At 48.2% G+C, this 70,869-nt stretch overlaps 2 protein-coding genes across 2 annotated transcripts; both read right to left on the bottom strand.

Moving 5' to 3' along the window:
* Window positions 1-25,520: 25,520 nt before the first annotated feature.
* On the bottom strand, window positions 25,521-38,411 carry LOC103307526 (membrane-spanning 4-domains subfamily A member 4D-like). The gene is made up of 8 exons (XM_065591768.1): window positions 37,082-38,411; window positions 29,065-29,188; window positions 28,649-28,759; window positions 28,306-28,362; window positions 27,486-27,641; window positions 26,967-27,089; window positions 26,508-26,590; window positions 25,521-25,744 (listed from the first exon to the last, which is right to left on the bottom strand). Exons 1-8 carry the CDS (start codon window positions 37,120-37,122, stop codon window positions 25,687-25,689), a joined length of 753 nt encoding a protein of 250 aa, XP_065447840.1. The 5' UTR covers window positions 37,123-38,411; the 3' UTR covers window positions 25,521-25,686.
* Window positions 38,412-42,719: 4,308 nt separating this feature from the next.
* Window positions 42,720-56,535, bottom strand: LOC101953742 (membrane-spanning 4-domains subfamily A member 4A). Its single transcript, XM_005280556.4, has 7 exons — window positions 56,030-56,535; window positions 55,518-55,635; window positions 54,832-54,942; window positions 52,333-52,389; window positions 45,621-45,770; window positions 44,007-44,129; window positions 42,720-43,552 (listed from the first exon to the last, which is right to left on the bottom strand). The coding sequence occupies exons 2-7, from the start codon at window positions 55,575-55,577 to the stop codon at window positions 43,505-43,507; spliced, it is 549 nt and encodes a 182-aa protein (XP_005280613.2). The 5' UTR covers window positions 55,578-55,635; window positions 56,030-56,535; the 3' UTR covers window positions 42,720-43,504.
* Between the last annotated feature and the right edge of the window lie 14,334 nt (window positions 56,536-70,869).

Genomic DNA, 70,869 nt, shown 5'->3' with positions numbered 1-70,869 from the left:
ATGAAATAAGCTGGGGTACCCTTAGGGGGTGAGAGGGAAGACTTAGACTGTCCCCCACCCATTTTTCCAATCACACACTCAAAGGGGAAGAATGCCCTGTCCGCGCTAGCGGTTCATAAACTAAGGACTCTCCCTACAGGGTATTCACACAGGAGTGACTAACGAGGATAGCCATGACCCCCTACACCTCCCTTCAGCAAAGAGCGTCGGCTAATCTCAGAGAGAAAGCGCCGCTTACTCTGTTGCATCCAGTGAGATGGTCAGACTGTCAGTGGCTCACACGGAGAGGAAAAGGGGAGGGAAGATGGGTGCACACACTCCTAGACCCAGGTAGCCTCCTCGCCGGACGATGCCAGGCCGAGTCAACCTACATGGGTCGGATCTCCTAAAAGATCCTCTAGTTACCGGGCTTGCGTTAGAGTAGTTCTGGTCACGAGCCAAAAGACTTCGCAGAGTACTCTGGGCGTCTTCCGGTAACACTCAATTCACACTGTGTACACACACACACACAGACCACACACACACCAAGGCCTTATACCAGGTACTACTTCTGAGTACCTCCAGGTACTATTCCCAAGTACCTCGATGCATCACTTGAGGCGGTAAAAAACCCCTCTTGAGGCGGTAACAACCCCTCAACACAGGTGCAAACCCTATGCACCTAGCATATGCTTACAGGGGGCGGCAAACAATTCCCCTATTACGCCGCTCAGCATCTGACCTTGCTGCACAGTCAATAAGTTCGGATGGCGTGAGCCCAACAGGGGCAGACGGCCCCACGGACAGTCCTCCTCCGACACCCCAATAGAGATTTCAAAAGGTCTCTTACCTCTATTGTGGCGCCATGGGGTTCGAAGGGGAACGATCCGTAGCAGCTGCCGTTGCCTCAGTGGGCGTTGCCATCCCGGACGAGCCCCCAAATTGTCGGAGAAAAACTGAGTTCTCACTATTTTGTTAGGTACAGCAAGTCAGATGTTTTATTAACTCTCACATGTGCAGAGGGAGAGAGCTAAACAGGTCTCTCCCCGGTTACTAATTACAGCAAGCATTTATACCTTTCATTACAAAAATAATGAGGGACAGCAGCATTTTTGTTTATACATAGGCCATCTTGATATCTCATTTCCTCAGTTGTTTTGACTCTTGCCAACATACAATTATTTTCTATTCCTTATCTACACAAGGTCTTCTACACTTTATCTATGCTGAGGTCATCATGACTTCTCACACAGTTCTTTCTCACCCGCCTCACACAATCCTCGCTTCTACAAATCTCGCGTTAACAGGGTTACAGTTAGCCTGACTCTTGCTAACAAACGTCATGCATTGCAGTTTCCTTCTGTCAGTTCTTTTCTCTGCTTCCACACTTATAACCTTGATATGAAGGCTGGGGATTTCATATGAGCTGAAGGCAGTTGGTGCTTAACTCTCTTGGGTTCCTTTGAAAAAGAATTGACAATCAAAAGGAACAAGGAAGGGATGATTAAAGATCTGGCTCTCTCAGATCAAGATTGTGGCTCCCTTACACAAGTGGCGAGTTGTTCCACTGGACCCAATAAGACTCTTCAATAAGTCTTCATTAGTAGAGCTGGGTGAATTTTTTCTGGTGTATAGTTAATTCGCTAAAAAAAAGCAGTTGCAGGTTGACGGAAACTGATGGCGAATTCGAGTTGAATTTGGCATAGTTTTGGCTGAAAAAAATTGGGGCGGGGGGGGAAATGTTCAAAGTTGAAACATGTCAACATTTCATTTAGAACTTCAGCTAGATTTAACTAACAAAAAAAAAACCCACCAACAACAACAACTAAGGGTAAAAGACCCCAAAACAAACATTTTGGATTGAACAAACATTTAATTTGACCCAAAACAAAGTTTTTGTTGGCGGCAGCTTTGGTTTCTTGCTGAAATAAAAAAAATTTTTTTTTTTTTAAAAGTGTCATTTTGGGTTGATCTGAAAACAAAAAGCTTGTCAGACCAAATCAAAAAAAGGCAATTACTCTCCCAGTTCTACTCAGTAAAGTAAAGGCTCCACAAACTGCCCCTAAGGGAAGCCAGACTTAAGGTAGTTTGGGTTATTTAATAGTTACTTTCCACATTTTCTAATGTTGGGTTTCTTGTAAATTTAACCTTAGTATTGAATTGCCTGGCTTTTAGGTAACTAAGACACCTGTAGGGATTTTTACCCTTATTTAACTGATACCTACCCTCAGCCTTTACTGCCAAATTCAAGCTGATCTTCACCAGAACTCTCCAGGGTCCTTCCCATAAATTCCTATTTTTCTAGGAAATTTCATCTTTCTACTTTCTACTTTCTACCCATTTTGGCAAGAGAATCATTCAAAAAGTGTCATAAGAATTATTTTATAATTAGGGAATGTCACATATTTGTCACTCTTACAGTCTCAGATGTAGCAGAGCTACTTCCCCTTTTAAACTCCATGTGCACTTAAAAACAGAAACCAGGGCTTAGAAAATTTCAGCCTAACAGGTGAAATTTGGGAGCAAAGGGAAAAATTTGGGAGCAAAGGGAAAAAAACCAACAATTATCAATAGAGGTTGCTGCTGCTATAATAGGGCTCTTCTGTTCTCCATGCTCTGTCTGGGAAATACAACAGCTCATCACCATGTGACATTTCAACACAGTCACGATGGCTTCCAGGATTTCTAAAGTTGCCGGGAAATCCATCCCATTTGGGAGATGAGAGGTAAGCCCACCACCCCCATACACTCAGATCAAGTGAGACAGCATGCAGGGGGTCAGACCAGATGATCATAATGGTCCCTTCTGACCTTAAAGTCTATGAATCTATGAAAGAACCAACTCACAATCCCTTTTCAACCCATTATTGAAGAAGCTGGCATAAAAGTCATTTAGGAGGCGTTTTCCAAGAGGATGGATAAAGCTAGTGAGTCATTATTGTCCATCTTCCCTTCTGCGTACTGTGAAAACACATGCGATCTCTGGACCAGACTCAAGAAGAGAGAGAAGGGCATCTTATCTGCAATGGGAGGGAGAGATTCAGGTGCCACGCATATACGCTGTTTACCCATGAAAGCTGCTTGGAGTTTGTTGGATGCTGCTGATAGACTACTGCCATGGAGGACTGGTTCCATTGCTGGACTGTGGTTGTGGGGGTGACAGCAAAGGAAACTCTGCCTTATGATCCTGTGATTTATCCTGGAAGAAAAGACAAAATCATTACCTGGTGGGTCTCCTTGCCACCATCTTCCTTCTCCATCCACTTCCTCAGCTCAGACAAAGAACCCCCACCCGATACAGGTACTGACTTAATATCTTAAGTCCTCACCGAGTCGGAGGAGACAGCAGCTTTAGAAATGATGTTCTGGATTACAGAGAAGATCAGCATCAAGGCCAAGATGCCCTATGCCACACCGCTAAAAAGAGAGAGATACAATTAGTGACACTATCCTCTATGGACTAATAGGGCCAAATCTGGTGTCAGCTACATCAGTGCAAATCCAGAGTTAATTCCACTGAAGTCAATGCAGTTTGGCTTCAGGGGAGTTACACCAATATAACCAAGAGCAGAATTTAGCCCATGGAGAGAAAGTAGCACAAGGGCCTGACCAAAAACAAAACCCTATCAGTTTGCATAAAACAAGACTTGAACCTTCTCTAATGTTTCAGAGAATTTGATGAGCATTTACTAAAATTATTTTCTAACAATGTTCCTCATGCTACCATGCATCCAAGTTCCAAGTAGTGCCTGTTGTCTTTAAACATCTCCCATGCTAATACTAAGGTCAAGGAGATTCCAGTGAATGTGGATAACTCTCCAAACCCAAGCGTTGACCCTCAGATGCTGAGCCATCACCAGTTCTAAATAGCTCAGAAGACACAGAATTCATAGCACCTTGTGGAACATCAGCACTTACCGTCTTGTAAGAACCGATGCTCTGACAGTAGTCCCAAGGGATGGGGCTTTTTTCACAGCGAAGAGGGAGAAGGAAGCTGACTACGCGGATTTTATCCAAAATCGGGATGGAAACTTTATACTTGTTTAGAATGCAAATATTAATCAAATCAATTCCCAACATTATTCCTCCAGCTAATGAGGCAAGGAAGCTGATGGCATTCAACATATTGCTGCCTGCCTCCTGAAAGAGACACGCAGAGGGCATAGGTTAGGACAGTCATATCAATACCCAGACACATGGCCACTGAATTTTGAGCCATGTACATACATAAGCACAGCTACCCATATTTGCAACATTCCAGCCTTCTTTTGCCCCGTTCCCTCTGACTTCATCCCTCCATGCACAGGCTAAGAGAACAACAAAATAAACATATGGCAGGGAAGCTCTTCCTTTTAATAGACAGAGTGATTAGCAACACTCTATAGTTAAGGTTGCTTGAGTGTGAAAGGGCTTTTTCAGTTACTTAGAACTTTGTCAAACTTTTCACTTTCTAGGCTGCAATTTTCCATATTTGTTTTAAGCCCATGAGTGAACTTTTGGGGAAAATTAACAAAAACAGTTCAGCAATTTTTTTTAAGTACTAAGAGAGTGAAAAAAAATTAGATCGGAAATAAATGATTAAATTGCTAAATGAAGGATGGAGAAGTCAGGAAATGGCAACGTTAAGTGTGCTAATCACACCTGGATTCTGTCTCCTTAATGGGCAATTTTACATAGTTTTACATAGGATTTTTTGGTTCACTGGCAATTTTCAAAAATAAAAAAAATAGTTTTGGCGTCAAATTGAAATAAAAAGTTTCAGCAAATCAAAAAAATAATTCATTTTGAGCCAAATGAAACGTTTCATTACAATTGCAAACATGTTAACATTTTCTGAAAATTTAAAAATAAAATTCGAGGATAATTTGATTTGAAAAGTCAGTTCAAACCATTTCAAAAATGTCAAAACATTTTTTTCTGAATTTTGCTGTTTGTTTTCTAAATAAACAATTCAGTGAAAACACCACGAACTGACAAAACACTACAAACTGGTCAAGTGTGTGTGCCTGCAATCACAGAGTTTGTGGAACGGGGTGGCACCTACCTCTTGTGAATGCCCCCCCACCTGATGGTTTCTTTGGCCAGTCTTCAGTGACTCAGCCCTCCAGTGAAGCCACACACACTGTCTGTAGGTGGAACATAACAAACCCCTTCCAGGGTATGCCCTCTTTACTTCCCCTGGCCCTGGTATGGGGCCATAGCCCCAAGGCTTCCTCTCTGGAGACACTGTCTTCCTGCAGCCCTCCCTGGGCTCAGTCCTTGTTCAGTCCCAGCAGCCAGCCAGGAGCTCCTTCTTAGCACCCCCAGTTCCTTGCCGCACTGAGCTGTCCATGGTCCTCTGCTTTTTCAGCCAACCAGGAACATGGTCCTCTCTTTTCCAGGTCCAGGTAACAACTGACTGTCTTCACTGCTCCTTTTTATATAGAACTGCTGTCCCCTGATTGGCCACTCCTGCAGTCACTCTAGGCCCTTGGAGGACTTCTCTTCTGCTCCTGTCTGGGATGGGGTGTGGCAGGACCACAAGGCCTCCAGCAGGGGCCCTTTGGGCCTACTCCACTGAAGATTTACACCCCAGCTTGCTGTGCACTAACTCTCCATCTAGATAAGCCCTTAGAATTCCAGTATCAGACCCTAGTTGTAGGTGGCCATCTAGGTGCCATCCCCAACTCTCCAGAGATTCCTTCCTCTTCCCCAGAGAAAACATGGCATAGATCCACTTCCTGGTCCCTAATGGGACGATTAATGCCTCCACAGGCAGGTAAATATCCACATCCTCTGGGCTCTCCTTTTAAAGGGAAGACTAATTCTGCAGATTAATTTAGACAGGGTCCACAAGGGATCCTCAAACAAATGAAGTCTGGGGGCCGGGGAGGGAATTTGATTGGTCTCTATAAATACATCAGGTTGGTAAACACCACGGATGGAGGTGAGATATTTACGCTAAAGGACAATGTTGGCAAAAGAAGGAATGGGGATAAACAGGCCATGAATAAATTTAGGCTGGAAATGAGAAGAAAGTTTCAATTCATTCAGGGAGCAAGGGTCTGGAACAACCTCACGAAAGCAGAAGTGGGGGCTAACAACCCAACTCATTTTAAGATGGAGCTTGGTATATTTATGTGTTGGATTCTATGATGGGGTTTCCTACCATGTCAGGTGCCTGGACTCGATTACCCAGGAGGTCCCTTCCAGTCCTATCTCCTATGTTCTTAAACAGCAGTTTTGGGGGAGTTATTTTAAATATCAGTCCAGAAGCTTTTTCCCCAGACCCAAGTATGGGTCCACGTGGCCTAGTGGTTAGAATTCCCAGTTTTCACCTAGATGGCTGGATCTTGACACCTGGTGTGGGGTGAAGATCCAAACCAAAACGACACAGCCTGCTCTGCTTCAGGAGGAAACAGCCTTCATCTCAGTTCACTGACTCCTGTCCAAGTCCCACATGGAAACAAACAGAACCTTTTTCTCCAAGGATCAGATGGATCACTGCCCTCAGACCAGAAAGCTGTCGTCTCATAACTGCTGCAGACTGGACCTCTAGGAGGCTAATGAGCCCTAGCAGACTGATCTCTGTCCATTAACTCTTGCCTTCCCAGCCCTGAGTCCTATGGCTCTCTCATTCTTAGTTCTCTGAGGGATGGTATGTCCTGTCACAGCCTGCCATATTAACCAAGCAGTTCAGATGGTGTTCCAGCAAACATGATTCTGGGATGTATTAACAGGTGTGTTGTGAGCAAGACACGAGAAGTCATTCTTCCGCTCTACTCTGCGCTGGTTAGGCCTCAACTGGAGTATTGTGTCCAGTTCTGGGCACCGCATTTCAAGAAACATGTGGAGAAATTGGAGAGGGTCTAGAGAAGAGCAACAAGAATAATTAAAGGTCTTGAGAACATGACCTATGAAGGAAGGCTGAAAGAATTGGGTTTGTTTAGTTTGGAAAAGAGCAGACTGAGAGGGACATGATAGCAGTTTTCAGGTATCTAAAAGGGTGTCATAAGGAGGAGGGAGAAAACTGGTTCACCTTAGCCTCTAAGGATAGAACAAGAAGCAATGGGCTTAAACTGCAGCAAGGGAGGTTTACGTTGGACATTAGGAAAAAGTTCCTAACTGTCAGGGTGGTTAAACACTGGAATAAATTGCTTAGGGAGCTTGTGGAATCTCCATCTCTGGAGATATTTAAGAGTAGGTTAGATAAATGTCTATCAAGGATAGTCTAGACAGTATTTGGTCCTGCCATGAGGGCAGGGGACTGGACTCTATGACTTCTCGAGGTCCCTTCCAGTCCTAGAATCTATGAATCTATAAATTAGCCCGATTACAGTGTCTTTGGCTGGGACTAACATGTCACTTCACCTACAGAAAGAGAGTTAAAATAAAACAACTTGGTCCTGTCCCTTGTATGTTGATTCAAGTGTTCAGGGAGCAGCCAGTAGCCCCACTAGTGTGCCAGTGATCAGAAAGCAACCAGTGGCCCCTGGCAAGACATATGACTGGGTCAAATCAAAACAAAAATAGGAACATCTTATGAAACATCTATGTCACTCTTCTCTCTCTCTCTGATAAAGGATAAAGGAGTTTGAGGCGCAAGTGGTGTTCTCATCCATCCTCCCTGTGCAAGGAAAAGGCCTGGGTAGAGACCGTCGAATCGTGGAAGTCAATGAATGGCTATGCAGGTGGTGTCGGAGAGAAGGCTTTGGATTCTTCGATCATGGGATGGTGTTCCAAGAAGGAGGAGTGCTAGGCAGAGACGGGCTCCACCTAATGAAGAGAGGGAAGAGCATCTTTGCCAGCAGGCTGGCTAACCTAGTGAGGAGGGCTTTAAACTAGGTTCACCGGGGGAAGACCACCAAAGCCCTGAGGTAAGTGGAGAAATGGGATCCCGGGAGGAAGCACAAGCAGGAGAGCGCAAGAGGGGAGGACTCCTGTCTCATACTGAGAAAGAGGGACGATCGATGAGTTATCTTAAGTGCCTATACACAAATGCAAGAAGCCTGGGAAACAAGCAGGAAGAACTGGAAGTCCTGGCACAGTCAGGGAACTATGATGCGATTGGAATAACAGAGACTTGGTGGGATAACTCACATGACTGGAGTACTATCATGGGTGGATATAAACTGTTCAGGAAGGACAGGCAGGGCAGAAAACGTGGGGGAGTTGCGTTGTATGTAAAAGAGGAGTATGACTGCTCAGAGCTCCGGTATGAAACTGCAGAAAAACCTGAGAGTCTCTGGATAAAGTTGAGAAGTGTGAGCAACAAGGGTGATGTCATGGTTGGAGTCTGCTATAGACCACCGGACCAGGGGGATGAGGTGGACGAGGCTTTCTTCTGTCAACTAGCAGAAGTTGCTAGATCGCAGGCCCTGGTTCTCATGGGAGACTTTAATCACCCTGATATCTGCTGGGAGAACAATACAGACAATCCAGGAAGTTTTTGGAAAGTATAGGGGACAATTTCCTGGTGCAAGTGCTAGAGGAACCAACTAGGGGCAGAGCTTTCCTTGACCTGCTGCTCACAAACAGGGAAGAATTAGTAGGGGAAGCAAAAGTAGACGGGAACCTGGGAGGCAGTGACCATGAGATGGTCGAGTTCAGGATCCTGACACAAGGAAGAAAGGAGAGCAGCAGAATACGGACCCTGGACTTCAGAAAAGCAGACTTTGACTCCCTCAGGGAACAGATGGGCAGGATCCCCTGGGAGAATAACATGAAGGGCAAAGGGGTCCAGGAGAGCTGGCTGTATTTTAAAGAATCCTTATTGCGGTTGCAGGAACAAACCATCCCGATGTAGAAAGAATAGTAAATATGGCAGGCGACCAGCTTGGCTAAACAGTGAAATCCTTGCTGATCTTAAACGCAAAAAAGAAGCTTACAAGAAGTGGAAGATTGGACAAATGACCAGGGAGGAGTATAAAAATATTGCTCAGGCATGCAGAAGTGAAATCAGGAAGGCCAAATCACACTTGGAGTTGCAGCTAGCAAGAGATGTTAAGAGTAACAAGAAGGGTTTCTTCAGGTAAGTTAGCAACAAGAAGAAAGTCAAGGAAAGTGTGGGCCCCTTACTGAATGAGGGAGGAAAACTAGGGACCAAGGATGTGGAAAAAGCTAATGTATTCAATGATTTTTTTGCCTCTGTCTTCATGAACAAGGTCAGCTTCCAGACTGCTGCACTGGGCAGCACAATATGGGGAGAAGGTGACCAGCCCTCTGTGGAGAAAGAAGTGGTTCGGGACTATTTAGAAAAACTGGACGTGCACAAGTCCATGGGGCTGGATGCGCTGCATCCGAGGGTGCTAAAGGAGTTGGCAGATGAGATTGCAGAGCCATTGGCCATTATTTTTGAAAACTCATGGCGATCGGGGGAGGTCCTGGATGACTGGAAAAAAGCTAATGTAGTGCCCATCTTTACAAAAGGGAAGAAGGAGGATCCGGGGAACTCAGGCCAGTCAGCCTCACCTCAGTCCCTGGAAAAATCATGGAGCAGGTCCTCAAGGAATCAATTATGAAACACTTAGAGGAGAGGAAAGTGATCAGGAACAGTCAGCATGGATTTACCAAGGGGAAGGCGTCCCTGACTAACCTAATTGCCTTCTATGATGAGAGAACTGGCTCCGTGGATGAGGGGAAAGCAGTGGATGTGTTATTCCTTGACTTTAGCAAAGCTTTTGATACGGTCTCCCACAGTATTCTTGCCAGCAAGTTAAAGAAGTATGGGCTGGATGAATGGACTGTAAGGTGGATAGAAAGCTGGCTAGATCGTCGGGTAGTGATCAATGGCTCCATGTCTAGTTGGCAGCCGGTTTCAAGCGGAGTGCCCCAAGGGTCGGTCCTGGGGCCGGTTTTGTTTAATATCTTTATTAATGATCTGGAGGATGGTGTGGACTGCACTCTCAGCAAGTTTGCAGATGACACTAAACTAGGAGGCGTGGGAGATACACTAGAGGATAGGGATTGGATACAGAGGGACCTAGACAAATTAGAGGATTGGACCAAAAAAAAACCTGATGAGGTTCAACAAGGACAAGTGCAGAGTCCTGCACTTAGGACGGAAGAATCCCATGCATTGCTACAGACTAGGGACCGAATGGCTAGGTAGCAGTTCTGCAGAAAAGGACCTATGGGTCACAGTGGACGAGAAGCTGGATATGAGTCAACAGTGTGCTCTTGTTGCCAAGAAGGCTAACAGCATTTTGGGCTGTATAAGTAGGGGTATTGCCAGTAGATCGAGGAACGTGATCATTCCCCTTTATTCGACATTGGTGAGGCCTCATCTGGAGTACTGTGTCCAGTTTTGGGCCCCACACTACAAGAAGGATGTGGAAAAATTGGAAAGAGTCCAGCGGAGGGCAACAAAAATGATTAGGGGTCTGGAGCGCATGACTTATGAGGAGAGGCTGAGGGAACTGGGATTGTTTAGTCTCCAGAAGAGAAGAAGGAGGGGGGATTTGATAGCAGCCTTCAACTACCTGAAGGGGGGTTCCAAAGAGGATGGAGCTCGGCTGTTCTCAGTGGTGGCAGATGACAGAACACGGAGCAATGGTCTCAAGTTGCAGTGGGGAAGGTCTAGGTTGGATATTAGGAAACACTATTTCACTAGGAGGGTGGTGAAGCACTGGAATGCGTTACCTAGGGAGGTGGTGGAGTCTCCTTCCTTGGAGGTTTTTAAGGCCCGGCTTGACAAAGCCCTGGCTGGGATGATTTAGTTGGGAATTGGTCCTGCTCTGAGCAGGGGGTTGGACTAGATGACCTCCTGAGGTCCCTTCCAACCCTGATATTCTATGATTCTATGATAGAAGGATGTTGATTTATGATCTATTCAGCCCATAGGTAAATATGAGAATGCATCTGTCCAGCGTGTCTACAATTAAGGTTGGATTCAGTTTTTCACTTAAAGCATGGATTCAACTGCTTTGTTGTCGCTGTCCAATATAGTATTTCTGTAACACACACTGAGTCTTTATCACTTTCTAGTGGCTGGTTCATATAAAAAGTTTTAGACTTACACAGCTTCCAGCTATAGAACTTAGTTCTTTAGCATAATCAGTAGAGGCTTTCAGTGTTTCCCGGTTCAAATCCCACTGCTCGCCCTAGCAGGGCTGCTTACACATCATTCTCCAAATTGCAGGGGTGGAGTAAAGACTGAATTTGCTGAAGATTTTCAACTAAAATCCACTATTTAGTTTCTCAGGGGAAAATAATTAAAAATGGGACCTTTAAGCCTCCCCCTCCTCAGCATCTCACCTTCTTTTGGGCCCTGTTTGCTAACAAGTGACTGTGGTTTTTTATCCCTGACACCTCCCATATTGCTAAAACTCACTGCAAATTAGTGACAGTGTACATTTGAAGAAGTTAGGTTGCAGTTAAGCAAAGTTATGAAGGATCACTGTTTTTGCCATTGTTGCTGCAATTTTCCCTTACTCAAAATGACTGCCATTTTCCATGATTTGCAATGGGATTGAAGCTACTCATGCCCTCAATAAACATGGTCACTGGTGTATGCCTCTACTAAAGATGGCTGCCACAGCCCATTGTTTCCATTGGAACTGAAGCCACAGATTGCCCTCAAGGAAGATGGCTGCCATTCCACTAAAGCCTTGCCGCATAAAAATGATGTTGCTTCTATGAACACTAAGGTTGCTAGGTGTCTCGTTTTCGACCAGAATGCCCGGTCAAAAAGGGACCTTGGTGGTTCCAGTCAGCACCGCTGACCAAGCTATTAAAAGTCTGGTCAGCAGCGCAGCAGGGCTAAGGCAGGGTCCCTGCCTGCCATGGCTCCGTGCAGCTCCTGGAAGCAGCGGTATGTCCCCACACTGGCTCCTATGCGGAGGGGTAGTGAGGGGGCTCCTCTGCATGCTGTCCCCACCTCAAGCACCGGCTCTGCAGCTCCCACTAGACAGGAACTGCATCCAATGGGAGCTGCGGGGGTGGTGCCTGCGGACAGGACAGCGCGCAAAGCGCCGGGCCTCACCTCTATGCAGGAGCCAGACGGGCTCATCAATTTCTCACCCTCATGGAAACAACTCAACAATGCCCTGAATATTGGCTAACTGCTCATGCCAAAGGCTAACAGTATAGATATTAAAGTGTGAGTATTAGGTTATTAAAAGAGGGGGAAACTGAGGCACTACAGCAGTTAAGTGGCTTGCCCAGGACCTCACTGATTCAGAAATCGAACATTATTTCCATGCTCCCAGGGGGATTAGAAGCATTGCAGAATGAGTTGTCCAAGAGGGTTTGGAAACCTCACCATAAAAAACCCACCACCATATGCAATGTTCTTAACTAGTTTGAATTGTCTCTTCCCCAGGCAAGGTGTGGGTGCATAGCATTAGCCTCTGCATTGGTGAAGATCAACCCCAATTTGCTAGGCCCTGCGGTAGCTCCACAGGGCCTAGCAGTTCTACGGAGCTCGTTATAGAAGCAGCGTCCATGTATCAGTCTAACGGTCGCCTGCCCTTGTAAAGAGGCTTTGCTTTAATATATGTTAGGTCCCACTCAAAAATCTGTGACCATATTACCTCCCTCAGCCCTGAGCCAACCCCACCATAGCACCCCAGCCAAGTGCTAGACATGGAGAGATGAATAAATACCAGGCAGGGTACGAATCAGAAGTACTGAGCCCCCCCACCACAGCTCCCACTGATAAAAGAGAGAGCAAGGGGTAGGCTAAGCACTTTGAAAATCTGGCCCAAAGGCTCAGATCCTCAAAGGTTTTAAGCCCCTAGCACACATGGATTTGAATGGATCTTAGTCTAATTGTCTATGGGCCAGATCCCCCGCTGGTGTAAATCAGTGCTACTCCATTTGAGTCAATGGCTTCAGTAAGCTGTGCTTTATGGCTTTAGTTGGCTGTGGTACACTCCTTGCAGTGGTTTACCATAGACCCAGATAACTTAATCCCTTCCCCAGGGAGATCTGTCTCTATCTGGGCTATTTGACGAGTTGGCCTTGAACCCTGTAAAAGCCCATATGTCTTGTGAAGACACAGGTGCTGTACTAACATCCCCTGGGCCTTGCTGTGAGAAATCAGCCTGAGTGATAGTTTTCCTGCTCTTAATATGCTTCACAAATTGAAAAAAACTGAGCTTTGCAGCTGGCTGTGGTGGTTTCCGCCACGTCAAAACACAAATGCGCAGACATGACAACAAAGCGAATTCAAAGAATTGATGGTATATTGTGGCAGTTATGAAACAAACAATGTTCCAGCTGGGTCCTCGCTCCTCCCCTGGATCTACTGCACGTCAGCTCTCACTAAGGGGCAAATCCTCACGTGGTCTCAAGAGGTGTCATTTACTACAGGGCAAGGAGGGCATTTGCCCCCTCCAGACTGTGGTTTGCCTCACCCCCTGTGATGGGGTTCGACTCACCACCGCTGGTGCCTCCTGCCGGTTGCTCCGGTAATTAGCTCTCGACTGCTGCGGAGCACCCTCGAGATGTGATGTCGGGCTCATAATTAGCTCTGCTGCCCTGGGACCCTCATGGCTTCCTGCTCGGCGGCGTCCTCCTCCGGATAGTCTCCATTTACTTCAGGACACTGCCCTTCGGCACTGCCCACTAGTCCCATCTAACCCCCTTCCGGGGGAGTGTTGGGCCTGGTCTACACTATGACTTTAAATCGGATTTAGCAGCGTTAATTCGAATTAACCCTGCACCTGTCCACACAACGACACCATTTAATTCAAAATAAAGGGCTCTTTAAATCGATTTCTGTACTCCAACCCGATGAGCGGAGTAGCGCCAAAATCGATTTTAGTATTTCGAATTCAGGTTAGTGTGGCCGCAATTCGATGGTATTGGCCTCCGGGAGCTATCCCACAGTGCACCATTGTGACCACTCTGGACAGCAATCTGAACACGGATGCACTGGCCAGGTAGGCAGGAAAAGCCCCGGGAACATTTGAATTTCATTTCCTGTTTGCCCAGCGTGGAGAGCACAGGTGACCACAGATAGCTCATCAGCACAGGTAGCCATGCAGGCCGATAATCGAAAAAGAGCACCAGCATGGAGCGTATGGGAGGTACTGGATCTGATTGCTGTATGGGGAGAGGATTCAGTGCTAGCAGAACTTCGTTCTAAAAGACGAAATGCCAAAACTTTTGAAAAAATCTCCAAGGGCATGATGGAGAGAGACCACAATAGGGACTCAGATCAGTGCCGCGTGAAAGTGAAGGAGCTCAGACAAGCCTATCAAAAAACAAAGGAGGCAAACGGTCGTTCCGGGTCAGAGCCGCGGACATGCCGCTTCTACGCCGAGCTGCATGCAATTCTAGGGGGGGCTGCCACCACTACCCCACCTGTGACCGTGGATTCCGGGTCGGGGATAGTCTCATCAGCTACACCTGAGGATTCTGCGGACGGGGAAGAGGAGGAGGAGGAGGAGGAGGAGGAGGAGCTTGCAGAGAGCACCCAGCACTCCGTTCTCCCCAACAGCCAGGATCTTTTTCTCAGCCTGACTGAAGTACCCTCCCAAGCCAGTATCCAAGACCGTGACCCCATGGAAGGGACCTCAGGTGAGTTTACCTTTTAAAATATAAAACTTGTTTTAAAAGCAAGCGTTTTTAATGATTATTTTGCCCTGAGGACTTGGGATGCATTCGCGGCCAGTACAGCTACTGGAAAAGTCTGTTAACGTGTCTGGGGATGGAGCAGAAATCCTCCAGGGACATCTCCATGAAGCTCTCCTGGAGGTACTCCAAAAGCCTTGCCACAAGGTTTCTGGGCAGTGCAGCCTTATTCCGTCCTCCATGGTAGGACACTTGACCACGCCATGCCTGCAGCAAGTAATCTGGTATCATTGCCTGACAAAGCCTGGCAGCGTATGGTCCCGGTGTTTGCTGGCATTCAAGCAACATCCATTCTTTATCTCGCTGTGTAATCCTCAGGAGAGTGATATCGCTCATGGTAACCTGCTTGAAATATGGGAACTTAATTAAGGGGACAGAGGTGGCCGTTCCTACTGGTCTGTTTGCCTGTGGCTGAAAAGAAATCATTCCCTGCAGTTAGCCAAGCGCGGGGGGGGGGGGGGGGTGTAATTGGCCCTGAGCTTTTCACGTTTGCCTAGCAGGGATCTTCCCTGATATCAGCCACGCAGTGGGGGGAGGGGTACAGCGATCATCCCAGAGAATTCATGGCGGGAGGGGAGGGCGGGGTGTTTAGTTTGGTTTCTGCAGGGATCTTCCCTGATACCTGCCACGCAGTGGGGGGAGGGGTACAGCGATCATCCCAGAGAATTCATGGCGGGAGAGGGGGGTGGGGGGGTTAGTTTGGTTTCTGCAGGGATCTTCCCTGATACCTGCCACGCGGTGGGGGGAGGGATAAAGCGATCATCCCAGAAAATTGGATTGGGGGGGGTTAGTTTGTTTTCTGCTGCTGAAGGTTAACAGGAAAACCGCAGCAGTCAACAGGTTTTGCTTGGTATGTGGGAAAGGAGAGCGCAGAAGCCGAAAGACAATGGCTTACCATGGCTGCATGCAAGCTGAATTCTATTGCCCGGACCTGCGTCTGTGATCTCTAACACCAAAGCCACAGGCACTCAATATTAAGATGGAAATTGCGACCTTGTACTGAAATCACATGTGCTATGTAATGTGAATAGTGTTTTTCACCAAGAAAGAGTATAAGCATTGTTCTGTAAAATGTATCATTTTAAAAACTTCTCTCCTTTTTTTCAACCCTCCCTCCAGCAGCTGCAAATTTTTCAAGCCTCCCTCCTCCATCCCGAAGGCTATCTCAGATAAGGCGGCGTAGAAAGAGGACAAGAGACGACATGTTCACTGAAATAATGGAATGCACCCGAAATGAAAGAGCTCATTTGAATGAGTGGAAGGACACGGTATCTAAATTTAGGAAAGATGCCAGTGAACGTGAGGTCATGAGGGACGCTCGAGATGAGAGGTGGCAGGCTGCAACGCTGGGGCTGCTGCGTGAGCAAACGGACATGCTCCGGCGTCTGGTGGAGCTTCAGGAATGGCAGCAGGATGACAGAGTGCCGCTGCAGCCACTGTATAACCTCCCTCCCCCCTCACCATGTTTCATATCCTCCTCACCCAGATGTTTAAGAACGCAGGGGGGGGGGGGAGGCTCCGTGCACCTTCCCACTCCACCCCAGTGGACACCCCAACCAAAAGGCTGTCATTACACTGAATTTGTTCAGTGGCCTTTCACTTCCCTCCTATCCTCCTCCCAAACCTCACCCAGATTACCTTGTTGGTTCTCTCCCTATGTTTATAATCAGTTAATAAAGAATACATGATTTTTAAATGATATTGACTTTATTTCCTTTGAAAGAAAGCTGGGGGAACGGGGAGGGTGGGTTCCTTACAGAGAATGAATGAGTCAATAAAGGGGGCGGGTTTTAATGAAGGAGAAACAAACAGAAATTTCACACTGTAGCCTGGCCAGTCATGAAACTGGTTTTCAAAGCCTCTCTGATGCACAGCGCTTCCTGGTGTGCTCTTCTAATCGCCCTGGTGTCTGGCTGCGCGTAATCAGCAGCCAGGCAATTTGCCTCAGCCTCCCACCCTGCCATAAAGGTCTCCCCCTTACTTTCACAGAGATTGTGGAGCACACAGCAAGCAGAAATAACAATGGGGAGATTTCTTTGGCTGAGGTCAGAGCGAGTCAATAGCGATCTCCAGCGACCTTTTAAACAGCCAAATGCACATTCTACCACCATTCTGCACTTGCTCAGCCTGTAGTTAAACAGCTCCTGACTCCTGTCCAGGCTGCCTGTGTATGGCTTCATGAGCCATGGCATTAAGGGGTAGGCTGGGTCTCCAAGAATAACTATTGGCATTTCAACATCCCCAAAGGTTATTTTCTGGTCCGGGAAGTAAGTCCCTTGCTGCAGCCCTTTAAACAGTAGTGTTCCTGAAGACGCGAGCGTCATGAACCCTTCCCGGCCAGCCCGCGTTGATGTTGGTGAAACGTCCCTTGTGATCCACAAGTGCTTGCAGCACCATTGAAAAGTACCCCTTGCGGTTTATGTACTGGGTACCCTGGTGCTCCGGGGCCAAGATAGGGATGTGGGTTCCATCTATCGCCCCACCACAGTTAGGGAATCCCATTGCAGCAAAGCCATCCACTATTACCTGCACATCTCCCAGAGTCACTAGCTTTCCTAGCAGCACCTCAGTGATTGCTTTGGCTACTTGCATCACAGCAGCCCCCACAGTAGATTTGCCCACTCCAAATTGATTCCCGACTGACCGGTAGCTGTCTGGCGTTGCAAGCTTCCACAGGGCTATCGCCACTCGCTTCTCAACTGTGAAGGCTGCTCTCATCTTCGTATTCTGGCGCTTCAGGGCAGGGGAAAGCAAGTCACAAAGTTCCAAGAAAGTGCCCTTACGCATGCGAAAGTTTCGCAGCCACTGGGAATCGTCCCACACCTGCAACACTATGCGGTCCCACCAGTCTGTGCTTGTTTCCTGGGCCCAGAATTGGCGTTCCACGGCTACAACCTGCCCCATTAACAGCATGATCTCCAAAGCACCGGGTACCGCGGTTCGATAGAATTCCATGTCCATATCCTCATCACTCTCCTCGCCGCGCTGCCGTAGCCTGCTCCTCGCCGCCTGGTTTTCCAGGTTCTTGTTCAGCATAAACTGAACGGTAAGGCGCGAGGTATTTACAATGTTCATGACTGCTGTCTTGAGCTGAGCGGGCTCCATGTTTGCCGTGGTATGGCGTTTGCACTGTTCACCCAGGAAAAAGGCGCGAAACGGTTGTTTGCCGTTGCTTCCTGGAGAGGGGGGAGGATATACCCAGAACCACCCGCGACAATGTTTTTAGCCCCATCAGGCATTGGGATCTCAACCCAGAATTCCAATGGGCGGAGGAGACTGCGGGAACTATGGGATAGCTATGGGATAGCTACCCACAGTGCAATGCTCCGGAAATGGACACTAGCCCCGGTACATGGACGCACACCGCCGAATTAATGTGCTTAGTGTGGTTGCATACAATCGAATTTATACAACCTGTTTTCCAAATTCATAGATTCTAGGACTGGAAGGGACCTCGAGAGGTCATCGAGTCCAGTCCCCTGCCCGCATGGCAGGACCAAATACCATCTAGACCATCCCTGATAGACATTTATCTAACCTACTCTTAAATATCTCAAGAGATGGAGATTCCACAACCTCCCTAGGCAATTTATTCCAGTGTTTAACCACCCTGACAGTTAGGAACTTTTTCCTAATGTCCAACCTAGACCTCCCTTGCTGCAGTTTAAGCCCATTGCTTCTGGTTCTATCCTTAGAGGCTAAGGTGAACAAGTTTTCTCCCTCCTCCTTATGACACCCTTTTAGATACCTGAAAACTGCTATCATGTCCCCTCTCAGTCTTCTCTTTTCCAAACTAAACAAACCCAATTCTTTCAGCCTTCCTTCATAGGTCATGTTCTCAAGACCTTTAATCATTCTTGTTGCTCTTCTCTGGACCCTTTCCAATTTCTCCACATCTTTTTTAAAATGCGGTGCCCAGAACTGGACACAATACTCCAGCTGAGGCCTAACCAGAGCAGAGTAGAGCGGAAGAATGACTTCTCGTGTCTTGCTCACAACACACCTGTTAATACATCCCAGAATCATGTTTGCTTTTTTTGCAACAGCATCACACTGTTGACTTTTATTTAGCTTGTGGTCCACTATAACCCCTAGATCCCTTTCTGCCATACTCCTTCCTAGACAGTCTCTTCCCATTCTGTATGTATGAAACTGATTTTTCCTTCCTAAGTGGAGCACTTTGCATTTGTCTTTGTTAAACTTCATCCTGTTTACCTCAGCCCATTTCTCCAATTTGTCCAGATCATTTTGAATTATGACCCTGTCCTCCAAAGCAGTTGCAATCCCTCCCAGTTTGGTATCATCCGCAAACTTAATAAGTGTACTTTCTATGCCAATATCTAAGTCGTTGATGAAGATATTGAACAGCGCCGGTCCCAAAACAGACCCCTGCGGTACCCCACTCGTTATGCCTTTCCAGCAGGATTGGGAACCATTAATAACTCCTCTCTGAGTATGTTTATCCAGCCAGTTATGCACCCACCTTATAGTAGCCCCATCTACATTGTATTTGCCTAGTTTATCAATAAGAATATCATGCGAGACTGTATCAAATGCCTTACTAAAGTCTAGGTATACCACATCCACAGCTTCACCCTTATCCACAAGGCTCGTTATCCTATCAAAGAAAGCTATCAGATTGGTTTGACATGATTTGTTCTTCACAAATCCATGCTGGCTGTTCCCTATCACTTTACCACCTTCCAAGTGTTTGCAGATGATTTCCTTAATTACTTGCTCCATTATCTTCCCTGGCACAGAAGTTAAACTAACTGGTCTGTAGTTTCCTGGGTTGTTTTTATTTCCCTTTTTATAGATGGGCACTATATTTGCCCTTTTCCAGTCTTCTGGAATCTCTCCTGTCTCCCATGATTTTCCAAAGATAATAGCTAGAGGCTCAGATACCTCCTCTATTAGCTCCTTGAGTATTCTAGGATGCATTTCATCAGGCCCTGGTGACTTGCAGGCATCTAACTTTTCTAAGTGATTTTTAACTTGTTCTTTTTTTATTTTATCTGCTAAACCTACCCCCTTCCCATTAGCATTCACTATGTTAGGCATTCCTTCAGACTTCTCGGTGAAGACCGAAACAAAGAAGTCATTAAGCATCTCCGCCATTTCCAAGTTTCCTGTTACTGTTTCTCCCTCTTCACTAAGCAGTGGGCCTACCCTGTCTTTGGTCTTCCTCTTGCTTCTAATGTATTAATAAAAAGTCTTCTTGTTTCCCTTTATTCCCGTAGCTAGTTTGAGCTCATTTTGTGCCTTTGCCTTTCTAATCTTGCCCCTGCATTCCTGTCTTGTTTGCCTATATTCATCCTTTGTAATCTGTCCCAGTTTCCATTTTTTATATGACTCCTTTTTATTTTTTAGATCATGCAAGATCTCATGGTTAAGCCAAGGTGGTCTTTTGCCACATTTTCTATCTTTCCTAACCAGCGGAATAGCTTGCTTTTGGGCTCTTAATAGTGTCCCTTTGAAAAACTGCCAACTCTCCTCAGTTGTTTTTCCCCTCAGTCTTGATTCCCATGGGACCTTACCTATCAGCTCTCTGAGCTTACCAAAATCTGCCTTCCTGAAATCCATTGTCTCTATTTTGCTGTTCTCCCTTCTACCCTTCCTTAGAATTGCAAACTCTATGATTTCATGATCACTTTCACCCAGGCTGCCTTCTACTTTCAAATTCTCAACGAGTTCCTCCCTATTTGTGAAAATCAAGTCTAGAACAGCTTCCCCCCTAGTAGCTTTTTCAACCTTCTGAAATAAAAAGTTGTCTCCAATGCAGTCCAAGAATTTGTTAGATAGTCTGTGCCCCGCTGTGTTATTTTCCCAACATATATCCGGATAGTTGAAGTCCCCCATCACCACCAAATCTTGGGCTTTGGATGATTTTGTTAGTTGCTTAAAAAAAGCCTCATCCACCTCTTCCACCTGGTTAGGTGGCCTGTAGTAGACTCCTAGCATGACATCTCCCTTGTTTTTTACCCCTTTTAGCCTAACCCAGAGACTCTCAACACTTCCGTCTCCTATGTCCATCTCTACCTCAGTCCAAGTGTGTACATTTTTAATATATAAGGCAACACCTCCTCCCTTTTCCCCCTGTTATATAAATTCGGATTAATCCCGTAGTGTAGACATACCCTTGGTAACAGCAGTCCTTCTGTCCACACTGCCTCGGTGGCCAACCACAACCCTGTAGTCTTATCTCAGGGGCCAGTTGTGGTCTGTCTTGGCCCCTCTTCCCAAAGGCCAGGTGCAGTACAAAGGGGGGGACCCAGACCCGCCCACTACTCTGGGCCCTGACCCAGGGACCCTCTAACAGCAGCCTCCCTCTGCCCTTCTTCCTTCCCCTCTCACCTGCTTAGTTTCCCTGGGCCACTTCCCCTTTGGCCCTATGCACCTTCCTGACCCTTTGCAGCAGATAAGGGGCTGGAGCACCTGTCTGCTCCCCCAAGCCTGCCCAGCACTGCTCTGTCTAAGGTGCTGCTCCTTTCATAGGAGCCAGTCCTTCGCCCTGGCCAGCCAGGGAGTGACTGACATCTCCCTAGCTGGGCAGCCTTTATATAGGACCTAGCCCAGTCCTGATTGGCTGCCTCTCCCCCTGCCCTGATTGGCTCTCCCCAGGCCTTCTCTGATTGGCTGCGGGTCAGCACAGCCTTTCTGGCCTGGTTCAACCCTTTTTCTCTGGGGGTGGGGCACCGCCCCACTACACACACACCCCCGGACTTTTCTTAGGTCTATGTGCTCCAGTTTTGCCCTCTCCCCGCCCTGACTTTGCAGGATATAATATAATCACATGTAAGATGATTGAATTTCCCCAGCTATATAATCAATCATAAAGTTTTCTTCCCAAACATATAGAAGAAGTGCAGTTTTTCAAACATTGTTCTTTTCTGATCTAGCCCTACAGAACGCAGTTGGTTGCAATGTGATGTAATCATGCAGCTCTCAACCCTTCAGCATGCCAGTGGGCATTCATTACTCATCTATTGCCCCCTCTCCCCCACGAGTTTTTCTTAAATGACATCCCAGTGGTGTCACTTGTCATAGCGCATTGATCTCAAGCCAACAGAGCTATAACAATTGACAGCAGCTGAGGATCTAAGTATTTTTCTTGGAACCTTCTTGACTCTTTATCACTTAATTATGTAGATAACATTAGCTGAAAGCCCGGGCTGTAATTTACTGGCTGAGAACTTAAAAAATTGGACAGTAACAGATTGCGAATCCCAGTGATGAAATCAAGCTGGGGATATTCTGACCAAGAACAGCTCTCGGCCATGCTTGTAGCCACTTCCATCACTTCACACTGACTCAACAGGCTTCCGAGTGACACAATCCTGGAAGCTTATTAAATATATGGTTTGCAAATAAACACGGCAAGCCCGCTCTGCTGCAGTTTATGGGTTTGCAGTGTATAGGAATGGGATAACATCCCTTTAAATAGTTTGGAAGTCATCTAGTGAGCCTCAATGTCTTCTTTGGGAGAAACCACCAGAACTCAACAGACCATATATATATACATAGCTAGGCCTTATGCATTAGTAAACATAGTTATCTGGAACTCAGCTTTGCCTGTACTGATTCCTGCTATTCTTAGTGTTATGCAGAGAGCAAAGACACTGCTGCAGTCATGTTCTTCATTGCTCATAAGTATTTGGAGGCCACCATTTTATTCAGGAAAGCAGCTGCAAGTCCTGATAGCTTCAGAGATTTTAGCCCAAAATAGAATTCATTCCTGAGATAAGTTATTGCTCTCTGTTACTGGTTATTCTCTTGCTTCAAAGGTTTTAACCATCCAGTCAAGGAGTAGCAGGTTTTGGCCAAAACCTTTTACCCATCCCTACTCACACTAGTAATTCCACCAACTCTACCTGGTTCTTTCTTATATGTGGGTGTCTGAGACTTCTCTGCCCTTTTTCCTGCTGTCCCTGTAGGGCACCACCTCTCCCCAGTGGGAGAAAGATGCAATGTCTCCTGCACACTTTCTGAGTTTCTTGGAGGTGCTTGATCCCTGCTCTGCCCCAGGCTCTGCCCCACACACAACCCCTTCCCCAAGCCCCCACCCTGCCTCTTCCTGCACGTGCCTCTCCCTCACACCTTCCCCTCCCCCCCAGCACCTCCTGCATGCTGCTGAACAGCTGATCCTTGGTGGGCAGGAGGCGCTGGGGAGGGGGAGGAGCTGATCTGAGGGGCCCGCTGGTGACGGCTGAGCACCCACTATTTTTTTCCCATGGGTGCTCCAGCCCCAGAGCACCCACGGAGTCAATGTCTATGCTCATGTAGTTTAGAGGAATCCAAGAAAGGAATCTCATCCCCAGCCTCCTTCAGCCTAATCATACCCAAATTTGAGGCCTCATTGGCTAGTCCCCGCATCCCCCATGCTCCCGGGATTACAGAGCCAAACAGCATAAAACTTTTGAAATGCAATGAGGGCTATTCTCGGATTCTGTTGTGATACACGCAGTACAAACTCCTAGAGCAATTGGGTAGAAACAGTCATGATGCCACCTATTGTTCTGACTGACATTCGGATGCTCCTTTCAGGAGCCTCGATTCTGTCTGATTGAGGAAAGCACTCAGAATTCTACTTTAGAATTCTGGGGTCATCTTTCCTTATGGTAAACCATCCTTTGGCATTCAGGCATTGGGGTGTTACGTTGTGACTGGATGGAGGGCTGGCTGGTGGCTCAGGGCTGTGAGTGAACAGCCCGTAAGGGCCTAGGAAGGAGCAGGCTTGTGAGTCCTTCTACATTCGGAACAGTTTGTGGAATTTAATTATTTTTAATTTTATCCTCCACCAAGCATGAAACGCCGCTGACTTTCAGATCCCAACATGTCAGGCAACCAGCCCGCTGGCTGCATGCAGCTACGAGACATGGAATGCTACAAGGGAACCACGGATACCCAAGCTACTGCATAATCAACTGGACTGGCAGGAACAGGGCAGAAATTACTTTAGAGTCCTCCATGATTCAACTGAGGAGCGGGGATCCCAGCAGGGCGGGCGACTGGAGCTGATGGGCTAACACTCCATGTTTTCACTCAGCAGTGAGAGATTTCAGGAGACTGTAGCTGCATGCCCTCACAGCATAGACCACCACCAGAGGCTCGGCTTCTGTTTTCCTCCAGGCCTTCAGCTGATCCACCCAGCCTCCAACACCTTCCAGGCTGAGGTGAAGCTGCCCCTTAGCTAGGTCACATCAATTTTCCACCGCTTTCAGGGTAACCAAAGTCCAAACTGAACACAAAGAAACAAAATCTCTTCCCTTCCCACAGGGAGCCTACAATAGGCAGCAGTCTCCCCCTCTTCCTGGCCTCCACCAGCCTTCTCTCTCTCAGTGAGCACTCCTGATCTCCTCTCCTACCCAACCAGGCAGCAACAGAGCTGGGTTCTCCCTTTTTAGCTCTTTCCTCAAAGCCTGACACCTGCTCAGATATCAGAGGGCAGATTCATAGATTCATAGACTTTAAGGTCAGAAGGGACCATTATGATCATCTGGTCTGACCCCCTGCACGCTGCAGGCCATAAAACCGTCCCCGCCCCTTCCCTGGACTCTGCTGCTGAAGTCCCCAATCCTGTTATTAGTGACCTCAATCGGCAAAGACCCTCCTGCTAGAGATCCCTGCCCCATGCTGCGGAGGAAGGCGAAAAACCTCCAGAGGCTCAGCCAATCTGCCCTGGAGGAAAATTCCTTCCCGACCCCAAATATGGCGATCAGTAAGACCCCGAGCATATAGGCAAGAGTCTCCATCCTGACCCCTTTTAGCCATTATGCTATTTACCTACCATTGCTTGGTTTTCCTTGACAACTATGTTTTACCATTAAACCATTCCCTCCATAAACTTATCTAACTTAATCTTAAAGCCAGACAAGTCCCTCGCCCCCACCGTTTCCCTCGGGAGGCCGTTCCAATATTTCACCCCTCTAACGGTCAGAAACCTTCGTCTAATTTCAAGCCTGAACTTCCCCACGGCCAGTTTATATCCATTCGTTCTCGTATCCACGTTAGTACTAAGCTGGAATAATTCATCTCCCTCCCTTGTATTAATCCCTCTAATATATTTAAAGATAGCAATCATATCCCCCCTCAGCCTTCGCTTTGTCAGACTAAACAACCCAAGCTCCTCTAGTCTCCTTTCATACGACAGGTTTTCCATTCCTCTGATCATCCTAGTGGCCCTTCTCTGCACCCGTTCCAGTTTGAGTTCATCTTTTTTAAACATGGGAGACCAGAACTGCACACAGTACTCCAAATGAGGTCTCACCAGCGCCTTGTACAACGGAAGCAGGACCTCCTTATCCCTACTAGATATACCTCGCCTAATGCATCCCAAGACAGCATTGGCTTTTTTCACCGCCACGTCACACTGTCGACTCATAGTCATCCTGCGGTCTACAAGGACCCCTAGGTCCTTCTCCTCTTCCGTTACTTCTAACCAATGCGTCCCCATCTTGTAACTAAAATTGTTATTGGTCATCCCCAAATGCATCACCTTACACTTTTCACTATTAAATTTCATCCTATTTCTGACACTCCAATTCACAAGCTCATTCAAGTCTCCCTGCAGGATATCCCTATCCTCTTCCGAATTTACAACGCCTCCCACCTTCGTATCATCCGCAAACTTTACCAGCCTACTCCTGCAATCGGTTCCGAGGTCAGTTATAAATAGATTAAATAAAATGGGTCCCAAAACCGAACCTTGGGGAACTCCACTGGTAACCTCCCTCCAACCTGACAATTCACCCTTCAATACGACCCGCTGCATTCTCCCCATTAACCAATTCCTTATCCATCTCTGGATTTTCAAATCGATCCCCATGTTTTTCAGTTTAACCAATAATTCCTCATGGGGTACAGTATCAAACGCTTTACTGAAATCCAGGGCTGACTGGGCTCCCATTAATCCTTTCCTAACTCCTGTGGGGTCTGTAAACCTCATCTCAGAGACGAACAAACCAACTAAACCATGAGCAAGGTGAAACTGGATTGTTTGTTTATTTTTTGAAGAAGGGGGTGTTCTACACGTTAAGAAACTATCCTGCGGGGAATGGCAGCACACCTCAATCAGCCGCAAAGCCATTCCTTTGGAGAAATAACGCATGTCATGATCCGTGCCTGCAGCTTCGCTGATAGACCCACCAATTAAAGCAGGAGGAGATGCCCCCGGTAGATTTCTTGTGGAAGATCAAATACCAGGGCTCTGTAATCGAGCAGAGAAAGGCATAACGAGAACCGATGGCTGTAAGCTGAAGCCAGACAAATTAAATTAGAAATTAGGCACAAATTTCTAATGGTGCACACGATTAACAGACTACCAAGGGAAGTGATGGATTCTCCATTTCTTGGTAGCTTCAGATCAAGACTGATGCCTTTGTGGAAGAGGCTTCAGCTGAATACAAGTTATCAGGCTCTGTGCAGGGGTAACTGAGTGACATGCGCTGACCTGTGTTACACAGAAGGTCAGAGTAGATGATTTAACGGTGCCTTCTGGCCTTAGAATCTATGGCTCCATGAATCAGAGAGTTCCAGGTTTCAGGGAGATGCCTTCACATAACAATTACACATAATGGATGAAGCTGGGTTCAGAGCTTGGTTGAGGGAATCCATAACCTGTGCCAGGCTCTGCGCCTCTCTCTAGCCCACTTCCTGTTAGCTAGTTGCAGGGCCCATCAGATGGTGCTATGCCATCCTCTCCCCATCCAGGATTTTGCAGGACAGGCCCTTGGCTTGCAAGACATTAACAGATTTTGGGGGGCGCTTGCACCATGGCGCAATGGTGCAGTAGTCCAGCAGGGGGCATGTGAGCAGCAACAACACACAACGGCAGTTAGCAGGGGCTTTTCCACAAGGGGGGATGATGGAGGGAAGGCAGAGAGGGTGAAACAGAAACACCTCTCGCTGAGGGACACAGGGTAGCTGCTTGCTGAGGGGGGCTGTCGGTCTCTCCACCAGGGGACACTCACGCCGCAGGTCCCTCTGACACCACAGGCTCGGGCTCCACGGCGGCCTCGTGGGAAGCGGGCGGATTCGTCAGGGCGGCGACCGGCTGGGAGCGAAACAAAAAGTCATGGAGTGAGCATGATGGCTCAGGGGGATAGCCCTGGCCGATCACCCCCCAGGCATGGGCAGCTGCTCCCTGGCCTGTCTGTTCATTGCTTTACTATCTCCCTGCCCTTATCTAGGCACAGACGTAAACACTTCATAGACACCCCGTGGAGCATCTGCTCCCATCTGCCTCTCAGTCTTACCCCTTTGCTCCCCTTTCTTCTCTACTCAGCCACCCTCTGCCTGTCTCCCACGCTCTTGCCATCTCTGCTAATCCTCCGAGGGTCCAACCTTAGTTTCCTTCCATTCCTTTCCCCCCAGCTCTCTGTATTAACCCCACTCATCCCAACATCTCCCAGTAGCAGTGGGGTAGTTACCACATCATCAGCAGAGTTCTGACGACACACCGCTTTGCATCCGAAGGCTGCCAGGGCAATGGAAACGAAGAACCCCAGTGAGGTTAAGATCAGGATGATGGCCCGCATGCCCGTGCAATAGTGCTGGGAAACAGAGCAGGAGATGGGGAATCACAGACAGGCCCCTGGACTCAGCACGGATCAGAGGAACTAACGACCGGACAGCCCTGTTTGTTCCTGTTGTCCATCCCTTGGTGGGAATGGGAAGGAGTGTTCCCTGCAGTCTATTCTTACGTCCTGTCCAGTTCCACTGAGTCAAGCTCCAGGAAGCCATCAACAGGAGGAGGAATTCCAGGAATTAATGAATCCCCCACCTACCCCAGGAGACAGTTCCCGGGGGGACAGAGAAATGAAGCCCAGGCCTGAGTTCCTCAGGAGATATATCTCCAACTCCCATCCCTGCTCCCCCCTACCCCGATCTCAGCCAGCTGGCTGCCCCAACATTGCTCTTCTATAGCTCTCCATGGAGAAGGCACCCACCGAGATCTGGTACAGCCGCCTGCAGTGCAACCTGTTGCTGGAAGGACACTGGATGTACCGGTTACGGGGATCATACACCAAGTCCACAAGGTAGAATAAGTTGATCACGCCCACCACCACTGTGCAGATGATGTAAATGACCAGGCAGGCTTTCACCTGGAAGATGAGGGGATAAGGTTGTCGCTGCTAGAAGCACCAGGATGCTAAAGAGTACGAATGGGAGACTGCCAATGCTCCTGAACAGATAACGGCTGTAGCCCTAAACTCCATCTTGCTCCCCTAGAGTCCTTCCAGTGTACAGAGGGGAGCTGCCCCATCAAGAGATCACCTCCTAGCAGAGCCCCTCTCTGGATCCATCTCACACTAACATATGGGCTCGGCCTCCTGTCCTGACTTGCCCTTCCCTCCCAACTAGCTCTGCCTTGCCTCTCCTTAGGACTGGACCAGGATCACCCCTTTTTTCCCCAGGGCTGCCCCATCCTGGTTCTGTCCCCTCAATCTGCCTATGGCTCCAGCTCCCCTTCGTGCAGCTGGGCCTTGGGTACCACAGCTGCCCTTCAGAGCACCAGTACCAATGGGGTTCACCTCAGCCACTGATCCAGGCCCATCCCTCACCAATGGCTTCCTCCTCTTCTCCCCACCTCGCCCTCTGACGGAATTCCCCAGTGCAAGGCAGAGATACCTCGGGCCTCACAGCCCCAACTGGCCCAGAGGGTACAGTCCCTCTTAGGAGGGTCACTTGTCTGGGGAGAGGAATGAGGAGGGATGTGACTGAGCCCTGATGCAGCCCTGGGCCAGGCTTTATCAAGAGATTACTCACCAGGGCCAGGCTGTGTGTTGTGTCTGCAGCCAGAGTGATGATTCCAGCCAAGAGCAACTGGAGAGGAAGAGAGAATGAGAGAAAGTAATCAGGGGCATCAGCAGAGCTGGGGTGGGGAGAGATAGCAGGAGGCTGCAGGTTAGGGTTAAGGGGTATTGGCAGAACTGGGGGGGGGACCTGAGGGTGGGATAGCAAGAAGGCTGTGGGTTGGGATTGGGGGACATCAGTCGGGCTAGGGGTAGGGAGGGAACCCAGTGGTGAGATAGCAGGGGGCTGGGGGTCGGAACTAAGAGGCACCGGCAGAGCTGGGCATGGAGGCTCAGGAAATGGGTCAGTCACTCACCAGCACTGCTGAGTAAAAGTGGACATGCAGCTCATCCCTATAGACGCAGGGGGAAATGGCCAAGAGGACACCAAAGGCCACCTGCAGCAGCCCCACCAACAGCAAGAGGGCCTGCAAACGGGAAACAAACCCGCCATCAGCATGCAGCTCTGGGCAGGGGCAGGACAGCCAGCAGGGGGCAGAGATAGGCGCCGTGTACAGTCACCGGCTAACAGGCACCAGGGCCTGTCTGACAAGAGGATCCCAAAGACCCCAGGTGCTGTGCAGGGCCTGCAGAGGCGGTGAGGCCGGAGCAACAAGGGGATGAGCTGTGAGATGGGGCAACAGCTTTGTGTGTGTGTGTGTGTGCACGCATGCAAGAGAGAGAGAGAGAGAGACTCTCCAGCCTTCGGCCACCCTCCACGCATGCTGCTCACCCCTAAGACTCTGGGCTGCCCCTGGAGGAACCGCTGCATCAGGGGTCCTGCTTCCGACATGGCAGAACCGAGCGTCTTGATATAGAACAAACTTCTCACAGGCTCTGGAGTGGAAAAGACAGCCCTGTGGGTGCAAGAGGGACTGGGTCATGGGGTGCACTGGAATGCTAAACTGCATTATACCGTTCAGCTGCTAGGTGCCGCCGTGTGGAATATACCTTAGTTAAGCTCACAACAGCCATTCCTGGCAGTGAACTAAAGGATCTTATAGCAAACACATGTCTCTAGAAGAAAGGCTCTGCTGCCAGTCCATTATGTCGTACAAGAGCCTGACTTGCTAATAGCAACTCAGCAGCCTAACATGCACAAAATGTACACAGGGCATGTAATGCTAGCAGGGACTTTGGAATAACCAGTTACCCATAGTGTTGTATGGGGGAAATCATTATGTAATGAGCCTCATCACCTTGTACTTAGAGCCAAGCCAGCAATGCTTATCTGTACATTTCTCAGCCACAAACTCAGGAAAGTGTTTACTGTTACAGTAACTCCCCACTTAACGTCCTCTCGCTTAATGTTGTTTCGATCTTACGTCTCTGCTCAATTACAGAACATGCTCCATTTAAAATTGTGCAGTGCTTCGCTATAATGTCGTTTGCCTGCCTGCTTTGTCCACAGCTGGCAGCCCACCTATCAGCTCCCCTACGCCCCCACCCCACAGCACCTCCCGCCCACTGGCAGACCCGACAGATCAGCGCCTTCCCCCTCCACCCCCCTCCTCCTGCCCACGGCAATCAGCTGGCTTGCGGCGTTCAGGAGGGAGGGGGGAGGAGCGAGGACATGGTGTTCAGGCTCCCCCTCCCTCCCCTGCCTCCTGAACACCGCAAGCCAGCTGATTGCCACAGGCAGGAGGGAGGGGGAGGAGGGAGGACTCGACGCACAGGCTCCCCCTCCCTCTCCTGCCTCCCGAACGCCGCAAACCAGTTGATTGCCGCAGGCAGGAGGCAGGGGAGGGAGGGGGGAGCCTGCGCGCTGAGTTCTCGCTCCTCCCCTCTCCCTCCTGCCCCCTGAATGTCGCAAGCCAGTTGATTGCCGCGGGCAGGAGGTGCGCCGCGTCCTCCCTCCTGCCCATGGCAATCACCTGGCTTGCGGTGTTCAGGAGGCAGGGGAGGGAGGGGGAGCCTGCGCGCCATGTCCTCGCTCCTTCCCCCTCCCTCCTGAACTCTGCAATCTAGCTGATTGCTGTGGGCAGGAGGCAGGAGAGGAAGGGGGAGGAGCAAGGACGCGGCGTGTGGAGTAAAGGGGGGGAGAAGAGGTGGATTAAGGGTGGGGGCTTGGGGGAAGGGTGGAGTGGACGGGCCGAGGGTTGAGCCCCCTGCCTCTGGTGCTTGCAGAGTAGGGGAAGCTGCTGCTGCGCAACATGATTCTCCTAGCCTAAAGCAGCTTCAGCCTCCTTGCCTCCCTCATTGTCTTCAGCGCCAGTGCCTGTGTGGGGTAAGGCAGGGGCACCTCCCAACTATAGTACTGTACTGTATGGCAAAAAAAAAATTTCCCTGGAACCTAGCCCCCCCATTTACATTCATTCTTATGGGGAAATTGGATTCGCTTAACATCATTTCATTTAAAGTTGCATTTTTCAGGAACATAACTACAATGTTAAGTGAGGAGTTACTGTACTTAAAAAGTCTCTGGTATCTTTTCTGGTGGTATAATAGCAAGTTGGCAACAGCTATTACACGGTGTCAGAACAAAACTGAAAGTGAGACTAGACGAGAATGAATCTGGAAAACAATGGACCAATTAAAGCTTCCAGGAAAGTTTTCATTTGAAGGAAATGCAGCAGAAAACTGGGGAAAATGGAAGCAAAGACGGCACTGAGAGAGGCAGAGACAAAAAAGACAAGTGGCTGCAAACAGCATTAATTCTTCATGTGGCAGGTGAAAAAATGAGAGAAGTATTTAACACTTCTTTATTTGATGATACAGCAGCAGGGCTGGCTCTACTGTTTTTGCTGACCAAGCAGCACGCTGAATTGCCGCCAAGGACGGCGGGGGCAGTCCATGTGCTGTTAGGGCGGCAAGTGCATTTCCGCGACGGCAGCAATTTGGTGGCAGCTTCAGTCTTCAGCCGGAAGACAGAAGCCTCCAAATTGCCGCCGCGGGCAGCTGAACATAGAAGCTGCCGCTGAATTGCTGCCGCCGCGGAAACGGGCGGGCCACCCTAACGGCACACGGACTGCCCCTGCCATCCGCGGCGGCAATTCGGCGCGCTGCTTCGGGCAGCAAAAACACACGGACTGCCACCCACTGCAGATTGCCGCCCCAAGCATCTGCTTGGAATGCTGGTGCCTGGAGCCGGCCCTGTACAGCAGATAAAAAGATATACAGGTCTTAAAGAGTAAGTTTGAGGCCCACTGTCCACTGCCAAGAAATATCCGATATGAGACTGGAACAGTTTTCACTTGAAGTCAGACTGATGGGGAAAATATAGACCAGCATGCTACTGATGGAAAACTGGCAGCACAATCCTCCAAATGTGGAGAACTGTGTGACTTGCTCATTAGAGACCCCATTTTGTGTGATATTGTGTCTGATTCTGTGCAAGCGAGTTTAACCCTTGAATGTGCTGTGGATGTATGACATGCAGATGAAAAGGCTGCAATCACAAGTGTCTTGAGGCCATTTTCAGAAAACCTTTTCATAGTGTAAGCAGAGTCAGGATAAGCTCTACCCTGACATCTGGTGGTGAATTATGGTGAGGGTGGAAAAGAACTTCAGGGGCTGATCTTGTTTGCATAGGCACACCCACCCGCCTAGCCTGGGACAACAACAACTGAAAGTGGTTACTTTGGCTGGTGTGGGATCCCCAGTTTCTCTGTTATTGGGGAAGGAAGAATAAAGTGTTGTTACCCTGATTCTGTGAATCAAGGCCAGTGGAACTGTTGTATGACAGAGGGACTCACCAGTAACTAAGTAGCACTCGCTAGACAAGGGGCATGGGTTACAAAACCCAGTGAATTGAGAGAGGGTGGGGACATGTATGTGATAGTATGGGTACCTTTTGAGGGCCTGAACCACCAATTCCTTTGCCCTTCCTGCTGTTGAGTAGCAGTGCTAAATTTGCTTCCATTTGGAATCTAGCTAGAAGTTACTGAACTGAATTCACTTTGGGCTAATGGCGCACCAGCACTGGGGCTCCCCTACTATGAGCTGAAATCACTAAAAGAAATAAAATTGCTGAGCTGAGCTCACTGAGTGCTGTGTTAAGCAGTGGGGGAACCTGAAAATATATTGCTAAGCAGCTGGCAGAGCCGAGCAGTTTGTGGGATGGTTTGAGCAGCCCATGGAACAGCGAGTGGCACTGAGCCATTTGCGGGGGCAGCTGGAGCGGTTCGTGGGATGACTGGTGGATTGGAGCAGCTGGCAGAGCTGAGCAGTTTGTGAGACGGTTGGAGTGGCCCACGGAACAGGGAGCAGAGCGGAGCAGTTTGCGGGGATGGCTGGAGGAGCGGCGTGGCGCGGCTGGTAGAGCGGAGCCATTCGTGGTAAAGGCTGCAGCAGAACTCCACGAAGAGGTGGGGCAGTTGGCCTCTGACCACGTAAGGTGCCCCTTAACATCCCGTGTGCGCCCCCCCCCATTTCCGCCCAGGCTGGGGGGTAAAACTCTGCAGATAAACTTTTGAACTCTGGGGCGGCACTGACCAGGGACAGAGACTTTGGGGTTGTTGGACTTTGGGGTGATTGGACTTAAGAACCTGAGGGGAAAAGGACACTGCCAAAACTTACTTGGAGGTGGGTCTTTTGCTCATGGTTTGTGTTATGAATCCTGTTTGTGGTGTTTCCCCAACATAATGCCACATTGTTTCCCTCCTTTATTAAAAGGCTTTTGCTACACTCAGACTCCGTGCTTGCGAGAGGGGAAGTATTGCCTCCTAGAGGCGCCCGGGGGGTTGTATGTAATTGTCCCAGGTCATTGGGTGGGGGCTCGAGCCGGTTTTGCATTGCGTTATTGAAACGGAACCCCTAGATACTGAACCCGGCCCTTGTTGCTGCCAACTCAGAGGGGCAGAAGGGTTACAATAGTACTCCATCAAGGATTCAAAGGTGGTTGCTAATAATCCAGAAATATCAACTGGAAGTTGGATACAGACCACGGAAAGAATTACTGTAGTAATTGTTGACACTTTATCCAGAGTCTACATGTTGCACGATGAAGGAGTAAGTTCAGAGGAAGCTGGTGTTGCACTACATCAGATTAGCTTTCATTTGCCTATTGCCAAACAGAAATTGAAGGAATTCCAAGCAGATACTGCAAATGATGTTGTTCTGCAAACTATTTGGCAAAGAGGGCCAGACAATAGATCTGTAGTACCAGAGGTTATTCGTGCTTATTGATCATATAGAGAGGAACTAAGTGTGCAAAATGGACTTGTCTTTAAAAGTGACAGAATCATAGTACCGAAAAGTCTCAGAAAAGAGATCTTGGCTATTATTCGTGAGAGTCAACTGGGAGCAGAGCTATGTAAAAGGAGAGTTCAAGATGCTGTCTATTTGCCAGGCAGGTGTAGTCAAATAGAGGACACAGTACATGCTTGCAATGCATGTCAAACCTTCAGAAACATAAAATCGAAAGGAACCATGCTACCGCAAGAGGTCCCAAACAGACCTTGGCAGAAACTTGATATGGACCTTGTGAGGCTGGCAGACTAGGTGCCAGCTCATGCCAAGATCCGTAGGCCTCAAATAAACATTGACCAATGCATAGCTGGAAACCAGTCTGGCTCACCTGCGTGCTAGTGGCATTAAAATAGATGTTAAGTCTGTAGTGTTTAGACTTTATGAAATTCTTGTAGGATGCTGCATGTGTTAATCTCACTGATAACATCTGTACTGCATGTGATACAGTAATAGTAAGTGTTTGCATTGTAAACCCCTGTAACTGTGTAACTCACTGAACAGGAAAGAAGCATTAACTAATGTCAAATGGTACAGACAGTGTTACATCCTGCCCACCAGAAGGCCCATTGAAACCAAATGAGTCAGTGAAACATCAAAGAACAAAGACTTTGTTAATTCCACCCCCACACACCCCCACCAAAAAAAAAGTCCCTATGAAGAGGAGACATGCCCATGAACTCATCCCATCAGCTTGAACTCTGGGAGGAAGGGAATAAAAATCCCTAACAAGAAGAAAATGGATCTCTTTGCTCCTTGGACTTTGGGAGGGCAAGATTTCTAAGCATGAGCAAGGAATCCCCAGCTGCTTTGCCTGGGTTAGCCCTAAAGGACATATAGAGATTGCATATTACAGCAGCTGCCTGCCATCACCTTCAGAAACCTAGGACTGTAACTCGTTTGTGTGTATGTGATTACCTGCTTTAACCTTGTAAATAACTCTAATTTCTTTCTCTTAGTTAATAAATCTTTAGAGAGTTTATTATAGGATTGGCTCCAAGTGTTGTCTTTGGTGTGAGATCCAAAGTGCTATTGACCTGGGGTAAATGACCAGTCCTTTGAGATTAGGAGTAACCTGAATATTTTTGTGATTTTTGGTGCAATGGACCATCTATCACAAAGGAAGGCTTCCCTAGGAGCCAAGGGGTTGCTCATGCTCTTGAGCCACTTCAGGACAGCTTGATGGATCTGTTTGCGTTTCAAGGTGCAGATTATTTTATTCTGGCAGATTAGTTAAAATACTCAGAAGTCTGCTTGCTTCAGGACCACCAGTGCATCTGTCATTGATGCTGCATGTCTATATTTACAAGGTATGAAAAACTCATTAGTGACAATGAATCACAATTTTGCTCCAGAGGCTTCAAAGCTTTTGTAAAGCAGTGGGACTTTGTTCATAAAACATCAAGTCCATTGTTCCCACAATCGAAGGAGAGAGCAGTTCAAATTTATAAAGAGTTCTTTAAAAAAAGCTAGTGTGGATAACACAGATCCGTATCTTAGCCTGTTGGACTAATACACCTAGGGAGTAAGGGAGATTGAAGATCATCTGCTCAACTCCTTGTGGGAAGACGTCTAAGGACTAGATTGCCAACTTCATCAAAGCTGTTGCAACCCCAGGTAATACAAGGAGACATACAAACTAACCTAAAAGTGAGACAAGCAAAGCAGAAATATTTTTTGACAAAGGTGCAAAACCTTTATCACCACTGGAAAAAGGAGAAATGGTTTGTATTTGTGAAAAAAAGAGCACAGAAACCTGCTAAGGTGATTGACCAATACACTGCTCCAAGATCTTATCTTGTTAACACAGAGAAAGTAGATGTCTACAGAAGAAACAAATGATTTGATGGGCACTGAAAGAATTGGGCAGGAGGGGAATGAAAATATGGAACAAACAGAAATGGTGTCAACATCCAGCTCAGACATGCAGGCAATACCAGACCAGTCTACTGAGTCTCAAGTGGTCAGTTTGAATATAGAAGAAAAAAAATGGGAGTCTGATACTCCTGTTACTACTTCTAAAGGCAGAGCAATAAGAAAACCTGCTAGATACACGTATGTCTCCATTGCAATAAAAAAACCCACGGCAACAAGTCTCAGAGCACAGGTCATCTAACCTGAAGGGCTATAAAATTGCAATATAGATGTTGGGGCTCAGGCAAGAGCCAGGGCTCTGAGACCCACCCCTCACGGGGTTTCAGGGCCCAGGCTCCAGCTCATGCCTGAATGTTTACGCTACAATTGTATAGCCCTGTAGCCCAAGCCCCATGAGCCCAAGTCAACTGATCTGGGCCAGCCCTACATTGCAGTGTAGATGTACCCACAGAGACTAACGAATTCTGTTCAAGTTAATTTGAATGTTTTTTTTTAAAAGGGCAGATGTAATGTTAGTCGGAACTTTGGAGTAGGAACTGAGTGTTGTATGGGGGGAATCATTATGTAGTGAGCCTTATGAACAGAAGCACAGGCTTGTGCTTGGAGCAAGGCAGACAAGCCAGCAATACCAATCTGTACAGTTCTCAGCTACAAGTTCAGAGAAGTGCTAACTGTTACTTAAAAGTCTCCAGTGTCTTTTCTTAAATTATAGTAGCCACTTAGCAACAGCCATTACAGGGTATAAAATATGAGGAGCTAATGGGCTTGTTACTCTAACGGAGAAAGAGAAAAAGAACCAATGCCTGCAAGCTGAAGCCAGACAAACTCGAAGTAGACACAAGGCACACATTTTTAACAGTGCAGGTGATTAACCATTGGAACAAGCTGCCAAGGGAAAAGGTGGATTCTCCATCTCTTGATGGCTTCAAATCCAACCTGGAGGCTGTTCTGGAAGAAGCTTCAGACAAACACAAGTTATTGAGCTCCACACAGGTGTAACTGAGTGACATTCTCTGGCCTGTCCCATACAGGAGGTCAAACCAGATGATCTAACAATCCCTTCTGGCCTTTAAATCTCGGAATTGATGAAAATGAGATGGGGTCAACCCAGCCAGAAACCTGAGAGTAATTGGAGATCTTATACCATCTCCGTGCAACCCATTTCCTGACAGCATCACTCCCATGTCCTGCTAAAGGAGTTCCATGTCCTGACCCCATTAAGAGCCTGTCTCCTTCACCTCTTCTCTCCCACGCTTCCACCCTCTCTATCCTTCTGTATTTTCCCCTTTGAAGTCATCCATTCTCTCTCTTTCAGTCTCTCTGTCCCCAGCCTGTGCAGCCCTCCCTAGAGAAGCACCCCTGGGAGGATCAGACTGGTCCCTGTGGGGGAAGCCCCAAGGGAGGGGGAACAGGCCTAGTCTCTAGCTAGGAGGCAAGTTGGAAGCAGAGGATAAGGACACAGATAAGGACACAGATTTTGGTTTCCCAGGGTGGGAGACTTCTCTGGCCAGGGGGAATGAGGGGCAGGGGTCCTGTCCTGCCCCAGAGGGTCCTTCACCCCGCTCAGGCCAGCCACCTCTCCCTCAAGTAATCCAGCCCCAAACCCCTCATCCCATCCACTGTCCTCATCATTGTCCCCTCACCCACTCAGCCCTGCCTGGGACCTGCAACTCCCACCCAGTGCTCACCTGTGTTGCTCTATCTCAGCACAGGGGTGGGCTCTCAGCATGAGTGCTGTTCACCAGCTCTGCGCCTGTTTCTCCTGCCACTCGCCTGCCAGACCGATCCGATCCTCCTTGTTACATCACAACCAGGACACCCCTTCCAGGAAATGTCCCAACCTCCCACAGGGCTGCCGGACGCTTACCGCAAACAAGGGACTTTCAACATCAGGCTTGGTCTGCTTCCCCACCCCCATCCTCGCTCAGCGATCTGTAGATACTTAGAGCATCTGTCCCCCCAGGAGTCATGAGAGTGACCCATCCACAGGCCACATCTGGCCCATTCCTCCTTCAGGAGACTTCCTCCAGCCTTAGACCCAATACAGGGGCAGCTTTCCCGGTCCTGGAATGGAGAGTTAGGTGAAATGTTTGGCTTGAACCTTTTTCTGGTGAAAAATGCAGATTCAGATAGACTGAAACATTTTGTGAATTTGTGTTGAATTCTCCAAATCAGAGAGGAAAAAAAACCCTAAAACTTTCTGAACAAAAATTGAAAAGTTTCAAGTCAACATTTTCAAAACCATACTTTTTGATTCAACACACCTTTTCTGATAACTTAACTGATCTCCTTTTTAAAAAATTAGAAAACCCTTAAAAAATAATAGCTCAAAGATGAAACAATATTGGTTATATGAAACCTTCCATTCAACTCTAAATGATATTTTTCCTGACTTTGTGGTTTGCCAAAAATGTTGAAATTATTTTTGTTGTGGTTCAATCCAAAATGAATCCCCCCCAGGGCTCTATTGGAAAGCCCTTTCCAGCCACAGGTTTTGTAGGGATGTAACCCCCACTCCCCAAAAGCACATGTGCCTGCTACATGCTCCCACTGATGGGTTAGGCTTTAATCTCACTCCTGCCGAGTGAGGCCCACTGGCTGAACTGAGCTACACAGAGCCTATTGGGTTCTGCATCATCACTAGGATCGGTACGTGGCCATCACATGGCTAGAGTGGGCCATCCCCAGGTTCCATAACACACAGCATTTGGCTTTCACTGGTAACTCTCTTCTTGTGATAGGGTTCATTGAGAACCTCTGAAACCTTGCAACTCTGAGGGTTCAGTCAGTCTGGTCCCTGGCTCACGGCTTATTCCTGTTCTCAGTTCATTTCATAATAGATGTAAACATTTCTCCCTAGTGCTGCAAAATGCTCCTTTCCTTCCCTCCCCTCTTGCTTGTCTTGGCTACAAGAAGTGTAGCTCATACCTGCTACGCTCCCTTTGTGGGCTAATTGTGTGATTCTAACCAACCCCTCCCTATCAACACCTCCTGGGGTGATATATTCTTTCATCAATGCCATTTATTGCCCCCCACCCCCTCCGTCCCGTGATGCCCCACAGCTGTGCCACTCAAGTTTATTGTGTGTGCTGGTTGTGTTGATTTGTTTGCGGGTTGTGTTGTGCTAGAAAATTTGTGCTGATTTGTGCGGGTGATGAACAATGGGGGTGTGCTACAGTGAGAGGCTATACGTGTTTCGGGTTATTGCGTATGCTAGTTATGTTGTTGTATGGATGTTTTTGAAGAACTGTGCAGCTGGGCCAAGTAAGCCACCATCTGTGCAACCAATGAAATTGTTGTATGCAAATTATCTGTAGAATAAGAGTGGTGATTGGTTGAGTTACCTCTGATATCACAGTGGTCTAGGACTCTTGGTATGGCATAGATACAGCTGTTTGTTATGTATATATTATTCTATTATCCCCTTGAATAAATCTATTTAATCTATTTTAGGGGTTTATTCTACCACCCATCATTGTGGCATCTGAGTACTGTCCACATGAAATAAATAATAAAACCCCTAGCAGATTTCCTGGCGTTACTGGCACTTTTCTATTTTTAGGGTCAAAAACTCTGCTTGGGACAGGGTTTTACTGTTTAGTGGGAGAGGGGCTGGAAAGAGAAGGGAGCATTTGTGTTGAGACCATCACTCATGGTGGAACGGCTTCCCCAAAGAGGAATGTTTTGCAACATTTCCCAAAGAGTCAGACTCTGGCTTAGCTTGATCTCTTCTGGCTGATAGTTCCGTAGCCAGATCCCCTCGACTGACAACACTTTGTGCCTAGCTGTCACAGGCCGCTCCCTGGGCTATGAGATCTGCATTGTACCACTACCACACTCCCTTTTTTTTGCCAGTTCTAGCCCCCCTGCAAAAAACCATCACATTTTCTAGCCATGATGTTATTCAGTGCTACTAATTCCCCAGGAGGATTCCATTATCCTCTACAATAGAGCTATCTTAAAGTTTTATGCTACCACTCATCACCCTGGTATCTGGTTACTTTCCATGTAAAATCAATTGCAATAGAGAAACAGAGTTTGGCACCTCTCCCTTGAGAGGGTCCAAACTCTGCTTTGGGTAGGGGAGTTTTGATTGTTGGACAAGCATCATTCTTATGGCGGTGTAGAAGACTTGACTCACAGCAGGTGCACCCCCTCATGGGTGGAAATGGTGTAGCAGCTCTTTTGTTTCTAGCACCCCATGTCCATGGTTGCTCCAGTTCCACTGTGGTCCATATCTTCTCAAAACTCAATCAGGCCACATTTTAGTTCCACCGCTTTTTGGGTAACAGAAAGTTTAACAAATAATATTCCCACTCCTTGTGTTTGCTGTGGGCCCCATGGTCCTTATGTCAGAGCTCTCAAAAGTCCTTACCCTCTAATGTCAGGGGATATTACACAATCTTTATCCTATAACCCCCACGCCCACCCGCCCAAGGTCTGCTCCATCAGCCTCCTTGCTGCTACCTGCCTGGAGTTCTTCCTACAGCAGCCTCTTCTCCAGGCCTTCTCCTAGACTCATAGACTCATAGACTTTAAGGTCAGAAGGAACCATTATGATCATCTGGTCTGACCCCCTGCATGCTGCAGGCCACAAAACCGTCCCTACCCTTTCCTTGACTCTGCTGATGAAGTCCCCAAATCCTGTGTCTTAGTGACTTCAATTGGCAGAGAACCCTCCTGCTAGAGATCCCTGCCACATGCTGCGGAGGAAGGCAAAAAACCTCCAGGGCCTCAGCCAATCTACCCTGGAGGAAAATTCCTTCCCGACCCCAAATATGGCGATCAGTAAGACCCCGAGCATGTAGGCAAGAGTCTCCAGCCTATGTAGGCAAGAGTCTCCTCCCCCTCTTGAAGTTCACCCTTCTCTCAGGACCCTCCCCCACCAAAATCCCAAACTGAAATACAAATGTAAACCTGCTTCTGCGCTCCCTAGACTTGACCTCATGTCCCTTCCTCTGTTGAAACACCCCAAGGTTCTCTCCCTGGAAGTTCAAAGTCTGCCCTATTATCAGGGCTCACGACCACAGTCTGCTTCTGCTAGCCTCCTACCAGACTTCTCTAACTCAGAAAAGGATCCCAGTGCTGTCTCACTCTCCCCCTGGGCTTCCCCCTTGACCCTCCTTATCTCCCTAGTTATCCATCCCCAGAGAGGGATTCTTTCTCTGTACCATTCTTTCCCTCTGCCCCAGCAGCCTCCACCTAATCCGTGCTTCCTTTCTTTATAGTCACCTAGGGGTGACCAGACAGCAAGTGTGAAAAATTGGGACGGGGTGGGGGTAATAGGAGCCTATATGAGAAAAAAATCCAAAAATCGGGACTGTCTCTATAAAATCAGGACAACTGGTCACACTATAGTCACCACTTTGCAGCTTCTTCTCCAGCTGGGCATCATCTTTAATTAGGCCTGCAGGGGCAGCCAGATGAGTTAATTGGCCTCATGCCAGTTAACCCTTTCAAAGCCAGGATGGGTAAATAAATGATCCCTTCCCAGCTGGAAAAGCTTTTCTGAGGAGGAAGGTTTTGCAGTGATCCCCTGTGGGAGTTGGTTCTGTAGCCAGACCTCCCCTTCCCCAAACAGAGCATGCTTTATATCCAGCTCTCCTTGTCTTGGTGCGAGCCTGCCTCCCCATAGCACAGAACTGTATGGAGGAGCTACACCAGATAGGCTCCCAGCCCCTGCGAGAGGGGAAGATCAAGGGAGAGGCAGGCATGTGGCCAGAGTGCACCACCTGATGGATATTCTCAGCTGCCTCGGACCATGGAAGCAAAGCATAAGTTCAGGAACCTCAGAGCTGCCCTAACGTACACTGGGTACTAAGCAGGGCCCTATATAGCCTCAGAATGATCCAGGGAAAGCAATGATAACTGATGTTGTCATCCTTTGACCATAAGGGGCAGGGTAAAATCTAGGCCAACATTGCTCATGCCCATTTCTTTTGCAAAGAGCCTAAGAGATGGATCCTGATTGTCATAGTGTCCACAATAACTGTGGTGGCTGCATGCCAGTTGCAGAATACTGCTGTCTGTCCGTGTCATTTCCTGTCTTGCTGACTGCAGCTTCATGCACGTGAAGAAAGATGAGAGATTCTGAATTCTCTTCTCATTAAAGAAGTATATCAGGGTAGCAGCCACATACCTTACTCAGAGTCAGCTCTGTAGTGCTAGGTGGCAGAGAGGTACAGATAAAGAGACAATGCATGCCTGGGGAGCTTGCAGTCTAAAACTCTGGGCACTTCCTGACTGAATGCAAAACTCAACATCTGTAATATGCCATTGGTACCGATGCATAATTTTACCATGACAAGATAGTATCAGTCACAGCCCAGTCTCAGTTTCAAAAAAAGCATTTAATACTGTGCTCATGCAACAAAAAAATAAGGTCAGCTTCCAGGCATTAACAGTTGGTTAGTTTGCTTTGATCTAGTCCTCTTAGAAACAGGACTAAATCAAAGTGAACTAACAACCTGCTAATGCACAGCCACAGGGTCCATATCAATGGCAAAATTTATGGGTTCTGTGACAGGGGTAACCACAATGACAGGATTCTATCCTTCACCATTGGCTTTCCATATGAAAGGTATATTATTATTTTCAAGGGGGTTTTGACAGAAAACAGTTTCTACAAAATCTAAATTATCTGTGGAAAATTTTTGATTTCTGCTGAATTTTTTCAGTTCTATCAGAAAAATCAAAATGAAACATTTAATTTTGGACCATTTCAACCCTAATCAACACATTTCAGGTCGTTGAACTGAAGCAAAGTTTTGTTTTGTGATAGTTTGACATTAAATTAGGTCTGCCTATGGCACTACAGTGCCTCATTCTCCAATTCTCCTCCATGGGCCAGGTACCTTGGACAGACTACATCTCCCATGATGCAACTCAGTCTCCACTCTAACCAAGCTACATGATGCATCATGGGAAGTGTAGTCCAGCAAGGGACCAAAGCTCCTAAAGAAGAATTAGGGCATCCGGCATCCAAACTATAACTCCCATGAGGCACTACAGCATCTAAGGCAGATGCTGTAAACACTGAAGTATCTCAAAACAGTTCAATAGCAAATGGCAAAAGGAAGTGTTTAGACATTTCTGAATTAAAATTTTTCAGAACTTCATGTTCAGTGAAGAATTAATATTTTGTCCTGATTTAGATGGAAACAAGCATCAAACTGTCAGAACGTCCTACAAGATGGAAATTCCAATGTTTGCTCAGCTCTAGTGTATAGAACCATTCTGAAGTCAGGACTGTGGCATCCATCGGGATGGGAGACACTGCATCCATGAAAGATCTTTTTCCTGATACACCAGAAATAGAAGGAATTCTGGGATTTAATGAAATGTTTAATTTGTTTTAAAAAATGAAAGCAAGAGACAATTTAGATCAGCAATAACCCAGGTCAAGTTGATGCCTGTGTCTGTCTCTGAAGACACACTCACCAAGTACTACCACTCCTATTATACCTGCATATACCCACTTTTGATGGTGCTGCCCTATACGAACAGGTCCCATATGGGGGAAAATGCACTATCATGTGATGTGGTGACAAAACAGGTCAAATTCAGTCCGGGTGTAAATGGGTTCAGACTCCCTTTGAAGTCAGTGTAGGGGCATCTCCCTAGGCTAGGGCTGCAAATGGCCCAGTGGCTTTGTTCTGGTGGATAACCCCATCCTTTCTCATTCCTTTGATGTTGAGTGGCTCAGGGGGCCCAGGGGCATGGAAGTGTTCTGATCCGTTTGGTCAGTGGCCTGTATTTTTCCCTAGTTGGGTACAGTTTTTAATTATACCCAGGTGGGGAAATAGAGGCCATTTATTGACCAGGGGAGAATCCAGGCCATTTGCCAGCTGGGTGGAGAAGCCAGTGGGAATAGTCACTGGGGCCAGGGTTGGTGGGGAATCTGCCAATCTCTAGTAGGGAGAAGGTCTGCCTGGCTGTGCCCCTTGGCACAGAATCCTGCACTGCTTGGGTACTTGGCCCCACCCCTTGCCATGGGTTATTGCTCAGAAGTGAAGCAGCACTTGCTCGGGGCAGGGGGAACCACTGGCATCTCCATTGGGGGAGCTGTCTGGTGATGTCACTCAGGCTGGTGGCACGAAGGGGGCCCCCTCTCACTCAGGATCTGCTTTTTCCTCATGAGAGCTAAGGGCAACAATGGGCTGGAAAAGAAATGAAACACAGCGTGCTGAGTAATCCACACATACAGCAGTGATGAAACCCAACCCCCAGGCTGCCATCCTGCTTCCTCCCAGCACCCACCTATCAAGTGATCTCTCTCCTGCCATCCATCTCCATCCTCTGACAAACAGAGGCTATCCTGATTGCCCTGCTATAAAAAGGCACTGTACCTAGGAACTTCACCCCAGGCATCCCTCCATTTTTGCCCACTGTCTGTGTAATGATATAATTTATGTGTAGCATATTACTCAGCCACTAAGTGTCTGTTCTGTATAAAGTTCCAAGCAAAGTGTAGCCTGCAGTCAACAAGAGAGACAAAGCTGGAACTGGAGCTGTGTGTGTCTTCAGTTATAGCTATTTTGTTAAAATAAAGATCCCCATTTTCCTATTCTATCTCTCTTTCCCTTCTCCCCTATTCAGCTGCTGTTTAATTACCAAATCATCTTCAGAGTTCTGGTAACAGACAACTTTGCATCCAAAGGCTGCCAGAGAAACAGTGAGGCACAACCCCAGAGTTGCTGTGAACAGTGCAATGCCCCGCATGCCTGTGCAGTAGACCTAGAGAACAGACCAGGGACAGAGAGTTACAGAAAATTCCCTGGAAACCAGCATAGAAACTATAGCTACACAACTACATCCATCCCCACAGTCAGTCTGTGGGGGATGGTCCCTTATACTACTGCAATATCTTCTTAAGAGCTTCATCCAGCCCCCTTGTAAGTGATGCCGGGGACTATAGGAAATGTACACCATAGGAATTCTACACTGTGTGAATATTTAATAGTCATCATTCATTTATTAGTTATGCAGCACCTAATATGTGCTGGACACTTTACCAGACTATGATTATGATTTAATATTACAGTAGGACCTATAAGCTTGGGATCCCATTGTGCTAAGAGTAGATTGTAAGAGATGATCTGTGTCCCAAAGATCTTACAATCTAAATAGTCAAGACAGGCAAAAAAAGCTGGGAGACCGGAAGGACTGTTATCCCCGTTTTATAGATGGGGAACTGAGGCACCAAGAGATGAAGTGACTTGTCCAAGGTCATACAGAAAATTTGTGGCAGACTGAGAAACTCAACCCAGAACTCCTGGCTTCCAGATCAATGCCTTAACCACAAGGTTTCTTCAATCCAGCTCCCCTGAGGCTCAGGTTGCACTAACTTAGACATGCAGCTTCAGAGGCACATTGCATAAAGTCAGTAGAATTCTTTGAAAACACCGAATGATCAGACAAATAAAAGTCAACGATTTCTAGTAACCTCCAATCCAAAAGCCAACCATCCTATTCATGTCAGGGCATTGAGGGACTATCCCACAGATTTTCCAACACAAACTGGGGTGGGAGGAAAAGGAGAATTGAGCAGGATTTTGAAAACAACCCCCCCACAAGTCTCCGCAGCTATCCAGTGGCTTTAGTGGTGGGGGCTGCCTATCTTGGGACACTGGACTGTTGGGATGGCTTCCCTTGGACTGAAATCTCCACTACTTGGAGTCCTTAAATTGAGACTGGATCTCTTTCTAAGATAGATGCTGCAATTCAACCCACAAGGTATTAGGTTCAGCTGGGCAGGAATTATTGGGTAAAGTCCAATTATTGGGAGAGGAAGAGTGGTCCAACCATCCCTGGCTCTGCTATCCATGTCCTGTGTGATCTATAGCAAGTCACTTAGGCCCAGATCCTCATGAGTATTTAGGCGTGATGAGAGTTAGCCTTTCCCATCTCTAAGATGGAGATAATAGCACAGCCCTGCCTCCCAGGATCCATACATTAAAGCATGTAAGGTATTCAGATACTACAGTAATGGGGTGAGAGAAGAACCTAAGACATGACATTCTCTGGCCTATGCTATGCGGGAGGTCAGACTAGATGATCACAATAGTCCACTCTGGCCTTCAGATCTATAGCAACTGAGGGGGTGGAGTGGAAGTCCAGGCATAAAAGATGGAGGCTGAATCCCCCAGGATCATATACCTCCCCAGAAAACAGTCAATGGCCTCCCAAAACAAGGCAGGGATGGACACAGGATTGCAGAGGACCCACCATGATCTGATCATGCACACGGCAATTCTGGAGCTGGTCCTGGAGATCACAGGCAAAACTGAGATAGGAGAGCAGGTCCCTCAGGTAGAGGAAGTTGATCACCATGACAACAGCTGCAGCAATGATCTGGATCACCAGACAGGCCTTCACCTGGAAGACAGCAGAACTATGAGCAATGCTGCTGTCAAGGCTGATTCCCCACTCTGGCACTTCAAGTGCAGAAGGTGGGGGCCCTCAAGGATTCTAAAAATTAATACTGGCCACTCCAGGCTGGTATTAAACCTCCAACGTTACAGCTTCTCTCTGACCTTGGATAGGTAGATGCTGCCACCACCCAAGTGCAAAACCCCTGGGAACCCAGGAAGGAGCACTTGGGAATTCCTTCCTGTGGGGTACCCTCAAGCCTTTTCACCTCCCCTCCAGGGAAGAGCTGAGAAAGGAAAACAAAGAAATCAGCTGTTGCCACCAGCTAACTAAAAACATGCACAAAAATCCAAATCCTGTTCTTAAAAATGGTAAATTTCATTAAAAACAAAAAGAAATAAAATACATCTGAAAACTCAGACTATTGCTAGATTTTTAAAAAGAGCAATTTCAAAAATTAAGCACCCCAAATAGTTTTTTGGGGGGGTCAGCTTAAAGGTTACAAGCAACAAAAGCATCTGGGGTTAGCACAGAGGAATCCACAAGCCATAAGAAATAAACAAAATAAACCTAATCATGTCTTTCTAGACATTTTCTGATCCTCTTACATATCTGGGTTCCAAATAAGCAATTCTAAGTATGATTTTCATACCTGGCCTTCAGCTTCTCACAGCATAACTGCTGCCCTGTTTCCCTCTTCTCCGGAGAACCACAAAAGACACAAAGAAAGTCCACCCCCAATTTTAAAAAATTCTAGCCATCCCATTGGCTCTTTTGGTCAGGTGCCCACTCACTTCCCTTTACCTATGCATGCAGTCAGACTTTTTAACCCTTTACAGGTAAAGTAAGTAGAGAACAGCTACCAAGAGGGATTCTATAGCTAACTGGCTGGCTGGGTGTCCACAAAAGGAAGGTACCCCCCCTCTCATTTATCACACACACCCCAAATCATAGACAGTGCTGGCCAGCCTGGTTCACGTTGGGTCCACACTGGCTGGGATTTCTTCCTGGAGGTTTAGGAAACCAAGTTAATAAGATACATGCATCTTTAATTTTACTAATTACATGAAGAACTAAACAGTATTTTTCACATTTCAAGGACTACAATGATGTAGAATACAGGGACATTTTTACCCCGCTGATTCTGGGAAACCTTCCCAGGAGAGTGCATCAGCCACTTTGTTAGGGCTCATGAAATGTGTTGTATTTTAAAATCAAAGTCCTGAAGAGCTAAACTCCACTGAAGAAGTTTGTTGTTATTCTTTTTGACTGTGTGAAGCCACTTCAGTGCAGCATGGTCAGTCTGCAGATAGAACCGCTGTCCCCAAATGTATGGGCGTTGCTTCTCCAGAGCATACACAATGGCGTAACATCCTTTTTGGAGACTGAACAGTGGCTTTCCCTTTTAGAAAGTTTTTTGCTGAGAAACACGACACTGAGACGCATCTGTGGTTACGACGAAAAGTTAGTCAAAGTTCGGGGCCCCCAGTACAGGGTCAGATGTAAGGGCTGCCTTAAGCTGGTTAAAGGCTCTCTGACACTTCTCAGTCCACTGAACTACATTTGGTTGTTTTTTCCTGGTTACGTCGGTCAGTGGGGTGGCAATTTGGCTGTAGTGTGGTGTACATCATCTGTAATACCCAGCCAAGCCCAAGAAGGATTGGACCTGCTTCTTTGACTTAGGAACTGGCCAATTTTGGATAGCATTTACTTTAGCCTGTAGGGGATTGATAGTTTCTTGACCCACCCGTTGTCCAAGGTACATTATCCTGTTTAGGCCTATTTGACACTTCTTGGCCTTAACGGTTAATCCTGCCTCCCTTATGCGCTGGAAGACAGCTTGGAGGTATTCCAGGTGTTCTGGATGAATCTGAGAATATGGCCACATCATAAAGGTAGGCGACTGCAAATTCCCCAAATCCAGCCAGAAGGTTATCTACCAATCTCTGGAAGGTTGCGGGTGCATTTCGCAGTCCGAAAGGGAGCACATTAAATTCATACAGCCCTACATGGGTGATGAAGGCTGACCTTTCCTTGACTGGGTCATCTAGTGGCACTTGCCAGTACCCCTTAGTTAAATCTAAGGTGGAGACAAACTCGGCATGTCCCAGTTCCTCCTATAGCTCATCTGTGCGTGGCATGGGATAGTTTTCTGGGTGAGTTACATCATTTAGCTTACAGTAGTCCAAGCAAAAGCAGATTTCCTCACCTGGTTTGGGCCTAAGAACCACTGGAGAGGCCCATGCACTCTCAGAGGGGCGGATTACACCCATCTGTAACATGTCCTTGATCTCCCTTTCTATTGCAGTTTTGGCTTGAGGAGCCATCGGGTAGAGTTGGGCTTCAATTGTGTGAGCATCACCTGTGTCAATGGAATGGTACGCCCATTCTGTCCATCCTGGGGTGGCTGAAAACATTGGCGCAAAGCTGGTGTGCAGCTCCTGGATTTGCTATCGCTGCTTATGTCCAAGGGTGATGGAAAGGCCTCTTCTACGCCACCATTGCTTTTTCCTTTATAGTAGACTCCTTCAGGCCACTCAGCGTCAACTCTCTCCTCCGTTGTAAACTGGAGAACCTTGATTTCTCGGGAATACGAGGGCTTTAGAGAATGAACATGGTATACTTTAGGTTTTAGGATAGGGCCTGGGAACGCTATGAGGTAATTAACAGCTCTCAGGTGCTTTTGGACCATAAATGGCCTCTCACACGATGCTTCCATCTTATTGGCCTGGAGCGCTTTTAGGACCATGACTTGGTCACCTACTCTGAAGGAACGCTCTCTGGCATGTTTGTCATACCAGGCCTTTTGCTCTTGTTGAGCATTCTGTAGCTTTTCTTGAACAAGGGCTAGAGAGTCCTTGAGGGTGTTTTTCAGGTTGGTTACAAAGTTCAAAATGTTAGTTCCTGGAGCAGATGTATCCCCCTCCCATTGCTGCTTCACCAACTGTAATGGACCTTAACTTTGTGGCCATAAACAAGTTGAAAAAGGGTAAAACCCCCAAACTGGGATGTGGTACAGCCCTGTAGGCAAAGAGCAACTGCTGCAACACTAGGTCCCAATTATTGGAGTGCTCATTCATGAATTTACATATCATGGCCCCCAAAGTCCCATTAAACTTCTCCACTAGGCCATTTGTTTGATGGTGGTAAGGGTGGCCACCAAGTGGTTCACCCCATGACCTTCCCAAAGACCTTTCATGGTCCCTGCCAGAAAATTAGTTCCCGAATCCGTAAGGATGTCTGAGGGCCAACCTACCCTGGAAAAAATGTCTGCCAATGCCTGGCTCATGCTTTTAGTACTGGTGTTGCTTAGAGCTACTGCTTCCAGCCATCGGGTGGCAAAATCCATGTAAGTCAGTATGTACTGCTTTCCTCTGGGTGTCTTCTTAGGGAAAGGACCCAGAATATCCACAGCTACATGCTGAAAGGGAACCTCAATTATGGGGGGAGTGGCTGGAGAGGGGCCTTGACCTGGTCTTGGGGCTTTCCCACCCTCTGAAACATCTCACAAGACCGCACATAGGTAGAAATGTCTTTGCCCATTCCCTCCCAGTGAAATGACTTCCCCAGATGGTTTTTGGTCCTCTTCACCCCAGCATGGCCACTAGGGCAATCATGGGCTAAGCTCAAGAGCTTTTTCCTATACTTAGTTGGAACTACCAACTGTCTCTGAGGATGCCAGTCCTCCTTGTGCCCACCAGAAAGGGTTTTCTTGTATAAGAGTCCTTCTTCTATAACAAACCTGGACCTATTGGAAGATCTGAGAGGCAGTGGGTCACTCCGTGCTGCCATCCAAGCTCCCTTGAGTCTCTCATCTGCTTCCTGCTCTGCCTGGAACTGCTCCCTTGATGCTGGAGACATTAGTTTCTTGCTGGGTTGTGGACTTGGGCTTGGTCCCACTGGAAGTGATGCAGGTGATGAGGGTGTCTCCGTTGAGTGTGAACCACTCTCCACTGGTGCACTGGGTTGTATTTCAGGCTCCGGTTGAGCTTCTTGCACCGGTGTAGCTGCTGCTACAGGTGCAGGCTTTCTGGCACCCTTTGGTGCTGGCTTCCCTGACTCTGGTGGGGTTGCAAGCATGGGCTCTGGTGCTGACTGTTCCGCCAGTTCTGATCCTTGGGCTGGTTCTGGCTGGGTCCCAGGAACTGGATCTACAACTGCTGTCAGGCTCTGGACTGGTTTCACCACCTCTGGCTGGGTCCCTGTAGGAGGCTCAGGAATGGAGTTTGGTGTGGAGGCCTGTTTAGCCTGGCTGTAGGTGACCATCCCCACCCTTTTTGTTAGCCTCACATAATTGTTGAAGTCTTCTCCCAGCAGCATGGGAATGGGATAATCGTCATAGACTGCAAAAGTCCATATTCCTGACCACCCCTTGTACTGGACAGGCAACCTGGCTGAAGGCAAGTTAAAAAGAGTTGCCCTTAAAGGGTTGCACCATCACCTGGGCTTCTGGGTCGATGAATTTGGGGTCCACCAGGGATTGGTGGATAGCTGACACCTGTGCTCCAGTGTGTCTCCATGCAGTACTCTTCCTCCCGCCCACACTCACAGTTTCTTTTCACTCTGGGGGTATTTGCAAGGCATCTGGGCCTGATGGCTCTCGGTGGGATCCCGGGGTAATGAGTTGCAGTCAACTGGTGCTCTTGGGACAGTTGGCCTTCTCATGCCCCAGCTCATTACATTTAAAGCATCGCCCAGCTGACTGGGCTGGGGTGAGGTGGGTGGTTGGAGAGTGGGGTGGTGGGACGAGAGGGCATCTGGGGTCTCCCTGGATGTGTGGAGGGCTCCTCCTTGCAAGGTGGGACTTTGGGCTGACCCCGATAGTGGGGTATCGTCTCGGGTTGCCCCTTCTGGTATCCCCACCAACTGCTACTAGCTTTCTTCTTCTCTGCCACTTCCATCCATTTGGCTCTGATCTCCCCCGCCTCGATTACAGTTTTGGGCTTCCCATCTAGGATGTACCTTTCTATTTCCTCAGGAACACCCTCTCAGAACTGCTCCATTTGTATTAGGAGACACAGATCTTCCAAAGATTTAACATTTACTCCTGATATGCAGGCATCCCAATTTTTTACAATGTGGTAGGCATTGGGAAAATGCCACATTTGGTTTCCACCTTAGGGCTCTGAACTGCTGACGGGCATGCTCAGGTGTTAGCCCCATCCTAATTCTGGCCTTTTGTTTAAAAAGTTCGTACTCATTCATGTGTTCTTTAGGCATTTCAGCTGCCACCTCTGCTAAGGGACCACCGTGTTGTGGCCTCAGCGCCACCATATAGTGATCTGTAGGGATGTTGTACCCAAGGCAGGCCCTTTCAAAATTTTCTAAGGCCTCTGTATCATTGCCTACCTAGTATGTGGGGAATTTCTTGGAATGGGGAGCAGAACCTGGAGAAGGACTGTTAGGGTTACCTGGTGGACCCAGCTTAGCCCTTTCCAGTTCTAAGAGCTTCCGCTCTAACTCTGCCTCCAAGCACTTCATTTCCAAGCATTTCACCTGTCTTTTCTCCTCCACTTCCAACTCCAAGCGCTTTGCTTCTCATTTTTGCTCCACTTCCAAGTGCTTCATCTATAGGACAAAATTCCTGTCTTCCACAATCTGAACCCAGTCTGCATTAAGAGCATCCCTCCATCTTGGCACCTGGATCTCGGTTGGGGGAGGGCTGACCCTTCACTCCTGGGAAGTTCCCCGTCCCCCATTCCCTCCTTGCATTTCCATCATGGAGCTGGCTGTCTGGGCTTGATCTGGGTCTGTCTCCTCCGTGGCGTGCCGCTTTGGGAAGACTAGTTTTTCTAAGGTTTCGGTGCCTGCCCTCAACCTCATGCACAGGCTGCCCTACTCTAGCCTAACTATTTCGTTGCCACAAAGCTAGAAAAAAAAATAAACTGCTTGTTGGACTAGCTGGCTTTGCAGGCTGAACCCTTTGCATGCCTGTTCCCCCTCAGGCAGCAAAGAAAAAGAAAACCAACCTCCCTGGCTTTCAAGCAGCCAAAAGGAAAAATGTGTCCTTTTAAAATCCTGAGGTCTGTGCTTCTGGGTCAAAATGATCCCACCTCTGGCCCCATGTCAAGGTGGATTCCCCGCTCTGGCACTCTGAGTGCAGAAGGCGGGGGCCCACAAGGATTCTAAAAATGAATACTGGCCACTCCAAGCTTGTATTAAACTCCCAAGGTTACAGCTTCTCTCTGACCTTGGATGGGTAGATGCTGCCACCACCCAAATGCAAAACCCCTTGGTACTCAGGAAGGCACACTTGAGAATTCCAAAAGTTCTAGCCGTCCCATTGGCTCTTTTGGTCAGGTGCCCATTCACTTCCCTTTACCTATGCATGCAGTCAGACTTTTTAACTCTTTACAGGTAAAGCAAGTAGAGAACATCTACCAAAAGGGATTCTCTAGCTAACTGGCTGGCTGGGTATCCACAAAAGGAAGCTACCCTCCCTCCCACCCCCATTTATCACAGCTGCTATGGATCAACATAGTGCCCAAGGGAGTGAGATAGAGGAGAGAGAGAGAGAGCGAGAGAGAGGGAGAGAGAGAGAGAGGGAGGAACAGAATTAGTCACTCACCAGGGCCATGCTAGGTGCTCTGTCAGCAGCGATGGCAATGATGCCAGCCAAGAATAACTGTAGGGAAAAGAATCATAGAATCATAGAATATCAGGGTTGGAAGGGACCTCAAGAGGTCATCTAGTCCAACCCCCTGCTCAAAGCAGGACCAATTCCCAACTAAATCATCCCAGCCAGGACTTTGTCAAGCCGGGCCTTAAAAACCTCCAAGGAAGGAGACTCCATCACCTCCCTAGGTAACACATTCCAGTGCTTCACCACCCTCCTAGTGAAATAGTGTTTCCTAATATCCAACCTGGACCTCCCCCACTGCAACTTGAGACCATTGCTCCTTGTTCTGTCATCTGCCACCACTGAGAACAGCCGAGCTCCATCCTCTTTGGAACCCCCCTTCAAGTAGTTGAAGGCTGCTATCAAATCCCCCCTCCTTCTTCTCTTCTGGAGACTAAACAATCCCAGTTCCCTCAGCCTCTCCTCATAAGTCATGCGCTCCAGACCCCTAATCATTTTTGTTGCCCTCCGCTGGACTCTTTCCAATTTTTCCACATCCTTCTTGTAGTGTGGGGCCCAAAACTGGACACAGTATTCCAGATGAGGCCTCACCAATGTCGAATAAAGGGGAACGATCACGTTCCTTGATCTGCTGGCAATGCCCCTACTTATAAAGCCCAAAATGCCGTTAGCCTTCTTGGCATCAAGAGCACACTGTTGACTCATATCCAGCTTCTCGTCCATTGTGACCCCTAGGTCCTTTTCTGCAGAACTGCTACCTAGCCATTCGGTCCCTAGTCTGTAGCAGTGCATGGGATTCTTCCGTCCTAAGTGCAGGACTCTGCACTTGTCCTTGTTGAACCTCATCAGGTTTTTTTTGGCCCAATCCTCTAATTTGTCTAGGTCCCTATGTATTCGATCCCTACCCTCTAGTGTATCTACCACGCCTCCTAGTTTAGTGTCATCTGCAAACTTGCTGAGAGTGCAGACCACACCATCCTCCAGATCATTAATAAAGATATTAAACAAAACCGGCCCCAGGACCGACCCTTGGGGCACTCCGCTTGAAACCGGCTGCCAACTAGACATGGAACCATTGATCACTACCCGTAGAGCCCGACAATCTAGCCAGCTTTCTATCCACCTTACAGTCCATTCATCCAGCCCATACTTATTTAACTTGGCTGCAAGAATACTGTGGGAGACCGTATCAAAAGCTTTACTAAAGTCAAGGAATAACACATTCACTGCTTTCTCCTCATCCACAGAGCCAGTTATCTCATCATAGAAGGCAATTAGGTTAGTCAGGCACGACTTCCCCTTCGTGAATCCATGCTGACTGTTCCTGATCACTTTCCTCTCCTCTAAGTGTTTCATAATTGATTCCTTGAGGACCTGCTCAATGATTTTTCCAGGGACTGAGGTGAGGCTGACTGGCCTGTAGTTCCCCAGATCCTCCTTCTTCCCTTTTTTAAAGATGGGCACTACATTAGCCTTTTTCCAGTCATCTGGGACCTCCCCCAATTGCCATGAGTTTTCAAAAATAATGGCTAATGGCTCTGCAATCTCATCCGCCAACTCCTTTAGCACCCTCGGATGCAGCGCATCCTGCCCCATGGACTTGTGCATGTCCAGGTTTTCTAAATAGTCCCGAACCACTTCTTTCTCCACAGAGGGTTGGTCACCTTCTCCCCATATTGTGCTGCCCAGTGCAGCAGTCTGGGAGCTGACCTTGTTCGTGAAGACAGAGGCAAAAAAAGCATTGAGTACATTAGCTTTTTCCACATCCTCGGTTACTAGGTTGCCTCCCTCATTCAGTAAGGGGCCCACACTTTCCTTGACTTTCTTCTTGTTGCTAACATACCTGAAGAAACCCTTCTTGTTACTCTTAACATCTCTTGCTAGCTGCAACTCCAAGTGTGATTTGGCCTTCCTGATTTCACTCCTGCATGCCTGAGCAATATTTTTATACTCCTCCCTGGTCATTTGTCCAATCTTCCACTTCTTGTAAGCTTCTTTTTTGTGTTTAAGATCAGCAAGGATTTCACTGTTTAGCCAAGCTGGTCGCCTGCCATATTTACTATTCTTTCTACACATCGGGATGGTTTGTTCCTGCAACCGCAATAAGGATTCTTTAAAATATAGCCAGCTCTCCTGGACCCCTTTGCCCTTCATGTTATTCTCCCAGGGGATCCTACCTATCTGTTCCCTGAGGGAGTCAAAGTCTGCTTTTCTGAAGTCCAGGGTCCGTATTCTGCTGCTCTACTTGTCAGAGCACAAGTAGTAACACTCAGGGCTTTGGAGGAGAGATAGCTACTCAGCACTAGGAAAGCAGGGCCAGCACTTCAGGGCCTCAGCAGAGCTGCAGAAGGGGCAGGGCTGGGATTTAGGGGCACCGGAGTTCTGCATGTGGGGAGCCCTGGGCAGGAGGGCTATAGGTCAGGGTTGAAGGGCACTGGCAGAGGTGGGTGGGCCAGCAGGGGTAGCTGAGACAACTCATTCTCTTACCAGGATTCCTGGGAAGAAATGGATGCCGACACTATCCGTGTAAGCGCAGTTGTCGATGACGAAGAGGGTTCCGAAGGCCACCTGCAGCAGCCCCACCACCACTAGCACCGCCTGGCAACGAGAGACGCTACAGCCATTGGCAAGGGGGCTGGGAGCATCGCAGTCACTAAGGATGCCAGTCAGATACCAACGTGCAGGGATGCCATCCCTTGGAATGCAGGGAGCACAAGTCAGCCTTGCTGAGCCAGGCATCAGGGCCGGGGTGGGGGGCTGTTTGCCGATAAACCACATGGGCATTTACTTGCTCCCACTCTTCTGAGTTTCAAGCCTTATCAGAGCCCAAGTAGCCCTATGGGCCAGTGCACAACCCCAAGACCCAGAGCACTCAAGACCCTTAGATGGGTGATTGGAGTCCTGGCAGCAGAGGAACAGGCCTGGGAGAAGATTGGCCTCTCCTTATACCCAGAGCAGGTAATGGCACTGCTGGATCCCCACCCACCTTCTCCACATCCCCCAGGGTGTCACCCTCATCTCTAGGGGGTGGCTAAGGAGCTGAGTCCCCACTGCCCATAGAGCCAAGTCTGGGGGCTCTGCCCCAGCTGTGGGTGGAGGGAACATCAAGGAGGCCAAGGCAGGAGCCATGGGAAGGAAGTCCCAGTTCTGTCTCTCCCTGGGAAAGGCCTCACCCCAAAGACTCTGGGCTGCACCCCAAGGAAGCCGTGCAGCAGGGATTCCAGCTCCGACATGGTAGCCCCTAGGCGTGGTGACACAGAACAACCCCCTCGTGGAATCCTGAAAACGAGCCTGCGAAGAGAGTAGTGTCAATCTGAGGAGAACATGGAGCAGTCATCTTCCCCCACCCTAGCCCATGCAGCCCCCTCATGAGAGAGGGACCCCCAGGAGTATCTGCCTGATCCCTGTGCGGGAAGCCCCAAGGGAAGGTGAACAGGTTGGTCTCTAGCTAGGAGACAAGTTGGAAGCAGAGGGGACTGTACTAGGGGCACAAATTTAGGGATCCCAGGATGAGAGACTCCTCTGGCCGGATGAATGAGGGCCGGGGTCCTGTCCTGTCACAGAGGGTCCTTCACCCCCCTCAGGCCAGTCACCCCTTCTTCTAGTGATCCAGCCCCCAAACCCCTCATCCTATTCACTGCCCTCCCCATTGACCCCCCCACCCTATCTCCCTCCCCACACTCACCTGGGTCTCTCTGTCCTGGTGCAGAGGTGGGCTCCAGGCTCCCAGTGTGGGTACTAATCACCAGCTTTATGCCTGGTTCTCCTGCTGCTCCCCCCAGACTGATCTGATCCCCCGTGTCTCCTTGGAGGCCTGCCAGGAAGTGTCCCAACCTCCTGTGGGGCTGCCGGATGCTTACCACAGAGAAGGAGCTTTCAACACAACTCAGCACATGCTTCCCTGCACAGTCACCATGCCCCTGCATGGGGAGCCTGAGGCAGGAAGGGGCCTGTCAGCTCCCATCCAGCCTAGGGAAGGTCACAGTGCCTCAGGAGCCAAGGGGCATGGCCCATCTGGGGGGCAAGCCACACAGCTGCCTATGGGGCTGGGTGGCTCCAGGGGATGGGAATGAGTGGCTGCAGGGTGGCTGAGGGGATCTGCAGTTCTGGAGATGTGAATATGTTGGGAAGGGCCACCAGAGAAAGAGACATGTACCAAGATGGCCACGCCAGGGAGATCACCCCTTTCTCCCCCTCCCACTCCACTACCCCTTGGCCCTCAGGGAGAGATTATCACAACCACCAGCCATTCCTGGAGAGCTGCCCCCCTCTCCATCTCCTCCAGGATGTACACACATCTCCCCCCACCCCTAGCTCTCCCAATTGACCCCACACAACACTCTGTCTCCCCACCGAGGCAAGTACCCCACTCCCCACACACAGCCTTCACCCCCTGGGACAGTTATTCAGACAGTCGCACCCAGGGTAATAATTATCTATTGAGGGGGCAGGGGCTGGTGTTGTGCCCATGCCACAGCATCCCCCCCCCCCCCCCCAGCAGCCTAATCACAGGGCCATTTCCTGTGTCTGTCCCCACCCAACACACCTCCTAGGTGGGCAAACACCTCAGCCCCAGGCAGCCTCTTCACTTCCCAATAGACAGCAACATTTCTCTATGTCCATCCAAGAGCCACCCCCACCAACCTTTTGCAATCCCAGCTCTTCCCCCTTCCAGGCCAGGCAGGGGACCCAGCTGGGGGAAGCTGCTGCTGCAAGTGCCTGTTGATTTACAAGACTTCTCTCTGGGGGCAACCCCATCAGCCATGCACAACCAGTAAATCTTGTGGGTTTGGTTTTGTGGCCAGGAGACTATCATAGAATATTAGGGTTGGAAGGGACCTCAGAAGATCATCTAGTCCAACCCCCTGCTCAAAGCAGGACCAATCCCCAGACAGATTTTTGCCCCAGATCCCTAAATGGCCCCCTCAAGGATTGAGCTCACAACCCTAGGTTTAGCAGGCCAATGCTCAAACCACTGAGCTATCCCTCCCCCCCAAGTCCGCTAGTGTACAGCTACCTCCCTGCACCCCACCAGCAACCATCATTCCCCCACCCACACACTACTCCTAGAATAACCAGTGCTGGGGCCTGGAGTGGAGATGGATGGATCACAGCCCCATATACAATCACTGCAGACATTACAGTGTAAGAGAGAGACACCAACTCTCACAGTTACTGCCAGCACCATTCACCTAGAATAGATTCCAAGGCCAGAAGAGACCTCTGTGATCGGCTAGTCTGACGTCTTGCTTAGCGCAGGCCACAGGACTGTCCTGAATTCATTACTGTTTGAATTAGCACAGATCATAGAACCATAGGGTTAGAAGGGACCACAAGGAGGGTCACCTACTCTAACCCCCTGCCAAGATGAAGGATTTGTTGTGTCTAAGCCATCCAAAACAGGTGGCTGCCCAGACTCTTTTTGAAAACCTCCAGTGAAGGAGCTTCCACAACCTCCCTAGGCATGTCTGTTCCATTGTCCACCTGTTCTTATAGTTAGCAACCTCTGCCTGAGGTTTAATCTAAATCTGCCATGCTCTAGTTTGAACCCATTTCCTCTTATCCTTCCCTCTGTGGCAACAGAGAACAACTTTTCTCCATCTTTTTTATTGCACCATTCCTTAGGAAAAGCTTCCAGTTTTGACTTAAGTTGCTAGTGACTGAGAATCCACCACAGCCCTTGATAAATTGTTCTGATGGTTAGTTACCCTCGCTGGTTTTTTTTAATGCATCTTATTTCTAGTCTGAGTTTGCTTCAACTTCCACCCGCTGCATCTTGTTAGTCTTTGTCTGCTAGACTGAAGAGCCCTTAATTTTCAAGTTTATGTACTCCTTATAGATACTGATAGAATGCAATCAAGTCACCCCATAATCTTTTCTTTATATTAATGTAACACTGATGCCATTGGGTACAGTTGTCAGGAGCAGGGATTGAATCTTTGATCTTTGTGTTAGGGGGCTTATTTTTTCACCCTCTCACTTCCCTGGTTCTTCTTGCATGAACAGAGAGCAACAATACCCAAAGTCCAAAGGTGCAAACAATTCGATGTTTATTGGGGTGAACTTCCAACAAGCATAATTCCAGTTTCCTTCCTCAGTGTCGCCCTTCCCAGCTCTGACACCACAGAGCCCTGCCTGTCTCCCTGTTCCCATTCCCACCCCCACTTAGTAAAGCATGATTCCAGTTCCCCCACCCCCAGTCCCTGTTCCCATTTCCCCCCTTACTTCCTGATTGACTGCAGACTATATAGTAAAACTTGAGTTCTGCTTAGCTATACCTTAACCAATCATTTTACTGAAATTTAACTAACCAATCCTAACATACTGTAACATGGTTATTTAATCAATTATATCCCACCACCTTAATTGGTTTACACTTAACAAAATTAATTATACAGCAGACAGAAACAATTACAGAACCAGAACCAGACAGAGACAAACAATAGGGAAGTGGAGACTACAGTGATAGAACAATACAGAAATGAGGATTTCACATCCCAACTATTTAGAAGTGAGTTCTTGCCAGACAGGATGCTATTAGACTAAGTTTCCTTTTACATCTTCTAGGCTCTTCCCTTTCCCAGAAGGCGATAGGAATATCAGGACAGGATTGTATTCCTAACAGCCCAATAGCACCTTATTTCAATGTGACTAGTTTGGAAGGTGAGGATGTAACCATACACCTCCCAGTTTATGGCTGGCCTCTGCTGCTTGATACTGTAAGAAAAGGCCCTTACACAGACAGACAGTGATTTTGATTCTTTCTTTTATACCTCTATAACTAGCTAAGTGATAAGAATACACCTAAATTCTTAAAGTATAGGCCTTTACAGACAGGCCTGAATATCTATATCCTAACACTCTGGATCTTAATTCATGAGCCTATTCTGCTCCTAGCTAAAGGAGCCAGCTTTTAGCCAAAGCTGTAGCAGGCAGAAGTGCTAGTTGGCCTAGCTACCACTAGAGGGGGACAGAGTGTTACACTAAGTAGCTATAGTTTATACTAAATAGATTGAGCTCCTCCAGTCTGTCCCTATAACATGTTTTCAATCCTTTAATTATCCTCATGGTTCTTCCATGAAACCCCTCCAATGTGTCAACACTTTTCTTCGGCTGCATTTAGGGTTTGAGCACCAGTGCCTGTTTGAAATCAGCATCCATGCCTGGAGACAGCAGGGTTCTGAGAGAGTAGATTTAAATTAGACTGGATTGAAGAGAGAGATTCAAAAGGCTGGGACCGTTCAGCTTGGAAAAGAGACGACTAAGGGGGTATATGATTGAGGTCTACAAAATCATGAATGCTGTGGAGAAAGTGAATAAGGAAGTGTTATTTACCCCTTCACATGACAGAGGAAGCAGTGGTCACCCTGTGAAATTAATAGGCAGTAGCCTTAAAACATAAGGAAGTACTTCTTCACACAACACACAGTGAACCTGTGGAACTCATTGCCAGGAGATATTGTGAAGGCCAAAAGTATAATTGAGTTAAAAAAACCAATTAGATAAATTCATGGCGGATAGGTCCATCAATGGCTATTAGCCAAGATGGTCAGACAACCCCATGCTCTGGGTGTCCCTAAGCCTCTGACTACCAGTAGCAGGGACTGGCCAACAGGAGATGATCACTCAATAAGTTGCCCCATTCTATCCATTCCCTCTGAAGCATCTGGGACCAGCCATGGTCGGAAGACAGGATATCAGGCTCGATGAACCATTGGTCTGATAGAGTTTGGCCATTTTGTGAAGAATCATCATTTTTCACAAGGGTGAGTGAGATTCTTTGGCTTAACAAAAAATTTTCATTAAAATATTTTAAAGTGAAAGATTTTGTTTTAGTTTTTGAAAGCAAGTATTTTTAGAAGGCTCCTTTCTGGAGCAGTTTGTTTAAGCTGTTTCCAGCCTTCCATCCCCCATCACCTTGCTCCAAAAAAGTAGGCAGGACAAAGTGAGAGAAATGAAAACCCCACACTGCCTCCCCTGCCTCCAAAATAATCTGAAAGTTTTTGCTTTTCCAAAACCTAAAGCAGAAAATTCAACTTCACCACAAGCTTGTTTGCTAGTTGTCAACAAGTAAATATTTTTTGTGGAGAATAATGTCAATAAACCCCCATTCCTCAGGAGTGTTTTGATCAATTCTAGTTCAAACCCACTTGGAAAAACGGCTGCCCCCACCATAGCCTCCAAGTCCCCCCACAACATTTGGTTACAAAGAAATGAAATTCCAGGAGTCACTTCTCATAGGTCTCCATGAGGGTTGAGGCAGCAGTGGTGGTACAAAGTAAGCAAGGAATTCACTTGGAAATGCAGAGTTAAGACAACACTGTTTTCTCCACTACTCATGGGCTTTGCCTTCAGAGTGCTTTAATTCTCTCAAAACTGTCATGAGAATCATAGTATCAGAGGGGTAGCCGTGTTAGTCTGAATCTGTAAAAAGCTTATGCTCCCAATACTTCTGTTAGTCTTAAAGGTGCCACAGGACTCTCTGTTGCTTTTTATGAGAATCATAGAATATCAGGGTTGGAAGGGACCTCAGAAGGTCATCTAGTCCAACCCCCTGCTCAAAGCAGGACCAATCCCCAACTAAATCATCCCAGCCAGGGCTTTGTCAAGCCTGACCTTCAAAACCTCTAAGGAAGGAGATTCCATCACCTCCCTAGATAACCCATTCCAGTGCTTCACCACCCTCCTAGTGAAAAAGTTTTTCCTAATATCCAACCTAAACCTCCCCCACTGCAATTTGAGACCATTACTCCCTGTTCTGTCATCTGTTACCACTGAGAACAGTCTAGATCCATCCTCTTTGAAACCCCCTTTCAGGTAGTTGAAAGCAGCTATCAAATCCCCCCTCATTCTTCTCTTCTGCAGACTAAACAATCCCAGTTCCCTCAGCCTCTCCTCATAAATCATGTGCTCCAGCCCCCTAATCATTTTTGTTGCCCTCCACTGGATTCTTTCTAATTTTTCCACATCCTTCTTGTAGTGTGGGGCCCAAAACTGGACACAATACTCCAGATGAGGCCTCACCAATGTTGAATAGAGGGGAATGATCACGTCCCTCAATCTGCTGGCAATGCCCCTACTTATACAGCCCAAAATGCCATTAGCCTTCTTGGCAACAAGGGCACACTGTTGACTCATATCCAGCTTCTCATCCACTGTAACCCCAGGTCCTTTTCTGCAGAACTGCTTCCTAGCCATTCGGCCCCTAGTCTGTAGCAGTGCATGGGATTCTTCTGTCCTAAGTGCAGGACTCTGCACTTGTCCTTGTTGAACCTCATCAGATTTCTTTTGGCCCAATCCTCTAATTTGTCTAGGTCCCTCTGTATCCTATCCCTACCCTCCAGAGTATCTACCACTCCTCCCAGTTTAGTGTCATCTGCAAACTTGCCGAGGGTGCAGTCCACACCATCCTCTAGATCATTAATCAAGATATTGAACAAAACCGGCCCCAGGACCAACCCTTGGGGCACTCCGCTTGATACCGGCTGCCAACTAGACATGGAGCCATTGATCACTACCCGTTGAGCCCGACGATCTAGCCAGCTTTCTATTCACCTTATAGTCCATTCATCCAGCCCATACTTCTTTAACTTGCCGGCAAGAATACTGCGGGAGACCGTAACAAAAGCTTTACTAAAGTCAAGGAATAAGTCTGGGAGCTGACCTTGTTCGTGAAGACAGAGGCAAAAAAAGCATTGAGTACATTAGCTTTTTCCACATCCCTTGTCACTAGGTTGCCTCCCTCACTCAGTAAGGGGCCCACACTTTCCTTGACTTTCTTTTTGTTGCTAACATACCCGAAGAAACCCTTCTTGTTACTGTTGCTAGCTGCAACTCCAAGTGTGATTTGGCCTTCCTGATTTCACTCCTGCATACCTGAGCAATATTTTTATACTCCTCCCTGGTCATTTGTCCAATCTTCCACTTCTTGTAAGCTTCTTTTTTGTGTTTAAGATCAGCAAAGCTTTCACTGTTAAGCCAAGCTGGTCGCCTGCCATATTTACTATTCTTTCTACACATCGGGATGGTTTGTTCCTGCAACCTCAATAAGGATTCTTTAAAATACAGCCAGCTCTCCTGGACTCCTTCCCGCCTCATGTTATTCTCCCAGGGGATACTGCCCATCAGTTCCCTGAGGGAGTCAAAGTCTGCTTTTCTGAAGTCCAGGGTCCGTATTCTGCTGCTCTCCTTTCTTCCTTGTGTCAGGATCCTGACCTCGACCATCTCATGGTCACTGCATCCCAGGTTCCCATCCACTTTTGCTTCCCCTACTAATTCTTCCCTGTTTGTGAACAGCAGGTCAAAAAGAGCTCTGCCCCTAGTTGGTTGTGTTGTAGGAGCAGCAGTGATCTGTATGCTCTGTATAACCTGTATGCTCAAAAGGTCTGTTACACTCCCCCCTGCCCCTTGTCTCTTCTCCCTCTTTGAATACCTATGAAGTGGCTTTCCCCCACCTCTCCCTCCTGGAATGCTTGTGGGATGAATGGGCTCGTTGAACAGCTGGAAGAGCAGAAGAGCTCCCAGATAGACAAGGTATCTGGGACTCTAATTAGGCAGCACTCACACACCCAATGCATGGACACTGCATGGATACTACCCAAGGTAGAGTGTGACCAACCAGATGCAGCCAAGTCATCTCTAGTCGCTATAGACCGCCAGGATCGACCCAGGATATGTATAAGGAACTATTTAATGTGCTTAGAGAAGTAATAAGCAATAGAAACTGTGTAATTATGGGGGACTTTAATTTCCCAGAAATAGATTGGGGAACAAACGCTAGTAGCAATAATAGGGCTCAGATGTTCCTAGATGTGCTTGATGATCAATTCCTCCATCAAGTGGTAGCTGAACCGACGAGGGGGGAGGCCATTTTAGATTTGATTCTGGTAAGTAGTGAGGACCTCGTTGAGGAAGTGGTAGTAGGGGACAATTTGGGCTCCAGTGATCATGAGCTAATTCGGTTTAAAATAAAGGGAAGGAGTAACAGAATTAAGTCAAAGACTAGGGTTTATAATTTTAAAAAGGCCAATTTTAACAAATTAAGGGGACTGGTAAGGGAAGTGGATTGGGCAAACGTATTAATGGATTTAAAGGCAGAAGAAGCCTGGGATTACTTTAAGTTAAAGATGCATGAGCTGTCGGAGGCCTGTATTCCCAAAAAGGGAAAAAGATTACCAAGCAAGAGATTTAGACCGAGCTGGATGAGCGACCGACTCAAAGGGGCGATTAGGAAAAAACAGAAAGCGTACAAAGAGTGGAAGAGGGGAGGGATCAGTAAGGAAATGTACCAAAGCGAAGTCAGAGAATGTAGAGATAGAGTGAGAAAGGCCAAAGGCCGTGTAGAATTGGACCTAGCGAGGGGAATTAAAAGCAATAGTAAGAGGTTTTACAGCCACATAAACAGGAAGAAAGCAAAGAAAGAAGAAGTGGGACCGCTGAAGACTATTGCCGGAGAGGAGATTAAAGACAATCTAGGCATGGCGCAATATCTCAATGAATATTTTGCGTCGGTGTTTAATGAGGCCAATGAAGGGATTAGGGATACTAGCACCATTACAGAGGGGCGTTCGGGATGGGGGATTACCGTATCCGAGGTAGAAACAAAACTTGAACGCCTTAATGGGGCTAAGTCGGGAGGACCGGACGATCTTCATCCGAGAATATTGAAGGAATTGGCGCGGGAAATAGCGGGCCCGTTAGCGATAATATTTAATGAATCTGTAAACTCGGGGGTGGTCCCGTTAGACTGGAGAATAGCTAATGTGGTTCCTATTTTCAAAAAAGGGAAAAAAAGTGATCCGGGTAACTACAGGCCTGTTAGTTTAACATCTGTAGTGTGCAAGGTGTTAGAGAAAATTTTGAAGGAGAAATTAGTTGAGGACCTGGAGGGTAGTGGCAATTGCGATAATTTACAACATGGTTTTACGAAGGGCAGATCGTGCCAAACGAATCTGATCTCCTTCTTTGAGAAGGTAACGGATTTATTAGATAAGGGAAATGCGGTGGACCTAATATACCTGGATTTCAGTAAAGCGTTTGATACTGTACCCCATGAGGAATTATTGGTTAAACTGAAAAACATGGGGATCGATTTGAAAATCCAGAGATGGATAAGGAATTGGTTAATGGGGAGAATGCAGCGGGTCGTATTGAAGGGTGAACTGTCGGGTTGGAGGGAGGTTACCAGTGGAGTTCCCCAAGGTTCGGTTTTGGGACCCATTTTATTTAATCTATTTATAACTGACCTCGGAACCGATTGCAGGAGTAGGCTGGTAAAGTTTGCGGATGATACGAAGGTGGGAGGCGTTGTAAATTCGGAAGAGGATAGGGATATCCTGCAGGGAGACTTGAATGAGCTTGTGAATTGGAGTGTCAGAAATAGGATGAAATTTAATAGTGAAAAGTGTAAGGTGATGCATTTGGGGATGACCAATAACAATTTTAGTTACAAGATGGGGACGCATTGGTTAGAAGTAACGGAAGAGGAGAAGGACCTAGGGGTCCTTGTAGACCGCAGGATGACTATGAGTCGACAGTGTGACGTGGCGGTGAAAAAAGCCAATGCTGTCTTGGGATGCATTAGGCGAGGTATATCTAGTAGGGATAAGGAGGTCCTGCTTCCGTTGTACAAGGCGCTGGTGAGACCTCATTTGGAGTACTGTGTGCAGTTCTGGTCTCCCATGTTTAAAAAAGATGAACTCAAACTGGAACGGGTGCAGAGAAGGGCCACTAGGATGATCAGAGGAATGGAAAACCTGTCGTATGAAAGGAGACTAGAGGAGCTTGGGTTGTTTAGTCTGACCAAGCGAAGGCTGAGGGGGGATATGATTGCTATCTTTAAATATATTAGAGGGATTAATACAAGGGAGGGAGATGAATTATTCCAGCTTAGTACTAACGTGGATACGAGAACGAATGGATATAAACTGGCCGTGGGGAAGTTCAGGCTTGAAATTAGACGAAGGTTTCTGACCGTTAGAGGGGTGAAATATTGGAACGGCCTTCCGAGGGAAACGGTGGGGGCGAGGGACTTGTCTGGCTTTAAGATTAAGTTAGATAAGTTTATGGAGGGAATGGTTTAATGGTAAAACATAGTTGTCAAGGAAAACCAAGCAATGGTAGGTAAATAGCATAATGGCTAAAAGGGGTCAGGATGGAGACTCTTGCCTATATGCTCGGGGTCTTACTGATCGCCATATTTGGGGTCGGGAAGGAATTTTCCTCCAGGGCAGATTGGCTGAGCCTCTGGAGGTTTTTCGCCTTCCTCCGCAGCATGGGGCAGGGATCTCTAGCAGGAGGGTCTCTGCCGATTGAGGTCACTAATAACAGGATTGGGGACTTCAGCAGCAGAGTCCAGGGAAGGGGCGGGGATGGTTTTATGGCCTGCAGCGTGCAGGGGGTCAGACCAGATGATCATAATGGTCCCTTCTGACCTTAAAGTCTATGAGTCTATGAGTCTATGAGTCGCAGGCCATGAGGAGCAGGTCCTTAAAAGGGGAAGGGGCCATGTGCTCAGGAGTGCTCTCACAAGCTTGTACCTCCCGTGAAGGCCCTTCGCCCGGACCGCCTGGCCAGTGGTTCACTGCGTTGCATTCCATCGTGCCTCGGGAAGACTTACCTTCATCGCATCGTCCATTGCTGTTCTGTGGTACACTTATCTTGAAGGATTCTGAAATCTCCAGTGCTGTGGCTGTCCTGGGAGCATGAGTATGCGAGTGTGAATGTGACCCCCCTCCTTTTGAGCTTAGCTATCAATATAATAAACGTGCCTGCATTCTCCACCATTAATGTTACCTGAAATTGGGTCAGCTAGTAAGCTTAGGGAGGACTAATGACCCATCAGAGTTTGGGAGCGGGTGGAAGTTGAGAATGCTGCTCTGATCCAGGCAGCTACCTGCCTGAAGGATCTGGTCCTGGAGGGATCCGCCCGGGAGAACAGGGTCCGGGGGGCTTATTCAGCCTGGGTCGCCGCATTGGAGTGAAAACCCAGGGGAATGTGGGACTATATGATGATTGGGACGGGGATATCTAGTGTGATCCAGATCCCCCAGATCCGGATCCTGGATGGCCGGACCCCAGACACCGTGTTGCGGCAGTCCGGAGGGTGGTCTGAAACTATGGGCCTGCGCCCGCAGGGGGCAGGGTAGCCCCAAGTACCGGGCACACTGTGGCAGAGAGCGAGTTGACTCCCCCACAAGCAATAGAGTTAGCAAAAACCCTGGGTGGCCCCTCGCGCTCTGGGTTCAACGGGTGGGCCCGGGACATGGTGACCCTGTGTTTGGATCAGGGACTGAACCTAGCTGAGACCCGACGGGTGTTAAAAGCCACATCCGGGTTGGGAGGAGATTTAGCAGGGGCGGCTAAGCAGCAAGCTGGTCATGCCACACACAACAGTATCTTTGATATGTTGGTGGGGATGGCGCCTGCCGTGGGGCAGTGCGCGTTGTTGGCAGAGTTTGTCTCAGCGGCTGCTGTGCCTGGGGAAGACCCTATCCGGTTCATAGAGAGAATGGTTCTCCTGGCATGTTTGTGTGGCCTGGGTGTGGCTGCCACAGCGGGAGGGCAGGTACCCCTGATCATAGCTCAAATAGCCCTGCCTCCAGAGGAATTGAGGCTGATTGCCCAGAGTCTCCCAGTCCACGTACAGCAGGCAATCGGGAGGTGGAGACCCAGGGAACCTGCAGATGTGGAAGCCCTGCTGGACACAGTCTGGCAGGCTGCTCTCATCGCCCCACCTGTGCCACAACCACTGGTGGGCAAGGCTTCTAAGGTGGCGGCAGTAGACCGCAGAAACCTCGGGAGACCACACCCTCGGTCTGGAAACCACAGAGGGCAGTCCTGCCTGCGGAATAACCTATGGCAGGTTTTGCTGGAATAGGGGGAGGATATGGACAATTGGCACCAGGGAGCTGATGCTCCGGTGCGTGCAGTTGGGGATACCCCTTCCTGCAGGGGAGCAAAGGGGCATCCCGGCCCCGTCAGGAGCAGCGCCAGCTGGCTTGGATTGCCAGTGCAAGTCCCCTAGGGGAGCCCGCAGGAGGACAGATGCCCGGAGGACAGGTGGCGATGGGTAGCCATCCTGTCCCCCGATCGGGGGGGCATCTAGTAGTGCAAATGAGGGTAGGAATGACACATACTCCCTGTGTGGCATTGGTGGATACTGGTGCAGCAGTTTCGCTTTTCCCCTTTTTCCCCCCTGAATCTGTGCAAGTTCGGTCAGTTGTGCTGGCTGCTTATGGGAGCCAGGAGGAGAGAGGAACCTTGTTGTCAGCAACTAGGTGGGAGTTGGCAGATTTGGTGGCTAACCTCCCCTGGGTTCGTTCGCGGATGGCAGGCGAAGTTATTTTGGGGATTGATCAGCTCAGAGAGCTCTGTTTGGTGGTAGATTGTGCCAATTGCTGTATGTGGCAGCTCCCCACAGTGGATTGGGGAGAAGATCTACAAGGAGGGGTCTCTGGAGTGTTAACCCGCTCTATGTTGGGGGTGGCAGCTGTGGAGGTTCCAGAGACAGATCAATGGAAAAAGCAGATTCCCAGAGTGTGGGCTAAGGATAAATACGATTGTGGTCTCTGGAAGGAGCCCATTGTCATTCAGGGTCCCAGAAACAATACAAGTATCCTCCTGAGGCAGAGTAAGCTGTGGGTGAGATATTAGATGCCCTGATAGACCAGGGAGTGGTTTGTTTAACTACCTCTCCTTTCAACTCCCCCATCTGGCTGGTCCGCAAGGCAGACAGGAAGACCTGGAGACTAACTATAAATTACCGCCGGATCAATGCTTGCACCCCACAGCAGGATCCAGGCAGACATGACCACATTGTTGGAAAGTATTCCGCCCGAGGCAAAGTGGTTTTCAGTGATTGATCTAGCAAACTGCTTCTTTGCCCTGCCCCTGGCTCCAGAGAGCCACGACCAATTTGCCTTTACCTTTTGCAATACCCAGTATACATTCACCCTGGTTCCCCAGGGATTCCACAGTTCCCCCACGGTAGCCCACCAGGCCGTGACTAGCACCCTAGATACCTTGACCCTCTCTGACCGGCCATGGGACCCCAGAGGGAAAATCTGTGCAAGTTCGGACACCGCGGACAACTCAAATGAGCAGGGTCTGCCGCGGTGGGAGCACTGTGCTAATTTGTTTAGAAGCTTCTATCTTTCAGCCTCTAAACCGAAACATCAGGAGAGCTGGTACCAGCTGAGGAGTTACAGAAATACCATGGTTATAGTGTCGCGACAAAGGCTGTGTTCAGTGATCTGTGTTGCATGTTCTGTGTCTGTCTCTGGTAGGTGTCCTGTGCTAGCATTGGGTCCAGAGAGAGAGGGGATACTACACTAGACAGGGTAAATGCCTTTTCCTCTCTCTACTTCCCTCATCTCCAACCAAATAATCAATCACATCCACCTCTGTCCAAAAGACTTTGGTCCCCAATACATCAGGTTTATTTTTTGTTAGGTTCTCTAATAATCATTTTGTTGTTAAGTTTTGTTATTGAAACTGGTACTCCTACAAATCTTGTGGCACCTTTGAGACAAACAGAAGTACTGGGAGCATAAGCTTTTGTGGGTAAGAACCTCACGAAAGCTTATGCTCCCAGTACTTCTGTTAGTCTCAAAGGTGCCACAGGACCCTCTGTTGCTTTTTACAGATTCAGACTAACACGGCTACCCCTCTGATACTACAAATCTTATTTGTTGTGTGTACTTAAGGGTTAGGGTTGACTTTTATTGTTTGTTGGCTATTGCAGCATCAAACTTGGGCCTCATTTTGTTTGTCAATATACCCAATTATTGTAATGGTGATGGTTTTATTGTATTCCCAATTATTATAATTGTGATTGTTTGCATTTGTGTTTATATTATATCTGGTGTTAGCCAATTGTAATGGTTTTAGTTATATTCATCTGATTATGACTGGTTTGTTTGCAACAGATCACCTGTGTCCTATAACAACAACTACTGTAATGATCATAGATCAAGGGGCGAAGTGTTGTAGGAGCAGCAGTGATCTGTATGCTCTGTATAACCTGTATGCTCAAAAGGTCTGTTACACTCCCCCCTGCCCCTTGTCTCTTCTCCCTCTTTGAATACCTGTGAATACCCCTCCTCCTGGAATGCTTGTGGGATGAATGGGCTCGTTGAACAGCTGGAAGATCAGAAGAGCTCCCAGATAGACAAGGTGTCTGGGACTCTGATTAGGCAGCGCTCACACACCCAATGCATGGACACTGCAAGGACTCTGCCCGAGGTGGAGTGTGACCAACCAGATGCAGCCAAGTCATCTCTAGTCGCAGGCCATGAGGAGCAGGTCCTTAAAAGGGGAAGGGGCCATGTGCTCAGGAGTGCCCTCACAAGCTTGTACCTCCCGTGAAGGCCCTTCGCCCGGACCGCCTGGCCAGTGGTTCACTGCGTTGCATTCCATCGTGCCTCGGGAAGACTTACCTTCATCGCACCGTCCATTGCTGTGCTGTGGGACACTTAACTTGAAGGATCCTGACATCTCCAGTGCTGTGCCTGTCCTGGGAGCATGAGTATGCGAGTGTGATTGTGACCCTCCCCCCGCTTTTGAGCTTAGCTATCAATATAATAAACATGCTGCTTTCTGCCAAACTCTGGTGGGTCATTAGTCCTCCCCAAGCTTACTAGCTGACCCAATTTCGGATAACAGGTTCCTCCAGCACTTGTGTAAGCGGGGGAATGGTCCCGCTATTGTGGAGAACTTTCCTGGCTTCTGCACTACCATGGTGAAATGGGCAAGCAGAAGGATCTGAGTCCTCGCTCCCACTTCCTTTACCCAGAGGCCTCCCTGCCCTCAAGGACTCCCCTTGCACTCTCCTGTCTGGCAGAGTCCTCGTAACCCCCGACAAGGCTGGGCCCAGGATTCCTGGGGGGCTTGACCCCCAACCTTGCTGAGGTCACCTAGGTCAGGGGCTACGGGGTTCCCACTCCGGGGTGCTCTATCTGCACTGGTTGCTTTCCTGACCCACTGATCATTACATACGATTTAAAGCAATACAGTTTATTTAATTAACAATTAGTTTAAAAAGAAATAAGGAAAATGGGAAAGGTTAAAGGAAACACATCGCCCCGCTCTGTGGCAGGGAACATCACAAACAGTGTCTCTGGAACGTCAGGGCAGTTCACAGTCTGTTCCTTGTAGGTCCCAGGCCTCCTTCTCAGGCTCTGGCTGTGCTGCAGGGATGCTGTGGGTTGGACACTTGCTCTGGCGGTGGCCACACACTCTCAGGCTCTAGGTGGCAGGACCCTTTTTCCCATCGTCGCCCCCGCCCGGTCGGGGTTATGATCCCCCCTCCAAGTCTGGCCTGCAGAGCCTCTTGGCTTAGGCGTCTCCCTGTGCTGGGCCCTCTGCCCAGGGTCCCCCTCACTCTCCCCAGCTGCTCACCGCACCCAGCTCCGAACTGCTCCAGCCCCAGCTTCAGCTTCACTCGGCCTCAGCCCGGCTGCTGCTGCTCTGCCTCCAGCTCCCTGGGCTGCTTCTCTGGCCTCTCTGGCTCTGGTTGCTGCAGCT

The sequence above is a fragment of the Chrysemys picta genome, chromosome 4, assembly GCF_011386835.1.
Source record: "Chrysemys picta bellii isolate R12L10 chromosome 4, ASM1138683v2, whole genome shotgun sequence".
Lineage (NCBI taxonomy): Eukaryota > Metazoa > Chordata > Testudines > Emydidae > Chrysemys > Chrysemys picta.
The sequence above is the reverse complement of the archived record's forward strand: the minus strand, read 5'-3'. Positions and strand labels throughout refer to the sequence as shown.

Excerpts from the sequence above, each read along its gene's own strand:
- LOC103307526 (XM_065591768.1), bottom strand. The coding sequence starts at position 37,122 with ATGCTGAGAGCCCACCCCTGTGCTGAGATAGAGCAACACAG. Across the intron at positions 28,363-28,648 it reads ACTTTTACTCAGCAGTGCTG|TTGCTCTTGGCTGGAATCAT; the intron begins GTGAGTGACTGA and ends CTTCCTCTCCAG. Across the intron at positions 27,090-27,485 it reads GGCGGCTGTACCAGATCTCG|CACTATTGCACGGGCATGCG; the intron begins GTGGGTGCCTTC and ends TCTGTTTCCCAG.
- LOC101953742 (XM_005280556.4), bottom strand. The coding sequence starts at position 55,577 with ATGTCGGAGCTGGAATCCCTGCTGCACGGCTTCCTTGGGGTGCAGCCC. Across the intron at positions 44,130-45,620 it reads GTGTGCATGATCAGATCATG|GTCTACTGCACAGGCATGCG; the intron begins GTGGGTCCTCTG and ends TCTGTTCTCTAG. Across the intron at positions 43,553-44,006 it reads AGAACTCTGAAGATGATTTG|CCCATTGTTGCCCTTAGCTC; the intron begins GTAATTAAACAG and ends TTTCTTTTCCAG.